Source organism: Diadema antillarum, unplaced genomic scaffold, assembly GCF_040938485.1.
Source record: "Diadema antillarum isolate AM-2024a unplaced genomic scaffold, OU_Dant_1.0 scf00000049, whole genome shotgun sequence".
Taxonomy (NCBI): domain Eukaryota; kingdom Metazoa; phylum Echinodermata; class Echinoidea; order Diadematoida; family Diadematidae; genus Diadema; species Diadema antillarum.
The window spans coordinates 1,279,294-1,347,568 of NW_027270938.1; the positions used below are offsets into that span (position 1 = coordinate 1,279,294).

The following is a 68,275-nucleotide window of genomic DNA, read 5'->3' on the forward strand; positions in this document are numbered from 1 at the left end:
ACTAAGCAATTGTAAAATCCTTGAAAACTTTCTTTTCTAATTCATATGACGCAAATTATGTAAAGTGTTCGAGATTGTTATGTACATGCACTATATAAAAGAAAATTATTACCATTATCATGGGGTTACAGTGATAATCACTGAAGGTGTTGGTTTGATGGAGGAATGTAACGCAGGTTAACGATTATTTTGATATCTATATCAATTTCAGGAGGGAAACATTTGATGGTATATTTCTTATGTTTGTGTGTGTGTGTGTGTGTGTGTGTGTGTGTGTGTGTGTGTGTGTGTGTGTGTGAGACAAGGGCATACATAGTAACCCACATGTCACTATCCATATCATATGTGTTATTTCTGTCCATTTTGGATGTCCCCACGTGTATAGCTCTACTAGGAACACAGGAATAACATACAGTAACTGTATGATCAATCATTCATAGCATTCAGGTTGTTCACCTGAACTTGCACCATGAATTATAGATGAACTGTGCGTGAACCATCATGCACAGATGTCACAGTAGACTGCCTGTTCAGTGATACAAGACACAGACAGTCTGTTGTGCCGAGTGTGTGGTTTTAACCCGTTGAGGACAAACTGATTTTGCTATAACATGCATTTTCCATAGACACTTGCCCAAGTATACTTGGGACTGGTCTTCAGCGGGTTAAAGGAGAATGGAACCCAAATTATACATGTGGATTGTGTGGATGCAGCAATATTAGAACACATTGAATTTTGAGGAAAATCCAACAATCTCTTGGAAAGAAATGAAATTTTAAAGCTTCGGTGTTGCCATCACTGGATATAAGACTACATCACTTTGTGAGGTCATGTATTGACAACAAATCAAAGAAAAAATAAAGAAAAAGCGTTCATTGGTGTGTTCAAACTAATATTAACTCAAGCAGGAGGACTAGAAATTTGGGAAAATGGCCTCAAAGTGGGAGATCTCTTGCTGCAAGCAGTAAAGTGTTTGGATCTCTGCATCTCACATTACTGGCTTCAGTTGCTTGCTATCATGTACATGTATGTCGCCATCATGCCCCTGAAAGATCAGGGAATGACCTTTGCTCATCTCAGCAGTCCTAATAGTCCTCCATTCCAGGGTGGCGGTTCGTGATTTCTCATGCCAGTTTTAATACTCATGCCAGTTTTCCTTGTGCCAGTGCCAAACTTCTTATACTCGGTGCATAACTTGAAAGTGGTCATACTATCAGTCATGCTTCCTTCTATAGGCAAGGTTGTGCACCGTCCCAACCTGCATTTGTCTATACAGTGTAGCTTTGAAAAGTTATTGAACGTGTTGGGAATTAGATATTTATGACATGATATTTATGACAAGAAAATATGCTTTCCTGCCCAATCCTTAACTATAATAAAGTGTACTGTTTAAGATCTAATATTGTTGATATATAACCTTATATCAATATCATGTAACACAGTATGATGGACAGATTTTTCTCATCAGTTTTGTTAGAGTGGGAATAGTGTGGAGGTTGTTTGAAAATTGTCTTTATGATCTATTCAACAAGGAAAAAAATGTGTGGGACAATTTCTCTACTTTTTATATACATGTATAACATTTGTAAAGTCTCAAAACTTAATGCATGCATTTCATCTTGTCCATTTTTGAAAGAAATCTCACTTTTTCTTGCTGTCTTGTTTTCCATGCATTCAGATAAGTTTTTAAAATATGCAGGAAGTGACAAGTCATAAATTAGATGTGAAAGGTTCTAAGGGAAGCATTCTTTTCCAAATATACTTGTTTGACTTTTCATATATTTGTCAAATTACTGTTGATATGAGCCAATATTCAGTACTTTTGCCATTATCTTAAGGTTCTCAAACTGTTCTTGTGATTCATTGTTGTACATGTACATGTATGTAGCCCACTCTCTAAGCTGAAATGCCTCAACTGTTTTGTACTAAATGCTTAAATTGCTTCCTAGCTTACATGCTATTTCATTAAATTACTCTAACACCGGAACTCCGGATGAATGTTAACGGCTCTTACTTGAGTGTTACAGTTCTGCATTTTGTGTTTGAAATTTGTTGTTGGATGGTCATATGATTGCTGTGATAGTCACATTAGTGGCATCATGTGCCTTGTGGTTAAGATGGTGTCCGTTTGTGAATTTGGCAACTCTCATTTTTGTTTCAAGTCTATGTATTTTATCAATAGATATTTCAGAGATTCACTCAAAAAGATTCACCTCTGAGAAAAACAGGAAAAAAACGTACAATGTGGCACCTGACTACATTTTGTAATTTGTATCACACAGACATAAGATAGCATAAAAACATAACATCCCCTGTCCCCCCTCCCAAAAAACAAACAAACAACAACAACCAGAAATTGCTAGACAAACTATAATGACTCACTTAATCTACAAGCAAACAGTACATCACGTTCTGTTGTATTATCTATCAAATAAGGGACGGTCTGTTTCTGTAGGGTTTAATTTTTGAGATTTTTTGGCTAGAATCATTGTAATACAAGGTGAGGTGTGAGACATTATGTCTGATTGTCTCTAATGGCAGAGATGGGCATCATAGTGATTTGTAAAATGTAGTTTTCAATTTTAATTCATTTTCATATCTTTCAAGGAAGTATTATACACACACACACACACACACACACACATACTATAATCATGAAGCTAGTAGCTTCATGCTATAATACAGTCGACCTCGCATAAGTTGAATAATTCGAAAGTCGAAGGTCTTTTCAAGTCCTCTTTTCTTTATATTCTATTGATTTTAATCCCTCATAAGTCAAATTTTCTCTAAGTGGAAGCTATTTCTTCAATCCAAATAGATTCGACTTAGGCAAGGTTGACTGTACAACCCCCCCCCCCCCCAAAAAAAAAAAAAAAAAAAATAAACAAAAAAATATCACAAAGTTCAAATTAGGTGAAGCCCTGACGTGAATTTACAACTGTCTTGATTTGAAAATAGACATGATGGCCTGTTTACAGTTGTATTGGACGAGTGTATAATCTTATGATGCAGGAGAAATATGATGGGGCCTACATAAAAGTATTTACATGTATGTTACATTAGTTACACATGTACATAGGTGACTTTGGCCATAGCCGACCTTGACCATATTGATGTGTCTTGCTGGGGCCACATCATTTTTTGTTTTGTTTTGTTTTTTTGTTGGGTGGGTTGGAGGCGTCAGAGTGCTGCCTATCTTACTATCTGGGGCTCCAACCCCCAAGAACGTCACTGCTTTTGTGACCCATGTCTTTGATGGACATTATTCTGCAGTGGACTGTTCAGACCCTCAAATCCACTTTCCCACTGAACTCGCGTCACTGCAGTCACTGGAGACTTGAGCCCCGCTTGCTCAAATACAAGCAAGCTCCCTTGATGTTCTGATTGAATAGATTAGCTAGTGAATTCTTTTTGTCACACCTTTTCCTAGGTGAGGCATAGGGCTCTGTGTCAATAACACTGTACTCTCTTTTCCACTGTGATACTGTACATTCAGTTACAAGGCTTGGCAGCATGTAGACAAAACAGTGACGAAAGCAGAGTAATGTTATTAGTTGAGTACACATGATAGCATCAGACAAGGTGTAACATTCACAAGACTAATTGGGTTATGGGTAAAACTTGTTTGGTTGCAGAAATTCTGAGAGGACACACAGCCTTTCTCCAGCAAGACTCAGATTAAGGGGAAAATATTGCATCATGGCAATTATGATCTGATCACATTGCCATAAAATAATGTTTTCTCATAGTTTGGACATATTTGAAACAATAAATTTAAGGTAAGAATGATTGATAAACCAAATTGTCATTTTTACAAAAACAGACCTGCCAAGTCTTGTGCATCCACTGTGACAGTCACACTTCATGGCTCTCTCTCTCACACACTCTCTCACATGCCCAGCAACAATTAAATCTCATGTCAGGTCTAATTAAATCGGTTAAAAAAAAAAATCAAAAGAAAAATAATAACAGAAATGACATGACAGTGAGTCTGTGATGCCATCAAGCTATTGATTATTAGAATAGTCACACTATTGCATGTTTTATGCTACAAAATACTGGGAGGGGCAGAGAAGAAAGATGAGGGAGGATGAGAACATAGCATAAATTTACGGGTTGGACCTAATAATTGCTGTCGGGTCTACAATCCACTATGAAGTCTGAATGAATTGGCAAATATGGCCAAGTACAAAGCACAATCATTCCTTTCCTTTCATACATATATTTCCTTCATAACTGCTGCCAAAAACAAGGCATCTCTCCATCTACCCCCCCCCCATCTCCCTCATTACTTTGTTGTTGGCATTGTGTCTGATGACAGAGCAAAGTCTGCGCCTTTGAATAGTGATGTCCCATAACACCGAGGGGGTGTAACAGTGTTGAAAGAACTGCGTGGAAGACACAGATCACAATGATGCCCCAGACTTGCACTTTGTCAGAGGAGTAGGTTTGTTTGTCAAGGAGTACCTCTTCTGCAAGCTAAGCAGCACATGATTGACTAGTAGGAGGAAAATTGTGAGATACCGTGACACATACCAGGGCATTTTCATATTTGTACATTCTAATGCTGAGAAATGATGCCAAATGGGTGGGTAACAAAAATTTATGGTCAAATCACCATTAGGTTAGCTGCATGATACACTGTACACTTGGTCTGCATTTGTACAAACTACTGTAAAAGTGAAAATGTTCCCGCATTTCGTACAACCAGACACTAGCATGAAAATAAAAGCACACAAATATTTTGGCACGCCATCTTACCAGGCTGAGCCCGAAAAATTACTTGCACGAAAATATCCACTTTTACAGTAATGTGTCGCATCTTCTTTGGATACAACGTACCCACTATAAGACCCTTTTATTCACACAGAAAAGGAGTGATCCTGTCAAAGTACTTTTCCCCATGCATTCCATGTACATGCAATATTGCATACAGTTAATGAAAATCAGACCAGTGCTGTCACATAAACTTACTAAATACAAGCACATGTACAGCCTAATATTCTCCAGCTATTGAAATCATGACTTTTTTTTTTCTTTTTTAAATCTGGTTGTAAATTTCACCTGGTAAAGTTTGTTCATGTCTATTTAAAAAAAAAAACCCAACTCTGCTTTGCACATGATAGTCTTGTGAATGTGTGCTGATTGGCCTAGACTTGAATTACACCACCCATCATTTTCAAACTCACCTATTGTATTCATCTTCAAAATGACACACATACACAATATACATCAGTGTATCAACAACAGCAAAATGAATAAAGGCCACACAAGCTTTTTGAAAGTCTTCATATATTTTTCTTTTTCGCTTTTTGATCATTTATTTGTCTCATTCCCAGTTCTTTATTACAATCTTCATTCTTCATCCCTCAACTACATGTACATGTAAAATATCGAGATCTGTGACATACTAACATTTCATAATTGAATAACAAGACCTGTCTACAATTAATACTCAAAAAACAAATTTCATCATAAGTCCTGTACAAAATATCTCTTTTTGCATGTTTTACGTGAAATGAACACATGAACGCCACACCAAAAATTCTCCATTCTCTAACCAAAGCCACTTGTACATGTAGCATAAAAATATCACTCTGTACAAAGTTCCTTGTCAGTCACACGAGTGTCAGTTGATAATCTGAATATAACCGATTTAAATGATTCCGGCATTTCATCTCCTGCAAACCACGTTGAAAATTGAAACCCATGTTAAATCATCTATCAAAACAGCCTATGTACATGACACCACAAACAAATGACAAATGCACTATTAAAGCGTATACATGACATGCTTACGATTATCCCTGAAATTAATTGTCCTAGCCTAAGTCGTCAGAAAAAGAGAGTGAGTGGAAAAGCCATCCAGTGTCTATAGCGGCCATGAGCTTCACATTCATACCACACCACCAAATATCCTTGTATTTACTGGATGAAGGGACCAACATTCATCTGCACTGAACACTTCCAACTCCAGTTCTATCAAATTATAGATACAAACACAACGTCAAAGTCCCATGGATAGTACAGGCATGGTGGCAAGATACATTGTACAATCTAGCTGTACATATGCCTTTGATTAGCTCCAAAAAGAGAAACACTCCTAACCTGTCATATCTGGCAGTACTCATCAAACAATATCTAATTATTTGACATCTTTTAAACTAGCAAATTCACAATGGTTACAATACCATTCTAGGTTGTGTCAGCAACACCTTCTCATGTGTGTGGGTTCACAGAATTATGCCGTGAGTAAAGCCTGGTGGTTGCCTTTGTCTTCTGTATTTGACACCAGAGGGAGCTGTGTACATGTTAAGATTAAAATTCATACAAAAGCATGTGGTGAAAGAAAGATATTATTCAGAGGGGTGAAGGTTCAGGTGTGAGTTTCTTCCATTTGTCTCCCTCTACAAAGGGTAGAGGGAGACAAATGGAAAAAACTCACACTTGAAAAGCATGTGGTATTAGAGACTAGATCTATGTCTGGTCTGAGCATGTGTGTGTGGGGAAGGGGGTAGAATAGTACACTACAACATAGATTCTATTCGAGACAGATTTTTCATGGGGATAGTTTGCACTTGCAGTCATAGCTGTGAAACACACAAAAGTAAATGCAGTCACCTAAACACATCCTAAAAGATATATGTTGCTTGAAAAATTTATGCTAATATTAACCACTTGGCGGAGTGTTCACCTTTTCATCATTTGATACACAGAAGACTGTCAGACATTTTGGCACACATTGCCTGATGAAGTGTGATGGAATGTACTAATTTTGCCCTGATTGTAATGCCCACAACCTTATCATTTGTATAACTTTGTAATACGTAAGGAGATCTCTAGGATGGGATGCATTGAACATGTCTCTCTAAAAAAACACGCACACACAAAACATAACTTAACCAAATATTCACTCATACAGTGTGGTATGTCTATTATTTTCCATTGGCCTTCTCACTGTAGAAAACACAGAGTGGTCAAGGATTAGGCATATGAATGCATTGTGGTACAAGGATCCTTTCTACAATCTCTCTAGCAGGCCTGTACAATGGATGAGCCAGTACAGTCAAGTATCACCAGCTTGGTTTTACATTCACCACCAGCCCTCATTAATAGCAGTGTCACACAAATGGGATGTTGGTGCCTTGTGATAAAATCGTGGAAACTGTGTCTATGTATGCATGTACGTGTGTGTGTAATACACAGACCTGAAAGTAAATGATTAAAAAAAAAAAAAAAAAAATGCATCTCTTCACTGAATACATAAAAACTATACATAAAAGTTTGTGTGTCCCTTTTACAACCCTGAAAGTTAGATTCCTTTCACAAGTTAGTATATTGTAGAGGTAGGTAATTCAGACCCTTCCGCAGAACAATGAAACTGGAAGCTTCTCAATGATGGAGGGGGAAACAATACTACAGATTTCCAGTGAATTTATTCGAACCCCCCCCCCCAAAATTCCTATCGTTATTCCCGGTGCAAAAGGGAAGCGTATTCTCGAGTGACGCTGGGATGGTTTTTATTTTTTACTTATTTACTTTTTTAAAACTCTGAGGTGTATTGCCATAAGATTTTGTACAAGAAGTTGGGAGACAATATTCTTCAACCATGCAAAATTGTGTGATGTTTGCAAAAGAGATATATGACCATAAGTGTACATAAATGATGAATTTGATTGTCTTGATAAAGCTCTGACGGGTCATAATTTATCCACAGGAGGGATAGAAAAAAAGAATAAGTTGGCTTGTGTGTTTGAGTATGTATTGACGAAATGAAAGCTGCAATTACATCTACAACCGGCAGACTTATTTGTATCGTGCATCATCAAATACAAATCATGAATGTGAGTACATGAAGCTTGAATGACATGCGCTGTGTGGGTGAGACCTGTTCATCATACTCTTCCTCATATCACAAAATAAGCAATCAACTAAAGCACATGGGTACAAATTCCCATCACGCATCTGTATTGCAGCTGCATACTTGGTTGATAATTCATCTCCCATCCCCCCCCCCCCCCCAGCAAAAGTCAAACCTTCACAAACTTCACAATTATATGGAGCTTGATTGATTATCATCGTGCAATATTGGATAGAACGTTGGAAGTCAAACATTTGACTTCGTATAATCTTCAGCATCTTCCTTTTATTTTTTATCTTTTAATTTTAGCTATATCACACCATAACGTAAGAATTTCCATGTCATGGCGTATCACATGACTATTATTGATAAGATTTTACAACATGCCATGTAGCCCATTGCTTTCATTTTGAAATTACGGTCTTGAACCTTGTTCTCAAAACCTAAATTGAATTACTTTGTTGAATTGTATGATCATATGATTACACATGCAATTTCCGCTAAGATTTCCACAAGTCACATACAGCCAGAAGGCCATATGCCGGGACAGTGAGAGAATGAACACCTGGGGTCTGTTTCATGAAGCCATCACATAAAAGTCTGTACATAAATCTAAGAATGGCCAAGGTTGCTCATATGTAGCTGTGGGGAGAAGTAAAATCCATTTTATGAAGTCTCTCATAAGTGTGTCTTATGAGCCAAAAGTCACTCATAGGGCTTTTATGAATGGACTCCAGGACCATGTTTCTGCCTGGGGGACAGTTTTCAGGATAACATAAGTAAGGTTTCTTTAATGTTTGCATTTAGGTCATAGCACCAATACTCCCATGAATCATTAAAACACTACGCAAAAAAAAAACAAAAACTAATTAATCCTTGCAACTGATTGACAAATTGCCCTACATCAACGTAAATAAGCACTGAATTGATCAGTGTTTTAGTAGTAGCCATGATAAAAAATCATGGGCGTACATACTCGAGCAGGATTCGAACCCACGACCTCCTGATCACCGGACAGGCGTCATCTCCACTAGACCACCGAGCTTTCGCCCGACAGCAAGTGTTGGTTCTAATCCTTATAGCATGCAGCGGGTACTGCTTTTGTTATTCAAATTTATGAAGTTCTTCCGTCAAGATGTTTTCATTGCAACTGAGACGCCTGTCCGGTGATCAGGAGGTCGTGGGTTCGAATCCTGCTCGAGTATGTACGCCCATGATTTTTTATCATGGCTACTACTAAAACACTGATCAATTCAGTGCTTATTTACGTCGATGTAGGGCAATTTGTCAATCAGTTGCAATGAAAACATCTCGACGGAAGAACTTCATAAATTTGAATAATTAATCCTTCTCGTTCAGAATTTTTCTGTTAGTAACACAGCTTTCCCCCATCCCCCCTTAAAAAAAGAAAAAAGAAGAAAAAAAAAAGAAAACAACAGTGCAATGTGGTATGACAAGACAACATCATCTGATAAAGCATATTAAAGTGTCTGTATGAACAAACAGCATTCAAGTATTAATCGTTTTTTTAACTGGTCAGTTAGGAATTGCAAGTGACTGCTTTTATTTTTGATTGGTGCGAGAATTTCAAGATACTGTTGGAAAGTATGTCTGTAACTAAGAGAAGCTCGCGGTTAGAATAAGCTGCTATAATTCCAATTACAATGTAAGCAGCAGCCTTGGAACAGTCAGTCAGCTGTATTACTATTATTATTGCTGCAGTGTCTGCAATTGAGCAATCGAAAATAATTGCACAACCCTTTATGAAACACACCCCAAGTTCTTAAGAGAGAGCACACTACTTCAGAGTAGTGCAACCGCCATATCCCGACATGGTCTACTTGCTCTCTCGGAAAAAGCCACTGATTTTGTGCTACACATGTGACCTGATCCTTACTTCTTTGTTCCCATTACTTGGGATCCCAAGTCACATGGAGAAAATGAGAAGGCAATGGATGGGGTTAACGCTCTGTTGGAAACATAAGCTCGAACACATGGCCATGCAGCAACTACACTGCTCTCTTCATAGGAGTAAAGGTTGTACCATGCATTCAGTCCTAAAATATCCAACCACACTTTAACCATTATTGCCTCCTACGAGGTGACTGTTGAGCTTTCTTTCTTTCTTTCTTTTTCTTTAACCTCATTGTAAGGCAATATGACTGTGCTATAATTGGAACTGGCTCCCACATACATGAATTTCTTTTCAGATTCATCTTGAAGCATTCATGCAGGTGATAAAGGGCTATGACACAAGGCATCTCATGATAAATCAATGCCAGCAATGAAAAAAAAAAAAAAATTCTCTTTATAGACAAAGATGGATGTCAACATCCTCAAGAGCACAGCACTTAAATGTTTGAATACAACATGTGACCAAAATAATGGCAACAATACAGGCTGTTCTTCAGAACCCGAAACTGCAAGGACTAGCTGGACAATCATGTTGACCCTTATCATCTCCTCTGCAAATAAAACTTTTGTTGTACACCTGCATGCACACTTGAATGGTGAAAAAATAACTAACAGAAAATGACAGAATACAGAATTACTCATTGCCAGTGAAAGCCATTGCATAATCACAAAGTAAAACACAAAACTCTGGGAATCACACTTTGTCATCATCATGATGGCTTCTCTAACAAACCCACATTTACCTTGCAAGTCCACTTTGGAAATGAGCTCATGAAATGGAAGAAAGGTCTCTTGAGTATAGCCTAACCCTCTCGAGTTTGTCCCCTTGGTGTGTGTGGATGGATGAGTTAAGTGTGTGGCCAATCAACTCTCCGTGGACTCGCTCACTGCATCCTGGGCAGGAGGCTGCTGCTGCTGCTGCTGATCCTGCTGATCCCCTGCCCGCTCTCCATCCTGGTCTTCCCCGGAGGGTTGACCGGCGTTCCCATCACCAGTAGAGTCAGATGATGAGGGGTCTGTCACGCTGCCTGATGCCTTGTCCGATGGGGCCTCTGCAGATGGCTCCCCCGGAGTGGAGACTGTGGCATCGGCTGACGACTCCACAGCATCTTCATCACTGGGTGGACGAGATGAACTATCGTCCCCTTGAATTTGGTCATCCGTTTCCTGTGCTCCATCCTTGGACACTGCTGGATATTTCACAAGACCAAAGACACAGTGGTTGAATGATATTACTCCTCTCAATATAGTTTTACACAATGCTACATCATCATTGGTATCCTCTTGCTTTTCTAATCACTGCTGACAATGCTCATCATAAGCATGCTAATGAATACATTCTTATGCCTGTCATACAAGCAAATGGGTGGATGATGTGGAAAAGATAAAATATGACAATGAAAACACTACAGTTGTTCTGCTATAAATCTTGTAGCCACAATGTAAATTTGTGATATTACCATGGGCTATTACCAACACAGCATCTCTCTACATGGAAGATTGCAGCAATAAAACCAGTCAATCAAAACAGACAAAAACAAATACGACAGGTGTCATTTGTCTGAAGATATTATTTGTAATTCCGTAGTTTGAACAATAACCAGAGTGAAATATGCAGAAAAAAGAGGGGGGGGGGGGGGGGGGGGACAAAAATGGTTACAGAAGAGCTACTTCTTGACTCAACTGTAAATGGAAGAAGCTCACCATAGAACCTAACTTCATAATACTCTTAACTGCCAGTAAAGATATTTGTTTTACTTAAAATATTATGCCGCATGGTTTCCTTCCAACAAGGAATGCTCTAAGTTGAAGAAAACTTGAACTCCACCCTGAATCCTTACAGCAAACCTTTGGACTGTTACACCTCAACAACTACTGGTAAATGAGTAATCAACAGTACAGCTGTACATAATAATACCTTCCGATGATCCCGATGGATTTTCTTCCGCGACTCCAGTCTGCATACTTTTGGCATCATTGCTGGAGTCTGCTGGACCAGGGGCGTCGCCCGCAGCATTGACGTCGCTAGCTTCCTGGGAGTGCTGGATCTCTGTCTCAGCCTGAGACGCCTCCCGTTGAGATGGCTCACCCTCGGATGGCTCTCCCTGGGACGGCTCTCCCTGGGACGGCTCTCCCTGGGACGGCTCTCCCTGCGTTGTTGGTTCATCCTGGCTTGGCTTGTCTGTCATAGCCCCTTCAGCCTGCTCCCGGGCCGGACTCCTCTCCTCCTCCTCCTCTGCTTGCTCCTCACTGGGCGCTGCCTCTGAGTTGGCCGACAGCTCCTCCCCATGCTGCTGGGGGGCAGTGGATTTGCTTCCTGCAGGAGTAGGAACATGAAATTTATTTGAAGGTTTGGTGCTGTGATTAAACAGACAGTTAAGCTTCTTGTACAAGGTGTACATCTCAGAACAATCATACATAATAAACAATCACAGAGTAGTGGGCTATTACATTCTCATCCCAGATATACTCAGTCTCTATGAACTGTGCCAACATGTCGAATGTACGATGACTTCATCAAATCCACTGAAATTACACTTGATACATAACTCTTTGTATCTGGTAATGATAGAGATAAACCAAATAAAAAAAAAGGTCCAAAATCATTCCATCGTTATTTGATATAAGCTTAGGTCTTTACAATCTCTGATTAAAAAAAAAAGAAGAATATCCATGCTTCAAAGTTTCTTTAGAAGATCTACAAGGATGATTGTTACAAGGTTTTCTTTCCTTTGTTGTTCTAGTAAGAGTGCGAAAAAAAAAGAGACGTAATTGCTGATTTATAAATTTACATTTGCAGGATCAATATCAGCAAAGTCTTTTTCAATACACTAACACACCTACATTTTGTATGTCAGCACATTTTGGCATGACTAAAGCCTCACATGGACATATAGCAAGGAATTAAAAATGTAAAATATGCATGATAAAAGTTGGCTGCAATATTGAGATTGTTGTATTGTGAGGTTCATCCAAGAAGCCATGTATGGACATGTACTTTCAAAGTTGTTCATACTTCAACACAAATTAGAGTTCTCTGTAAGCGGGACTTGTGTAGTATCCACAGCATTACTAAAAGTATCTTCAAATACCACTACTTTGTAATCAAAGAGTTACATGTATATGGCATGGTGAAATGATTTAATGAGAGTGCCTGTAATGCCTAATTCAAATCCTTGATTCAACCAGCACCTTCACAGAGCTTTGCGCAGGTGGAGATACACAATTCAACTTTCCTACAAGTTAGTTTTGATGGCACATATGTAAGTACACAATGTACCTGTCATCCAGATGCACAGACAATACAGAATGCTTGAAATGTCTATTCCATTATCATACTTAATGGATATGTACACTGTTAAAAAATTTAGTTGACACACCGTTAAAATGACATTGGTTTGACAAGAGTATTTTAGACGAAATTTACAACTGGCTTACATGTATGTTTCTTTGTTTTTGCTTCTTCTTTTTTGGGCTTCATTAAGCAGCTCTTCAACTAAGTTGTACCACAAAAATATTTATATATACCACAAAAAAGTTCACGAAGAAACTCCAATGGGATAACTTGGACAGAACTGGCCAGAGATACTTCTGTCACATTTTGTTTCTAAAGCTTTTTCATCTAAATTTTATCAGTATATCAGAACAATCGAGTTGTAAAGCTAAGATTTCTGCACTAATTTTGACCCTATTGTAAACATCCATTCATCCATTTTACATGTTAACTGCACACTGAACTGAATGATAAAAAAAGAATAGCAATGATAAGTGATACCTAAGTTTAATTCAGTCGCTAAAAGTAAATTTGGTTACAAGTGGTATGATTTCATTCTATGTTCTTTATTTTGCTTTTCAAGAGTAGCACTTTCCTCATGCTGCCGCGTGTTGGCTCTCGATAGAAGTATGTCCTGGGGACTATGCTCTCATAGACTGGTTTACTTAATAATAGATTCAAATTTTATGCATGCCTTTTGGACACTTCTTCTTGACAGCCTGAAAGCTTGTCTGAGGTTTGCCCGACATACAGTGTAAGCTACATTCACACAGTGTTCCTTAACTTCAAGTTAACTTGATAAGCTCGAGCCCCCTTAACTGCAATGTGCACCCACATGACAAAGCTAATCATCAAAAAGCTCTTGGGCTCTTGTAACTACAAGCAAGAGTCCTACTCGATGATGAAAGCACAGAACTGACAGTTTCGTGATGACCCAAGTATGAGGGTCCTGTATTTACGTTCAGCAGGTTGACCTGGAAGCCAAGGGGAATGTGGGGTTCACAAAGCAGTCACGCTTACTTTTGAGTTCATTGATTATCGTGTCCACATGATGCTCCACTACAAATGGGGACCCCCCACCCCCGGCTTCTGGACAGACCGTAAACCCTGAGATTTTATCTTGTGGTTGTGGTTCTTATCATCTAATAATCTTTAAGAGAGCTAACTTTCGAGTGCGTCTACACAGTATGAAACTGCAAGCTTATCATCAAAGTTAGCTATTAAACTTGCAATTAAGGAACAACAGGTTAATGTAACTAACCTATGCAAACTGGATTCCATTTATTGAAAAGTATTTTTGAGGTACAGGTTAATAGAATGGCTCGCTACTACGTCAGAATGGAAAAATCCACAAATTTGAATATGTTAGTAAACCTATCTATTAGTCTCAGGTTGAAAATAATTTCAGGTTTCACCGGGAACAAAAAATTGTTGTCAAGCTACCAAATTTTCACAATATAAAGGTTATCTTTAGGTGGCCTGATCGGGCAGCTGAAATCCAAAATAAATGATTATATTCCTTTTAATTTCAGGCCACTACATTTCTTTTTTGGGCCACCAACTCTCAAATTCAAAGATTTTAGTGGTCCGAACAGGCCACCAGAGAAAAACATTTAGTGCTGAGCCCCGAAATGTAATGTATTCAAATCCTGTGCATGCTTTCTTCACTCAAGATTGCCTTAACAACCCCAAAGCTTGCTGGAGACATGTCCTACCTAGCACAGCTGATGCTACAGATTGTGTATGTGAATTCCTGGGAGGGAGCAGGAGAATAAAATGGTTGTGGACAATTACACACACAGTCGACAGACTGTGCATCAATTGCCTACAGACCTACTGTATGACCTCCGTGACAGTTGAGGACCTGAAATTCCTTTACATTTATTGCTGACTAATATCACTTACGTTAAGACGGTGATCCTTAACCTTGAGGATGAGCTAATCTGAGGATAAGCTATTTGGGGCGCTAAGTGTGGCATGGGTGATTTTGTTGGCAAAATTGCAATTTTGTCACTTCGTTGACGAAATGACTAATTTTGTAATGAAATGGACCGTGGAACACTTGGCGCCCCATCGAACTTGTCCTTAAGGTTAAGGATCATTGTCTGACTGTAACTTTTGTGACTGATGTAAATTTCACAAACTCTACCTTCACTACTATCTGCTTTTCCTGCATCATCCGCACTGTCTTCTCTATCCATGGGTGTGTCTACGGATGCCCCAGATGATTCACTCGTTGAAACACCCTCGCCTTCATCTTTCTCTTCTCCTTCCTTCGCAGCATCTCCTCCTCCTGAATCTCCAGCTCTCCCTACATCTCCGTCTCCTGATGATGCAACATCTACCTCCATTTCCTCTCCTTCCTCTTTCTTCCTCGGCTCTCCTGAGAAGCTTTCAGTATCGCTCGAGGACACTTCACTTGTCACATCAACTTCCATATTTTCATCTGCTAACAACATCCTTTCTTCACTAGTCCTCTTTTCAGCCTCCTCCAGTTGAGGATTAGGCTCGGCCACCGCTTCGGAGGTCTCCTTGGCATCTGCCTCTTGGAGTTCTAAGTGTGTGCCATTGACCTTGCTGGGGTCAGTCCTGAGGCTGGAGTCTGTGCTTGGCATAGATGTGACAGGGGAGGTCAGATTCTGGGAGAGGGGGTATGCAAACTGGAGCGGCGCGTCCATTGGGTCGCTGTTGTAGAAGGGGCGACTGAGGCCGTTCAAGGAGTCCGCTCTGCCGCTATTGCTACTTGTGCTCCCACTGGTACTACTACTGGTGCTGGTGCTGGTGCTGGTGCTGAACGCCTCATCGGGCCTCACAAAGCCATTGTTGTCACTTGATGGGGAGGCATCCGACTCGGGTACAATACCATTAACCATTGGAGGACTCTTCTCAAGGTCAAAGAGAGAAGTAATCCTCTTCCCTGAGGGTGTGACTGTGCTGACTACTTGAATGTTCTACAATCAGATTGAAAAAGCAACAATACAGGAGAATTTACATACAGGGCAAAGTAATATGGGGTAAATTAATATGGGGAACACATCATTTGTAAGGCTTACAAGACAGACAATTTCCTCTCTTAATAAGAGGTAAAAATAAATGAAAAATATGGCAATTGTTTCAATTTCGTGTAGACTATGCATATCTATTGACTACAAGGCAAGCATGTAACATACAAATTACCCCAATAAAATGATCAGAGAGTTGTATCAAACTTGTCAAAGCTAGAAGGCATCTTCTGATGTGTCAGATGGGTTTCCAATGTAAACTCAATGGCCCGAATTCACAAAGGTGGTTTAAACTTGGTTTAAACCTACACCATGGTACAAATTTAGACCATGGTCTAAAATAAGCATGAAATAGGTGTACCTTTGACATGCATGTATTAATGTGCGTTTGTTACGGGACGTCTGTTGGCATACGCAATCTGTCAATTGTATTTACACTAAGAAATCTGCATAAACCATGGTTTAACTTTATACCATCTTCATGAATTTGGGCTAATGAGGAACTTCAGAATTTCAACAACTCTGTCCAAAATTATGTTTTGATATGAAACATGTTTCATGTCAATCAAGTTGTTTCTGTAAGCCTGTAAAAACAAAACACATAAATTTCTCCCATAACTATTTCTGAAATAATATTAAGGGGAAAAAGTGACTGAAAAATATTTTCCAATGAAGTTTTGTAGGGTTTGGGTAAACACTGACTGTCCAGTGGATTTGACCTGTGAAGCAGGGTTGAGGAAGGTAGAACCTTGCATTCCCTTCTATCATGGTGCCTGGATACTCCCTCAAAAATGTGCAAATATTCAGCATTGCATATTTGATTGGCAGGTCATTTGTGTCACAGCTGTCATATCAAACACTGTTTGCTGTTGCAGTTAGTAAGGAGACTTATTTCACAGTCTGAATGGCTCTATACTAAACATTAGAATGTGTATCCCTGAAACTTGACTACATGTCAGAAACAGTCTAAAACTCCTCCATATCAACCAGAAATTCCATGTTAGGGTCTTAAAGATTATCCCAAAGCTCACATATGCCAGTGAGGGAATATCTACTACAACTTACCTTTTCGATGCCCCTCATGAATTTATCACTGCGTCTGTAGTACCGCTTTGGCTCTGTCAACAGTTCACACAGCCTCTGGATTGTAAATGGTGCACTATGAAGGAAAAACATTGACATACATGTACTTTGTGAGTAGAGGCAGAGTAGTACAAGTTCTGATCATCATCATATTCATTCACATCATTAATTACATACCCCTGAACATTGACACTACCCCCCCCCAAAAAAAAAAGTAATTGGAAACCAATGTTTTCCTTGATATGTACTGTTTCTATGGATAAGGACAAGACCCTCTGATGAGCCAGCAAAGAGCCATGGGCTGTGAGAGAAGTACAAGTACTCTAAAAGTGGAAATTCTCATGCAACCAAAAACTAGCGTGAAAATGAAAGCATGTGAATATTTTTGCTTGCTTTATGTACCACTATGAAATGTCTTGATTCCGTGGAATTGAAAACTCATCTTACTCAGCCAAGCGCAAAAAATTACTCATGCAAAAATATCCACTTTTACAGTAATAGGATATGACATGAGGAATAATGGCAGTGAACAGAGATAAGGTACTGTATATAAGAGCAAGCAGTCTAATGTGGTAAGGATAATTGATGTGATGACAGTGAAATCAAAAGGTTTGAGAGGACAAGAAAAGAGAGGTTCCACAAATGAAAGTGAAACAAGCTAGAATGGACAGATATTGTCAGATGGAGGTCAAACTATTGCAGAAAGGGAAATTTATCACTGAAACCAACACATGCTCTTTCTTCTGTGTCCACACCATTTCATTTATCTCCGCTAACTTGTTACACTAAAAAAACGGATATAGTGCAAACAGACAGAATATACAGCACTGGCAATCTTCCTCTCAATTCAGTGTATCTTGAATTTAACCAGGACCAAGTTTGAGACACTGGGGTTTTCACGTCCTACTAATAACATGTGTCTCCCTACTGTTGCTAAATGAAGACTGGAAACTCGCATAGGAGGAATGGAACAATGGCAGCCAGTGGTAGGAGAGTGGGTGAAGAGGACCAGTCAATTGAATTTCCAGAAATTCTGACAAACCTGTTGAAAGAGTCCAGCGCTTTGAGCAGCCTCTCCCGCATGTCGTCAAAACGAACATTCTCCACGTTTGGCAAAATTGGCACCTCTTCGTGTGGGTTGTACTCGATGTATTCTTCAATCACATTCTCCAGCTTCATGACAATCAGTGGCTTCAATTTAAACCACGGGAACCTACAAATTTAAAGGGCAAAATACATATCACAAATTATCAAAAAGAGCACAAAAACCTAGTTTTGACACAAGATGCACAATACTGATGGGTAATACAATGGACACTAGAAAAGAAATACCAGTAAACATTACATTATTGAGTAATATTGCTTTGTAAAAAATTTTGTGAATTTTTATGTTGTTTTTGATGTACACAAGGGCATTGATAATGGACACCCTCTGTTTAAGAATACTTGTAGTTCATAATGTCCACCTTGAGAACAGTGATATGAAAATGTTTCTTCATAAAATGGTAGAATCAACATCACGTTAGGTACAAATAAATTGCTAATTGTGCAAATCAAGCTCTATTGAAATCATATGAAACTACAACGTAGCTGGTTAGACAAAGCTCCTCGTAACAGTTCATACACTGTAAAATGAAATCTAGTATAACTCCATTTTGTGCTCATCCTTTGCACTTTTATATTCACAATAGAACAAACTACAAAAATACTGTACTTTGCAGTTAATGGCATACTTGCACATGTACTGCTAGCAGCAGAAAATGGTGTTGACATTTTCTCCCCAGCACGCATATTATACACTGTAAAAACAGTATCTTCAGGCACACTATAAGACATTACCAAATCTCATCCAAAAAAAACCAAACTGCTGTTCTACCGGTATTGCTTTATCAAGTCCTGAATTTCCTATATTTGTTTTTAAGACTCTGCCTACACTCACCATGCACAAAAGAGACCTCTGTTGACGATGATCCACACACAACTACTGTATACGTCATATTTTGTGAGTCTAAATTTTCGCAAATTGGGATTTCCCGATGATTTTGCGAGTGGTTAACTTCGCGATTGTGGAGTCCTGTACTGAAGGGGAAATTTGTACATGCGTATGTCACATCCACATCGGGATCAGAGTCAATATTTTCGTGTGTCTTTATTTTCGCGAATAGCACCCGACTCGCAAAATTTGCAAAAATAAAAACCTCGCAAAATATTCGGCGTATACAGTATCTAGTACATGGCATTATGCAGCTAGAAGCACAGAGCTTGACTATTAAAGAGTGAATCAAGAAACGCATCGAAGATGCTTGGTGAAAAACAGCAATTTGTTTTTGGTGTAGTAGAGGGATTGACGTGTCGGTAGTAATCCACTCCAGTGTGCCCATGACAAAAGAAAATTGCCCAGTGTCAATTGTAAGGTTGCTTCATAATCAACAAGTTTGAAACGTCACTGACAAATGTGTCCATGTTTGCTTATACCTTACAATTATCACTACCCATTACATATTTTTAAGTGTGTATACCACAGTAATCCCAAATTTGTCACAAGAAACGCTTGATGAAATTTCTCCCAGATTGATTGAATATTGTTATCAACAATGAATTAATTTCAGGAAAGACTGAAAAGGATTTGACAACTACAGCTAAAAAGATCCAAATTAATACAGTAGACAGTAATCAGCACTCTACATTGTATGTACATGTATGAAGCCATCAGTTGTAAATCATGAAAGCCAATACAATGTATGGCCGGAATTCATAAAGTCCAGCGTTGCATGGATTATGCAAATTTCAACTGCGTAAATGTACAAGACATATCACCCCCCACGGCAACAGACATCCAACCAATAGCAATATTTAGGGAATACACATTCATACGAGCATGTGCAAATTATGCTTATTTCAGGATTGCTATGGTTCATGGACTAGAGTTATACCATGGATTGGATTTAAAGTACTTTGTTTTCCATTCTGGTCATTATGTGAGAATGAATGACTGATGGAACATACAGTAATTGACACAAGGCTGTGCTCAATGGTAGTCTGTAGAACTCTACAGCTCAGCTGCATGCTCCTGATATTAGACATCCTAATTGCTTCTACATGTATACAACGATATTTCATTCCAGTCTCTTGAGCACGACACTACAGACTGGATAACAGTCAGGGCTCGACACTAACTTTTTTCTCTAGTGGTCTGTTTGGGCCACTAAAATCTGAATTAAAAATTAAGGTGGCCTGAAATAAGAGGATCATTTTGAGTCTTAGATGCCTGATTGGGCCATTAAAGATAACTTTAAAAAAAAAAACGTTGATGGTCCCACATTAATTTTTACCCACCGCTAATGTCAAGAGCCCTGGCATCAATAATTTCATATTGTTGCCTCTGCCAATAAACTTTATGAATCACATTTCGGATAAAAAAATAATCATCTTCGATCTAGTGATTGATTAAAAGAGATTCATGTGATTCTATGTATTTTCAATTATCTTGGAATGTTGGCCTGTTTGACACTCCATGGTAAGGTATTTGGAAAATGTCACTTCTGATGATGACATTTTCCAATTTACATTTGTGAAATGACAACACAAAGCAACTATGACATCACACACTGCTTCATACTGTCACTTTGTGAAATGTGTCAAAAGCAATTGTGACATCACACAGCAATTCTGACACGGAAACACTGTGCTACTTCATATGGACATTTTGTGAAATGTTACAAAATAAGCAACTGTGACATCACACCCTGCTTAGTGCGGTCACTGTGAGATCCCTCCACTGTGGCCTCCACAAAATTGCATCCACCATACGATCCTCATCTACTCCCCCCCCCCCCCCCCCATGTACTTTAGTATCCACATTGATATCCCCAATTCCACAAAGCCAATTGCACCAAAATCACAGGATATACTTCATATCTTATTTTAAATTACTCTTCTTCTTCTTCTTCTGATTAAGTCTGCCTCCTTCAATAGACTGAAGATTCTTGCAGACTGGTGCTATTTACATTATAATACAATTTATTTACAGATATTTACAAGCACATAGAAAATTTGACGAAAATACTAGCCACTGTGATCAACCGTTAGACGGTTTCGAAATGATCCCACAGATGGCGCTGAAACAATTTCTGACGACAGGGAATTCCAGTTCCTTACAGTTCTTGGGAAGAACGAATGGCGATGCGATTCAGTTCTCGAATATGGTACCTGATAGGAGTGTGGTTGCGAGGCTCTCGTTAACTGAGTAGCCTGTTTGATGATATAGTCCTGTGCTGAAAGAGGAGTGAGATTATTGTGTATTTTGTACATCATAATTAGCCTGTCATTTTCTCTGCGCTGTTCCAGAGTGGTCCAATTAAGTTCTTGTAGCATTTTGGTGACACTCGAGGTGTTATGGTAGTGATTTAAAGTGAATCGCGCAGCTCTTCTCTGGACCATTTCCACTTGGTGGATTAGGTTCTTGGTAGATGGGTTCCAAACTGTGGAAGCATACTCAACAATTGGTCGAACCAACGTTTTGTAAGCTGTGGCTTTAACATCAGAAGATTTTATGCGAAGATTGCGTTTTAGAAATGCAAGCACGTTATTGGCTTTATTGACAGTATTGCTGATGTGTTGGGTCCACTTCAAATCAGAAGTGATGGTTACACCCAAGTACTTCACGGATTCAACAGATTCAAGAGGGGCGTTATTTAGATGATACACGTGTTGCACCTTACTTCTTTTCCTGGATATTGTCAAAACCTTACACTTATCTGTGTTCAAATCCATCATCCATTTTTTCGCCCAGTCACCAATTTTGTTTAGGTCCTCTTGAAGATTTTGCATATGATGTTGATTGTTGATGTTGATGTTGATTGTTGATGTTGATACTCACATACATTTGAATCAAACCGGTCAGTGGGAGGTGTCAATATATATAGTTGACTTTAATGTTGTTGCTCAAAGCAACTCATTCTTCGTGCGAGATTGCAGTGTAGATCCACTACACTGTCTGCGCAATTTGATACTGAAGTTAACCAACTAATATCATGCAGTGTATCCTTCAAGACTATCAAAATAATAACTGGGACTCAACACAGGAGTTATATTGGACAGCTGCAAGTTGAAAGAAGTCAGTTGAGACATGCTTGCGTGCGTCTTTGTCTGTCTGTCAGTGTGTGGTTGTGTGCACTCAAGGAACTGCATTTCTCAACCGAATTCATTCAACTTGCCATAAATCATTTCACACTAATTTTCAGCTCCTACATTGTAGTTTCTTGAAAGATGTGTCGCATATTTACAAGGCTTGCTTCAGTTTCAGATCGTGTGACCCCTCGCAAAGAGCAAGCTACTTGTATTTTGAGCCACGGCATGAAAGTTGACGTCAATATCAACGCTTCCTGAAGACCAATTTGGTTCAAATTTATGTGAGCTGTGAGCGATTTCAAATAAGGTAAACACTATTAAGTATATCCTGTGACTTTGATGCAATTTGGGTTTGTGTAATATGTGATATCAACATGGATATGAGAGTACATTAGTGCCATTTTCCCTTTTTGTTTGTTTGAATCTTTTCTATCTGCCACTGTACTGAATATTATGGGGGCTTAGTAAGAGTCTATATTGTGAATTCAGCCCCACTGTATGGCATTAAACGGTCCACGGCATAAGCACAGCGGCAGGGCTTTCTTGCACAGTTAATACTTGTGAATGTGGCCCCTCCAAAGTGCCAAACTGCGTTTACGCGCAATTGATACAGCTACAGGGCCGATTAAATTATTATATTTCCACAGCACAGCATTTCCCGTCCTTTTACTTTTCTTTCCTTTGATCCTTCTTTTCTTTCTTCCTTTATCTTTCTTTTTTTTGAGAGACTTCCTAATGTCCCTCCACAAGCTACTGATTTTTACCACAAAGTTTACAACTCTAACAAGTTAAATTTATACTATCCTAACCACTAACCAGTGCTAACCTTGCTTACTTTACACACCATGGCATACATAATGCACACATCACGGATAATTACATGCACTATCTGCCCCCTGACCAGCTGGGGTGCAGTACTCGGCACGGTGGGACCTAGGCTAGATTATAGATAATGTTTCACGATTTCGCCCAGTTTTAACCACTCCTCTGGCCTCGCCTAGCGACTGACGGGAATGGCATAACCCCGTAACAGTTATGTAGTCTGCACGTCTTCAGTACACGAGTCACGACTCCAGGCAGGCGACATCCATTTTCCCTAAAACCTATCCACTTTTTTTTCTGTGATTATTTTGTTTATATTTAATATTAACTATTAATAAAATAAAGGTTAATTAATTGTAAACAATAGATGCTAGTGTAGGTTTTGTAGTTTAGTTTAAGTATTTACCATGTTTACAAGTAACTGTGTGTTTAGATAGGTCTAACGTTAAATTTAATTACCAGTAATTAAATGACATGGATGTAAAATTAATGTACTTTTTCGGAGCAAACTGCCCACCGAGGCCACCCAGCAGAGAGCTCCACTGTCACGACTGTCCAGGAGTCCAGGCTCCATAAATTCAAAAGAACAACAACAACAGTTTTAACCAGAAACTCTCAAGGCAGATTATATTCGTATACCGTACTACCGTACTGCCGTAAAATTACTGGGTAGTACTAGCATAGTAGTAAAGGTGGTACAGAAAAAGAATAGCGGCTCTTTTGAAGGGCCGCAGCTCAACGTGTGCTACAGCTCACAGTTTAGTGGCACACATCTACTGACGTTGAATAGTCGTATGTGTTGTCTACAGCTGTACTTACAATGGCTCTCCAAGGCGCGCTATCCTTTGAAGCAACTGCTCCAGCACTGAAGGTATGCTTTTGGTCGGCTTTTTATGGAAATCTGTGAAGAAAAAAGGAGAAGAGGGTTAAACGATAATATAAGTAGTACTATTCGACACACTTTAGTTTCAATCTTGACACAATGTCTCACCGGTGAGTGCGTCCAAGTAGTTTTCAAGCTCAGCTTCTCTCGAAGTTTCATCCATTTTGCTTCACTGTGTGTGGTCAATAGCAACTTGATTGCGTGCGAGAGAAATGATCGTGTAATTCTTATGGCAAGCTGTCCCACTGCTGATTTTCGACAATATGCTGAATCGCATGCTTTGCACCGAATAAAGTAAGGTGCAGCGAAATATCATTATCGTTCATTCAGCGTGCGTCCTCAGGATTGCCACAACCTCTTTGCACAGTGGTTGATAGTCTGTCAGAGCAGTCTGAAAATCTGTTTTGTCCCCGATCTTATCAAGAGGTTCAAAGAACACATGCAACGAAAGATAATAATGTAGCTGTGTCAATATATATTTCTTGGGCATAATGCACAAATTAGCCTAATAAACGTTACTCACTTATACATACGTGGGCGCTACGACGAATTAATTGAACAAAATTTCACCACCCCAGCGAGATACCAAGGTCAAAAGAGCAGATCAGATTACGCGTCCTTGCCTCCGCTCCGAGGGAGCGAAGTGACCAACCGGGGACTGATGCATGGGGAGGGGGAGGGGGCGGAGGAGGGGGGGGGGGGGGGGGATGGGATATACCATCTCCATCTATAGGTAAGCACACATTTTGCAATCTGGCTCATCCTTATATAGATATATTATATTTTGGCTTATAATCTTATCAAAAATTCTAAAAATGTGACTTTTTTGTTGTAAATCCATTTTTTTTTTAATGGGGGGGGGGGGGGAGGGGTGTTTTGGGGGTCTCTTTGTGCCTCTTGAGTAAAAGCTTGTGTGAGTGTGAACTTGGCAGATCTGGTCTGGTGGATTACCGCAAAAGAAAAAAAAAGAAGAATTACATTTGTCGTTCAGTTTTCTCGCATGTCCTCACTGTCACCCAGTCTCCCCATATCACCATCTCATGGATGATTGTGTTTGTCATCTTCCCGATAATCATTGGGAGGCTCTCGGGTAATTTGCACAATTTTCGATATGAGAACATACACAGAGCTGATGGATATTTGATGCATCATCTTGTAGTATCATACTCAAAGAAGAAATCCATTCAAAAATTTTATCAATTTTTTTCGAGGGAGAAAAGAATTCCCTACATTAATAGTGCAAAATTATCAAAATCGGATAAGAAATAAAGAAGTTCAATGTTTTTCAGAAAACACTTCTTGACCAGTTGCTATATGAATATTCAAATCAGAAGATTGATGATGTCATACTCTCTCAATTTCTTAGTCATTTCACAGTGGCAGATCCAGAGGGGGGGGGGGGGGCACCCTCTTTATATATAGAAATGACAAAAATCTCATATTTCTGCTGCCAGGGTAGATATAAAATAAAAAAGAACAAATCTTACCTCTGATATATTTTGGTATGGGACTATGCTTTTATCTGTATTAGCTATGTATAGAAATAATAATATTCCAAATTTCATATATAACATATCATGAAAAATTGTGACGGCATGACATCATCAACTCACTCATTTGAATATTAATAAGGACTGGCTAAGACATTTTTTTTTTCGAAAAAATATGACATTTCAAAATGTCATATCTTCCTTATTTCTTATCCATTTTTTTTTTCATTTTTGGAATGTTCCAATCTGTAGGGATTTTTTCTCTTCCTTTTGGAGGTTTATTCATTTTCTTTTTTGGGTGGATTTCCTCTTTAAAGGCCATGATGCCCATGCAGGGATTTTGATTTGATTTGATTTGATATGATTTGTTTTGATTTGATTTGATTTGATTTGATTTGATTTGATTTGATTTAATTTGATTTGATTTGATTTGATTCATTCACCAAATGCATATGTTTGTTTGTTTGTTTGTTTTATTTCGACACGGTTTAAAAAACCCACTATCAGCCTCAGGGCTGTTTTTCAGTGAGTCCGTATAATATACATGGTATAAAACGACAAAACATACTACAGAACAAAAGATAGCATTTACAAACAGGACAAGAAACATATTGACAAAACAAAAATACAATAACAAAGCCTGATTAGGGTTTAAAAAAATCATTACAAAAAACAAAACGAAAAACAAAACAAAACACGATATCATATAAATCATTGGGGAATGGGCAGAGCCGATGAAAAAAAGTAATAAAAAAATGAATTTTACAAATCTGAAAATTACCTTATCAAAACGGAGTTTGAAAAATAATACAATCAATGTTTGACACAAATCTATTTAACTGGATTTCACATCTGAGATTGATTGGGAGGCTGTGGGATACACTGACGCTATACATACAATGCGCTGTTTCTCTTGAAATTTGTGTTTGGCTTTGGGAGGGAAACTTTGGAGTCGTTATTTCTCAGTTGGTAATGTGACTATTTTGTTGTTCATTTAGCAGAAATTTCCTTAGGAACATATTTGCGTAGTAGTTTGAAAACCAATATGGCCAGATCTTTTTCTAACTTCACATTCAGACAGTCTATATGTAATGTTTCATATCAGTAACTTTCGACTATACATATATACCATTTACTTGTAGGATTATTCTCAGTGCCCTGTTCTGAACGACTTGAGTTTCCGTGTGGCGGTGGAATTTGAATTCATCCAAATTGTATTATGACAGTAATCAAAATGGGGTTGTATCATGCTTTTGTATGAATGCGCGTATAATAGTAAACTATTTAATGCCTTTGACTTAACATATTACTTATTTGTGGAGCCCAGGGCAAATGACTATAAAGAATAACGCCAAGGTATTTACATTCCGAGACAAACTCCAGCTCGCTATTTTCAATAAAGAAGGACACAAAAGAAAACGGGATAATCTCCTTTGTGATCCCATCAGCGTAGCTTTGCATTTTTTGTTTACATTCAATAGTAACTCGTTGTGGCTCAGCCAGTTCACTACTGGGGCTAAGTCATCGTTCACCTTTCTTTCAAGCTCATCGGAGTCTTTACTTGCTACATGATACAGAGACAAGTATCGTCTGAGTACAGAGATGATAAGGACCTACAATGGTGGACTACACGAGGTAAATCGTTCATTTATAAAATAAAATAACAATGGCCCTATATAGTATACTGCCTTGGGGCACCCCAGAAGTGACAAATGATGTGGTCGACATATGTCCATTTATAATAGTTACCAACATGCACACAGTTTGTACATGGAATATGTCATTACATTTTGTGTGGATCGTCATAAATATAAGCTGTGAAAAGCTTCTGACTGGGACGACCGTCATAACTTACACTAACAACAATTCCAACTGGTAGTTTTTTATATTATTGTCATTATCATTATTATTATAGACATATCAATGAAATGATGAATTATCAATAGTTATTTTAGATACTGATTTCACTCAAAGGAAAATATTGTGTATTGTACCCTATACATTATGTAGGCCCTATAATGTACCCATGTGGCAAGGGGAGGGGGGGGGGGGGGTCGCTCGACAGACATCTCCTGGATATTGACCCTACAAAGTGGCGTATTTTGATACAGCATAACAAATTTGCACTCCTAAATGGCGTCACAGGGGCATTTAGTACATCAGTGACTCCCATTTTAACGAGGTCCTCTGGACCGGCAGTTTTCTATCGTTGTATCGAAAATTTATAGACAAACAAATAAAGTATAATAGGCACCTATAAAGATATAGATGATAATTTTTGGACATAACTTCATTGTATCGGCAATTTCATTATAACCATGTTCGTTATAATTGGAATGCACTGTACCCTCAATGGAAATATATTTCATTAAATAGTACCAAATTATATTCAATGCACAACACTTAGGCCTACATGAAGTAGGCCTAGCCGTATCGAAAAATGAAATAGGACCCCTGAAAATATTTTTTTTTCCCCCAGGGAAAACGACGATGACGCTTCATTTCTAAAAACAGATCCCTTTCGACATTTTTGTTTGTTAGGTTTTTTTTTTATGGGTGGGGGCTCGGGGGCTCGGGGGCTCGAGTCATTTGGAGCGTCACCACCCCCCCCCCCCCCCCCCCCCCCCCATTGCATGTGGAACCTATAACGCTGTGTACTAGTATTCAGAACATGATCAACCGTTCACAACGACGGGCTCGAATTCAGACTAATCAACAGTCGCTCTTCGAATCGTGATTGGTAGTTGGTTATTACGTGCGTTCGTGTATGCTAGTTCTGAGCTTGGGCTGTCAGTCGAAATCACCCGCGAGATATGAATCGAATTACCAATAGATTCTACTACAGTTTCGTTTCAGAATCATCCGTTGGCTAATATTCCATCTGCTCACACACAAACACTGGCATTTTTCAGAATCGGATGTCGTCTATGAGCGGTTGGCGACGTCTCTGACTATCAAGAATCTAGTTGCACAGGAGAACGAACGAGAGAGAGAGGTAAGTATCGTTAGACGGAACGTTGGATGGAGTCTAGCCCGACCAGACTCCGTGCGAAGCACGGGCAACGTTGCGGCGCCACGGCGTTCCGGCCGGCCCCGCTGTGGCTGTGCTGTGCGCGCAAGAAACTTCTGTCTTTTCCTTGTGTCCTTGTTGACTTCTGACTGTGTACAAGGAGTCTAAATCAACCTTTCACGTTATATGTTCTCCGGTATGTTCTAGATCTACTGTACATCACACTCAGTGCTCTGCCAGGTTACACTGCACTACATTACAGCACTTTGTCTTGGTTTAGTGCTAAAACTATTCCTCACCTGTTTACTGGATGGTTTTAACTTCTACCGTTAACATGCCTGGATCACAATCTTCATCATTCATGCATCATGGCCACAATATTTTATTGCTCCCTTGTTCTCCCTTTAGTGGACTTGCATGTGCCCCCCTCAAAAAAAGCGGCCTTTAGGCTTTACCCAAATTTAATTAAATGCGAGGCCTGGTTGTAGATAGAAGAAAATGATTGAATTAAAAAATGGCATCTAATATTGAGATTAAAAAGGCTTGACAATAAGACAGTGCATTGTTATTAAAGTCTACACATAATAAGACTACCGTTTGTACATAACAATTTTGGATAAACATCGCGTACAAGCAAGCAAGAGGTCTATGTTTTGCAGAAAACCAATACAAAAGAAAGAGATAGAAAAGAAATAGGGAGGATTAGAAGCAGAAAGAGGGAGAAAGAGAGAGAAGAAAGGAATATATGGACAAAGATGGGAGTGAAAGAGAAACAAAAGGAAAGAGAGCAAGGAAAGACAATGAAAAGACAGAAAAGAAAAGAGAGAGGGAAAAAAAGAGAGTACCGGTACATGTGTATAAGATTGACAATCACGAGTCCTCTCTTTTCCTTGAAACAAGTAGTGTGGCAACATTGTACTCTCACTCTCAGCTCTGGTATGCACCTGGTATGCATGGTACATTTAAACTTACCTTGTACCTATATGGTAGCTATCTGTACATGTAGAGGGTCAGGCAAGAATGCGGGATTACCATACAAACTTTCAATTGTACGTTATCATTTTATACTTGGCAGGAAAAATTGTCTGAACCTATTTGTCCTATTTGTCTTATTCTTCCAGACCTGTTTTAACATGACTTCAGTATAATAAAGAGAATGAGATCAGTCCCCGACAATGACTTCACAAGTGTGGCAAAAATATCACTTGCTGCAATCTCATGAATCCAGTTGATGGTACGCCAAGCTGTGGAGGAAATTCATTAGTTTGATATTTTGCCCCTTTTGTCTTTAAAATAGTGAACAAATTGGTATTACACCATACCTCCCTTTGCTTGCTCGTTCACCAGTAATATGAAAAGAATGATGGATATGGTGTATTATGGTTTATTCCTCAATGGCAGGACTCTATGCAAGAAAGGTTCAGGAGCATTTAAATAGTTTTGATCGCAAAACAAGTTAATACTGTTCTTGTTGATTTGAGATGTTTTCGGTTGTGTAAAGCTGCTAAAAAAAACCCCAAAGAAAATAATAAGAAAAATCATAACATAAACAATAAGAATGTTTTTTATGTCAAAAATGAGGTTTCACTGGAAAGAATTTATTTTAGTCTATAGACTCCCTTCAAAATGGATAGAAATGGCACTTAACCATTTTCTGCAATCAAACTCTGACTATATTTGATCCAGATGGATACATTGGAGAGCCGAGTGGAGGAACTTCGGCAGGAGCTCCGGGAGAAAGATGCCAACCTCCACAAGGCGGCCACCATAGGCAAGCAGCTGCTGGAGGAAAATCACAAGTTGGAGCAGCAGAATGAGGACCTCGTCAATGAGTACACAGCTCAAATCAGGGTAATTAATTATGATAAGTTTTGATAGCCTTGTCACTGTGTAGATCTGCCTCTGTTGCCAACTCTGCCCATTCTATTCACTGGATACCTTACTGGCTGTGTAGCATTTATGTAAACATGAGAATGTACAGCTGCAGTTCGATGTGTAATTCCCTGCCTTAGTACTCTGCAGATGCATGTTTGTTGTGTTCACTTCTTACTTAAAGAAGTTTGCTGTCTGTGATACTTGCATCTTTGGATATTGCACTGTCATTCCAGGTATTTTCTGCTACAGTGAAACCCCGTTATAACGAAGTTCGTGGGACCGGCGATATTACCTCATTATAACCGGTAGCTTGTTATAACAGTACGCATCTAAAACAAAGACAAACATAAACACGACGTCATATACCCATCAATCAAACTTAAGAACATCCTTTGCATTGTTCTTACAGAATTATGGATCATTATTATTGAGAGAATAAAGGGAATTATTTGTGAATTAATACAAAAAAAAAGACGAAAAAAAATGTAGGGGTTGAAATGCTTTAATTTTTTATTTTTCTTCCAAAAATCTCTTCGCATAATAGTTGCACATTATGTTCTTGAGAAGTAGGCCTACTCGGCAGGATCATATTTGTGATTATTTCTACACCTATCTCTTCCTCTTGTATTGAACCGTTCTGTAAGAATGATGTTTGTTTGTTTTTTTCGTTTGTGAAATACAGTGTAAAATGACAATGAACAAAATCAGATTGTACATGGATAGCGTGAATTTGGTTTTCAATGTTTCGTTTGTCGCATGTTTAAAAGCGGAAAGTCAAGAAATGGAACCTCGTTATATCCGATCAAATTGCTTATGTTTTTCTTTATCATGATGCACTGAAATTGTCCTCGTTATAACCGGAATCTCGTTATAACCGAACTCGTTATAACCGATTCGTTCTGCCGTAGGTTGACATGCAAAAGAAAGCGGGACGGACGTGATCACCTCATAGCGCCTTGAGTATCTTTTTTAGGAAGAAATGAGCGCTTTATAAGAGTCTCACTATTATTATTATTATTATTATAAGCGTCCCTCGTTATAACCGAACACGTTATAACGGGGTTTCACTGTAACTATCAGTACCATATGAAGTGCTGAAATAGAAATGTAACTGCATGAAAGTTTTGTTGAATAATCATGAAAATGCACTGTACAAATGGATGCTTCAGTATGTTATGAGACTGAGAGTACATTTGTACTCTAAATGCATTCCAATAATTCAGAGCTAACCTTTCACTTTATTGTCAGTTTATTAAGAGAAAGATGTGACAACAGTTGACAAATATGAACCTTGTTTTATGTATGTGAGACTCTGTGAGATGCAATTCAATTCAATTTTTGCTAAACAAGAACTAATAGACGAGGTTTGATTTAAAGACAAGAGATGACAAGGAATTTGCAGAACATTTTTCATTTCATCAAATGAATAGAAAGCTTATTAAAGTTGAATTGCACAATCTGAATCGAGTTGAATTCAAATTCTAACAGTATTTGACCCATCCAGGAGCAAATGTTGTAATGTGTCACCCTTTGCCTCATGAATGTCCAATGCAGGATCTGGAGCAAGAAAAGTACACCCTGCAAATGCAGCTGGCCAACAAGGAGCACCTGGAGCAGTACCATGCCACCGAGCTGAAGTGTCTCCAGGAGAGCAAGGAGAAGGAGACTGCAGCCATCAGGGAGCAGATGGAGCTGAAGCACTCCCTGGAGCTGAAGAAGCTGCGAGCCACCAGCGAGGCTTTCCAGTCAGACCTGGAGCATGGCAGGATTGAAAATGAACAACTGAAGGAAAAGGTACTTAAAGTCCCCAGTAAACCCCAGAGAGTCCTCTTCTCTCTTTAATACCTCTGTCATTCTATCCTCATCGTGAGTGATTTTCTCACATAGTTTTATCGTTCTCACCTGGTGTTTTTCCCAACATCCTTCTCTCTCTCTATCTGTCTCCCTGTGTCTCTCTTTCCGTCTATCTGTCAATCTATTTTTTTTTTGGTCTATCTACCAGTATGTATCTGTCTGTCTATCTTTCTGTCTATCTATCCATCTATCTATTTATCTACCTTCTTACCTTTCTATCTATCTAGCTATCCTTATATCTTTTTATCTTTCAGTGTGTCTCATTTTGCTGATATACCAACTTGATCAATATAATCTTCCATTGGCTTCTAAATGGGTGGGTTTTGTTGTTTTGTTTTGTTTTTTGCTGTTCCCATCTCTATCTTACCTTTATATCATCATCTTCGAGTGCACCTTGAGCATTTTATTTAATGGACTTGGTGCAATATAAATTGCGATTATTATTATCATTATTGTTATTTTACCTATATACAGCTGTACTTCATGTCTTCAGACAGTTCATGCACGTGACACATCAAGTAAAAGGACTGATCTAAATCATGGATTTGATTTTGACTATGCCTGTGAATTCAGACCACGATGCCTATCTTCTAATTTGACATGCATTCCAAGCGTAAGACCTTGAGTGACTAGCCAGGGAAAGAGGCACTAATACTGTAAAAAGCGTGGATATTTTCGTGTGAGTAATTTTTCGTGCAAGGCCAGATAAGATGTGTTTGATGGCATGTTCTTTATTCTGTGGAATCAAGACATGAACTACTGGAACATATACTTGCAAGCCAAAATATTTATGTGCTTTTATTTTTGCACTGGTTATGCGAAATGCATGAAAATTTCAACACCGCGAAAAATTCCACTTTTACAGTAGCCAGATAGTGTAGATTTATCCCCTTCTGCTAAGTACTGCACATTGTGATACACATAAGACCTTATGATCTACACCCTCTTGCAGGCCAGTTAAAACCACAATGGCATGTGTAAATTGTATGAGAGGAGTATGTGGTACACAGTGTTTCTCTGTTCCTTTTTGTTCTTATAGCTAAAGATATCGGAGTCTGCCCTAAAGGATGCCTTAGACAAGGCCAACGCTACTATCCTTGAACAGACCATGTCAGCAGAGGACAGAATGTATGCAGTCCAGGAAGAGAACAACACACTGACTGCAGAAAAGGTAATTTATTCATTTATTTGCTTTCTCCATGCTTCAATCTCAGTGTTTCAGTTTACTAAAATGCACATACAATGATATCACATATCCGTACATTGTATTTTAATTCTGTGATCTGTTATGCAATAGTCTAAGTTTGAATAAATTCATGTTGTATCTCATGTAGGTGGAATTACTTTTTCACTTAATTAGCATCAACTGGTTGACAAAAACCTTACAATCTAGAATACTGTGGTTTGTTTGTTTGATTTGATCACAGGTAATTTGATGTCAACGAACCTTGTCAGTCATGAAAACAGAGGACAGTCAGTTCCATGTTTCATCAAATTTCTGCACAAAACAGCAATATGTTCATCTAAGGTTTGACCCAATTACATGCAAACATTCATTCACAGATGGAACTCTCTGCCCGCCTGAAAGAATCCAAGGATGAGGTTGAACAGCTTCACTACGCAAAGCACATGCTGACCCAGCAGAACGCCGAGCTGGAGAGTAGAGCAGATGAGGAACACACCCAATGTCTGACATACTTCAGAAATTTACAGGTAAATGGCATTTATGTCACATTCTTACTTAAAGCTCTCTGCCTATAAATCCTTTCTGAAAGCCTAAACAGATCTGCCAACCTGAGGTAAGCTTCATAAGACTACATTTTTTACTGTTCCTAATGCTTCAGACAGATACAATTCTGGGTTGTTGATTGTTTTAACAGATACATTTCTTGACTTCATTAATTCACACATGTATTAACATACCATGACCTAGAACCTTTACTCGGCAACTATATCTTATGCTTATTTGTCTAAGGATTTGCCTCATTGATGTTAACTCTTTATTGTCTTGTTTTTGTTAAATGTCATTGTGCTATGTGTTTTGAAATGATTTCACCTATAGCAGGGCTCGGCACTAATTTTTTTTTGTTTGGTGGCCCAATGGGGCCACCAAAATCCTCAATTTCAAATTTTTGGTGGCCCAAGAGAAAAATTTGGTGGCCCCGAAAAAAAAACAATAAAAAAACATTAAACGTCCTGTTTTTTTTAATGAGTCAAATATCTAAGTTTTATCCAGTCATAGTAAGAATTGGAAGTTGGACATACATCTACTCATGAATAAACCTCAACAAACTCGCAACACTCACTCTCAGGCACTCATTCTGTCCTTTTCATCCATCCTTTAAACAAATATAACTGCTAATTTCCGGCGCAAAAAGTTAAGAATTAATTGACGTACTTTTCAAAAAATTTTGGTCGCTGGAGGCGGGCCACCAAATTTCCACCTTTTTTAAATTTGGTGGCCTGACTTTCAATTTTGGTGGCCCCGGGCCACCGGGCCACCGTTAGTGTCGAGCCCTGCCTATAGGGACCCCAAGGATAACAGTGCTGTGGCAATTTACCCGATCAAATGAGATGAATAAACGACTCCAGATAAATTGAAATAAAAAGTATAATGGATATAGCTGTGTTTCTTACTACCAACAGGAAGTTCGCACCCAGGTACAGGAGCTGCAAGCAGAGCTAGACCTCATCAAGCTCCAGTCGACAGATCCCAACAGCAAGGGGAATTCCCTGTTTGCTGAGGTGAGATCAGATTGTGGAAACAGTCTGTTTGTTTGTCTTTGTAATATTACAACTATTTTGACAATTAAGCATCAGCAGTATATTTTGTAGGGGCAAACTGCTATATTGCACTCTTGTTATAACAAGCACTGTTGTAACAAAATTATCATTACAATGAAGTAGAAATTGAGGTCCCAAAATTATTGTCAATGTAGCATTACATAATTTACGGTTGGGGTATATCAAAATTGTGATATAACAAAAGAAAACTGCCTGTCTCGAGGAGTTTGTTATAACAGAAGTCACCTGTACTGTGGGACATAAACTGTAACAGGCTGCTTTAATTTATACAATACCAGCTTTGTCTATCAGGGCAGCATATGTAAACTAGCAATGGCTGGAAAGGTTGTGCATATGATTATGCTGTTATGGCCTTTGTACATGCCAGTAACATATTACCTAATATTTGCTTCAATGTTTAGATGACAATTCTCTTTCTGCCACCATATTGCATCCTGCTTTGACTAGCATGGTGTGTCAATATTGCCACTGGATACCGGTTTGTGACACCTGTAATGATTATTACAGCATCTGCAATTATTTGTTATCGTGCTCATGACGCAAATGCCATCCTACCCCTTACAAAAGGAAAGCATGTTTACTTTGATATCAGTTGCTCAGAGCAAATTTTAGACACTTTCTTTCAAAGTTCATTTTTAACCGAAATGACTTTGAGGACAAGAGTGGGCTAGCAAGTGGTTCCAATTCAGTTCTGTGGAACTTAAAGGGATTGTACAGTTATGGTTGAGACCTAATTTCAGGTTTCTAACATTTTTTGGTGAGATAATGAGAAACCTCTTATAAAATGTGAAAGAGCATGTAATTCTATGAGGGATTCAACGTTTATTTGATGAAAATTGGTTTTGAAATGGCTGAGATATCAAAAAAGAGCGATTCTAATAAAGTGTGGGACCCACACTTTATTACCATCGCTTTGTTTTACTTTTTTTTTTTGATGTTTCAGTCATTCCAATTTTCGTCAAATAAACTTTGAATTCCTCATAAAATGGTATGTTCTGTACTATATCATAAGTGTTTTCTTTGTATCTCACAAAAAGTTAAAAACCCAATTCTCATCTCCACCAAAATTGTACTATCCCTTTAACGGTGAATTCATGGGTCAATACCTACCCAGTTTTCCACAGTAAAACAGACAGGATAGATAATAGAATTCTTTGTTTTCATGGTTGATTTGCACAGGTTGAGGACAAACGACAGGCACTGGAGAAGAAGATGATTGGAATGCAGCTCAACCTGGATGCCGCCAAGAAACAGCTGACACACAAGAAGCAACAGATTCAGAACCTCAAGGTAATACCACCGTTTTACAGAGATTTTTTTTTCATCGGTCACACGTTGGAAGCAAAGTTTTTTGCTTCCAGCCACCCACCGTAGTGTGTTGGCTGGCACTCTGATGAATCCGACTTGTCTTGGTTGATTATCAAGTCAGTGTCAAGCATGTCGGGCGTGATCTGATGAGACAAGATCGTCTGATGAGGATAATGCGCGACATATCTGATGCTGACCTAATAGTCGACCAGCACAAGCTGGATTCATCAGATTATGATCCAATACATTTCGGTGGGTGGCTTAAGCAACAAACTTTGCTTCCGGCGAGTGACGAATGAGTACAAATCTCTATGGAATGGGGATATCAGGAAAAACTCTTTGATTTGACTTGCTGAACCTCAAAAAAGAATCCAGGTCCTGCTTGTAGCATTGCTTTTCTTTTTTTTGGCAGAATTTAGTCTAATGATAGATCTAAAAGCACATTGCTTGACCTCACATGAGTGTGCTCTTGTTTTCATACCAAGATCTCCCTTGCTGGTTAGTCCAAATTACGACATGGCCTACTTGTCTTGAGTAATCCTCATTTGGATTATTTGACTTAAAATCTCTGACAGAAATGTGCATATTGAAACATAGTGCCGTACAACGTAGTTTCACTAGACATTCTAATTTTGTATACATTTGATATGAATGAAACAGTCGTTTAGTGTTCATTGAAGTGTAAATTTGATACGTTTATGGTAGAACATACCACTTAAGAAGTACTTGTAGGTGAATAAAATAGACTGTTTCATTTGAAAATGTACCACTACCAGTCGTGTGATTATTGGTATTTGCTCAAATAGTGCATATTTGAACTTCTGCGTCATGTCATATGATAATGTAAGAAGGCCAGCCCTGCATATTTTTTCCTTGATAGTTCCCAAAGCTGTAATCTGGCTGCAGTATGCTGTCACTCTTCGCTCAATCTACTCCCATTGTCGACGTTGAAACTTCTTTCAATTACACAGAAAAACAAATACAAAAGAAGATGTGACTTGTATGCTTATATATGCATTAAAAATTTGAACCTTATGTTATTATCCCTTCTCCCTTTTCCCTCTCTCATTCTGTCTTGCGCCCTCACGTGGTGATCCCAGTACCAGATTGCTGGACTGCTCCAGATGGACAGGGGAGGGGCAGCTGCCTCCCAGGTGGAGCAGCTAGAGCAGCTCTTGGCCCAGAGTAGGACTGACGTGCAGAACCTGACCCAGAAGCTGCACAATGTCCAGAGCCACCAGAAGGTAGTCTTTCACACCAGGACCTGTAATTATCCAACACATAAATCAAAAATTTCATGACGCAGTCATGTGATAAAATGCGAGGTTTTTTTTTTTTTTCATCATGCTATTTGTTTGTTTGTTTGTTTCAGTTTTCACTGAAACAGCAGTTTATGCCAAGTGGGGGTACTGTGGTGTAGTGGACAAAACTTGAATTTCAATCTGAAATCTGTCAAATGCAAACATCCGTGGACAAGATGTTTTTACCCACTATGTCCCTCTTGGCCCAGGTGTATCAATGGATACCTGGCATGGCAGGGCCCTGTGGTAGAGCAGTGGCAACAATGAAAAGACTACATTGGATGAAGAAGACCATATTATTGTTATTACTTATTGTTATTTTTATCATTGGTAGTAGTTTTATTACTCTCATCTTTATTGTCAGTATTATTATTAGTAGTAGTATTATTATCCTTCCCTTACATACGCAGTTATAATTAGGCAGTAAAATTCACAAGAGGGCTAAAAGTGACAAAATATTGCCATATTGATTTGGTTAAGTACATGGGGAGAGTGTGCATTTGATTTGATAGTGGCAGTGTCTGTAGCAACAAGCGGTCAGGGGAATTTATTTTGTCCAGATCGCTGTAATCTAAGTTATACTTTATTGTGGCGTAGGTTATGAGAGATTCTGGACTCAGACAAAACTACTGGTAACCCTCTATCCTGTGTCCTGTCTTGAGATGTGATAGACTCACAAAGTTTGATTTGATAGCAAAAATCTCACAGATTCTTTGCCATTTTCATTGTTATGTACTTATCCATCAATTGTATTTTCCAGCTAGAAGGCACATACTATAAATCTTTCATTCAACAACATTTGATTGACATCATACTAATTGTTTACAAAGATTAATGGACATTGTGTTTGAAATGCAGAGCTCTGGGATAGTCCTTGAGGATTGTGGAGGAGCCCCAGAGAGTCCATCACGTGACAGACTAAAGAGGTTCTACCAGAGCAAATTGGACCAGGCAGGGTGAGTATCAACACATTGCGAAACAAGGCATACCAGTACTGTGTATGCTCACACGTTGTTGTTGTTGTTTTTTTTTATGATTCTCAGAGTTCAGAAGGATTTGCACTCACAAAGCAACATTAGGTACTCTTGGCTGCCTCTGATGTTATTGTACCTCTGAAACAAACGTACTGTAAAACCAGAAATATTTGTGGTATGAATCTTCTGCGAATGACTACTACTGACATTCAGTGTACTGTGTAGACAAATCTTTCACTATATTTTACTCTCGCCAATCCTGGCTTCTTGAAAAGTTCAGAAAAGTTTCATGCACGCAAACATTTCTGGTGTTGCAGTATTCATCTGTCTGCTGTGTGTCATAATCATTAAACAGCCACATTATAACATTTACGCGACAGTTTAGATACTGTTTTGTAAGCCTTTGTCTGCACTCTTTGGAAATGATAGGAAATTCTAGGAATACTTCCAGAGTTACCAAAGCAAGGTTTTGCTTTTAAAGATGCATGCATCTGCCAATTTCTAACTCGGTGTACAGGAGAAGAGAACTTCTTCTTCTTCTGGTTAAGTCTGCCTCCTTCAATAAGCTGAAGATTCTTGCAGACTGTGTTATTTACATTATAATACAGTTTATTTACAGATATTTACAAGCATATAACAAATATGAAGAACAAAGACTAGCCACTGTGATCAACCGTTAGTCAGTTACGGAATGCTCACACAGATGGCACTGCAACAATTTTTGAGGACAGGGAATTCTAGCCCCATACTGTTCTCAGAAAGAACGAATGGCAATTTTATTCAGTTCTCGAGTATGGTATCTGATAGGATACCATGCTCGAAAACTGCCTCCTATGAGGATATAAGTACATTTAAGATCACACTATAGATCACAGAAATTTTGCAAACCCACCTCCACTGACAGTCCCTCATCTTACTCAGGAAGTGATGGGATGTCCATAACGCATGTGCATTAATGTTTTCTGTTTAGGCAATTTTCCACATTTCACCCTTTGCTCCTTCTGTCCATCCAGCAAGGAGAAAGAGAATGTTGAGAAGGAGCTGCAGTCACAGCGGATGCAGCGTATGTTCCTCAGTGACCGGCTGGTCGAGTGTCAGCGCAACCTGTACGCCAGCGAGAAGCGGGTGCAGCAGCTGCAATCGACCCTCATCGTCAAGGGGGTCAAGATTGACGAGCTCAGAGCCAAGCTGACTGAACATGGTGAGAATCCTGCCTCGTCTGGGGCATCCTCTCATACAGTCGCTGAAATCTGTACACCCACCTTAGTTTAAAAGAGGACCTGAATGTGTCCCTGTGTATAGCACACTTCACACAGGCCTTCAGTGACAATGTTTGTTCAGTGCCCTCACAGCTTACTACTTGTGAAATGCTTCTTTAAACACAGTATGTCTGCTGTATCAAAATTTACTATTTCACCAAATTTAGGTACTATCATTTCCTCATAAACATTTTTGAGCTACAGATGGCAATAATATTATACATGCTTACAAGTCATATATGTCATTGAATGAATGAGTGAAAGATCAGGAGCTGAAAATGCCAACACTTAATTTTTAACAAACAAGAATGCCCCTAAATTGTTCAATTGAATGATATTTGTCAGTTGTGCATACATGCAGAAAATCTTGACTGCTGACAAGTACAAAGTTATTGTACCCTTTTAACAGAAATTAGGGATAATCATGTTAGTAGCACAGTCAACCACCAATATTTATCTCTTCTAATAGGTATAGCTGTTGATAAAGAGGTGAAGGGTGGCTATAAAGAGAGGATACCTGGTCCTGATGACTTTGTCACAAAGAAACCAGAGCCCAAGGAAGGATCAGACTCTAAACCCTTGCAAGGTAGGGAATAGAGTTCCAAACTGTGATGTCAGAGCCATGGCTATGGAAACTGGTTCTAAACAGCCTCACATAGCCAAAAATATGAACACTGTTGTTGCTAATGATGCTTGCACCTGGTTCCAACCCAAGCTATAACAAAAGACTGTGACATCATCACTTCTGTACCCTATGTTCACATTGCTCAAATTCTAGCAGGTTGACTGAGTGAAGCGGTCGGAATCATGCACCCATGTATGGAAAGCTAATTCCTACACTCTCTGTACCAGTTATGCTCCGTATGGATCGCTACAGCTCAGTTAAAGATGAAAACCAACTTTTTATCCTTGGTTTCTAGTGAGCATCCCCGTTTCTTGTTGTATTCAGTTACTTGCAGAATTGAAGCATGTTACACCAATTTTGTGAACTGTGGCTGGAAATGTTCCTCAAAAGAGAGCAAACTCTGACTCCTCTCAGTACTTTAACCCTATTCCAACTGGGGGGGGGGGGGGGGGGGGGCAATTTGACCCCCCTCGCCATTTTTCGCTACGATTCTGCCAGTCGCAAAGATTTTGCTGCGTCGTTTCATGACTTTTTTCATTGTAGTCTCCCGCATATTTTGAGACCAAATTTGCGACGTCCGGGTACACTGTTCTGAAGTTACATAATGTTTTGCATATGCATGTCAACCCAAAAATGGCTCAAATTCAGGATATCGTGTGCAAAACCAATGCAAATTGTGTTTTTTTGTTAAATTGATATAAATTAGATTATTTCAACTTTAAACCATTGAAATTAATCAATTCCAATGTAGATAAGCTTGAAAAAGTGCCTGCAACAAATTTTGGCAAAAAATTAAAAGAAAACAAAAGGTCGAAAAAACAATAAAATACATAAGAAATTAACAAAACAATAAAAATCAAAAGAAATTGATTTTGATTTTGCTATTTTTTACAAGAAGATTATTTGATGTGTCTTGAGGAACTCTGACACAAAAATTTAGGGATCCTTCAGTCATTTTAATGGAATTATAGATGAAAATATGATTTCATGCGTAAATTTGCATAATTAATTTACTAAAAATAGAAAGCCAATATTTTTCTTTTGTCTGACCATGTAATCTTGTAGTTGACATCCGGCTCTATCTTCAGGCAAAATTTTGCGGCAATCGCGCAATTGGCGGCCGAGATCTGAAGGGGGGGGGGGGGTCAAATTGACCCCCCCCCCCAGTAAAAACTTGATCTCAAATAGCCCAGTTAAAATAGGATTAAATTGCTAAAATAAGTCTTTTTAAGATCACCTTCTCATGCTACGTTTGATGCTATCAATTGAGGAAAAGAATCCTGAGTGTCGTGAAGATTCGCGAAATTAAAATGCGTGCGAAAGTTCTTGTCTACACTACTGACAATGAATGCCATAGTGCAAATTCACAAAATTTCAAGCTACAAAAAAGGCCGTTGGCTTCAATTTGTGAAAATTTCATGCTGCCAATATTTCTGGTTTTACAGTGCATGGTTCTTTTAGTTTACCCTTCAAACTTCACATTTTCTGAATTCTGTTAGTAAGCAGAACACAAGGCATCAACCAAAAAGGGAAATTGCCACTCCTGCACAATATGCTGTGCAGAGTTAGACATAATTATGTATCTCTTATGTGTGTGGGTCCTCGTGATCTTTCTTTCTTTTCTTTATTAGTTTACTGTGGTTGATAATTTGATTTGATTTGATTTATGTATTCTCTGTATGGCATCATTTACAATTTTGTTTTTATCAATATAATCAAACCTAATATATCCAAATATGATACTCATTATAGCTAGTTTCTACAATTTCAACAATTTTCATTACACATCTGCTTGGATAGGAACAATGTTTAGGCAGATACTTTCAGACTTGTCTTTTCCTCTTCACTTTCCATTGAAAATTCCATCCAGCTGTTCCAGGTGACTCAGGGGAGATGATTACCAAGGGCTCCAAGTCAGGAGTGCGGTCATCAGAGTCCGTGCAGGGAGCATCGCGTGCAGAGAGAGATGGTTCCAATCCGGCGGGCAGGGAGCCACTTGGTGAGCCGATGACCAACAGGCCCAGCATTCCTCCGGCCGATGGCGACAAGCCCCCAAGGAAGAAAGTGGTCTCCATCAGCAGCAAGGTGACAGAGATGGAGGATGAGGAGGCAGGCCACAGCAGTGGTAAGCACTGTGCGGCAGATGGGGAGGAGAACGCGATGGAGGGGGAAAACAGGCGGAAAAGGAAGGAAGCGACGGCAGAGGATGGGAGGAGCAAAGGGCCAAGGGTGAGGGGCCCCTGTGGTGGTAGACTGGCAGTACCAACCATGATCAGAAAGGATTGCCCTGATGAATGCAAGCAGCAGTGAATGTCACGAAAAGAGCCCTGTGAATAGATCAAACACGTGTGGTACTTTATTTACACAGACATTATTATTGTTGATCCTGAGATGTTTGTCTGTTATTAATCCATTGAGGACGAGACCCGAGTATACTCGGGCAAGTGTCTTTGGGAAATGCGTGTTGTAGCAAAATCAGTCCGTCCTCAACGAGTTAAGTTCTGTTGGTTGTATGAAGTTAAAGTCCCAACATATGACCTCAGCTTGGGATATGAGTTAAACAATATGGAAATACAACTTGTTAAAACAAATTAGGGAACTACGATGTCCTTATATTTTTAAAATGTATTTTGGTGATGTTACAAATGTTTCTATCATGTTTATATCACTTTTGGGGAACTACAGATTATAAAATGAAATACATCTAAAAAATCATACATGTGACTTGAAATACACCTTTAAAATCATACATGTAACTTTTTTCATGATCATCATTTAGCACTGTTGGCAATGTATCTGTGTGACATTGAGACTTTTTTTAAACATACATTCAAGTAAAAAAAAACCACAACTTTCTGTTTGCAGATAAGGAAGTAGTGAATTAAACACAAAAATTGCATCAGTGGCAGGAAGGAGAGCAGTGACTACACGTAAGCTTTGCGTTATTCTTGCAAAGATGACTTTTCACATTACTTAGCATTATGTGCCTTAATGTCATGTATCTCAAATTTGATGAAAGGATGCATGTCTTTGTTGTGTGGATTTTCCTGATACTCCTGGATTCTCCTGAAGGAGACTATTTCATTGCACATTCTTCAAGACAGAATGAGTCCATTCCTTCTTGCAAATTTGCCCCCCAAAAAGTATATATTTTTGGTCCTGGAAATGTGCCAAATGAATGAGTACAATGTGATGTATTGTAGAGTCATGTCTTTACAGTAGCCAGCTGTACTGAAGTTGCCCATGGATTGGCATGTTGAAATGATACACATGTACATTGTACCCTCATTACGTGGAACACGGTTATAACGAAATTTTTGATTTAACAAAGTAAAATTTCAGGTCCAAAAAGTTATCATCTATATAATTATGTGCATATTCTTTATTTGTTCAGCTGTACCAAAACTTCAATATAACGAAAGAAAACTGCCAGTCCCGAGGACTTCATCACAACAGGAGTCGCCTGTACTGACATTCAAACAGAGGAAATTTGCTCAGCATGGGTGTAATCGAGGTGCACTTTCAGTGATCCTGGTTTTTTGAATATCTTTTGTGGGTTTCAACTCAAAGTGTTCCGAGCACCTGTTGCAGTACGTTGTATTACAATGTCTGATTGTACGTGATTAGCTTTGTTCGCATTTTGATACATTTGTTAACCAAATGAATAAATGAGCCTATATCCCCCCCCCCCCCCATTTACAATAACATGCAACACTTCCTTACAAGCTACATGTGAGTACTGACCCAGGTTTGGATCTGTAATGGCAATTTGAGTTACAGAGGTGACATCTATATGATTCAAAGATTCCATCACTTATTTGTAGTGTGATTGAAGAAAGAAGTGACCTCGATTGCATACTGATGGCATGGCTTTTCCAGCCTTGTTTGAGAAAGGCATGTGTACATATGAAGGACAAGTTAACAATGCACCCAGATGTGAAGTTTGGATGCTGCTTCGTGGATTAACAATGGTATCTGAGGATGAAATTGTACATTTGCTCATTATCTTGTGTGATGCACACTCAGCAGAGCTGGGAACATTTGGACCCAAAAATCACTGATAGAATTTTATGAAAGTCGAGTCTGAGCACTGGTCTTGAGGCAGACATGTTAAAGACTTTCTCTCTATATCACAAAGTCTTGCAAATCATTTACCGGACAACTCTATCTCGGTTCATGGTATGACTTATGATTTTGAATTTATTTCTTTTTTGCCTCATCACAGTAATATTATGGGTATAACTTAAGGCAGTGCTCCATACTAACTTTTTTTTCCTTCACTTGCCCTTCAAACAAGTAGATTTCCCACTTTTCATATTTTTACTTTCCTGAAGGGAAAACATATACTGTGTCTGCTTAAAACTAAAAATAAGAGGAAAAAAGATGAAATAATTATTTCTCATTAATCTTGACCATTAAGACATTTTTATGGCATTTAAAATGTGTTATGTTGAATATGTGCCCCGTTTTATCAAAAGATATAATTGATTACAAATTTCTTTATCACACAGGCTGCCATAGACTTATGACAGAAATCAACTATATAATCAATTATAATTCTTCATATAACAGGGGCCTGAGGGTTATAAGCACTGTTATTTATTATGGATTTAATTATTGTCTAAGCTTTTTGCCAATGCTTTTAGTTTATTGTTTCTTTAGATATCTAAAAGGAAATGCTGAAGAGGGAACCCTAGTTCTAGTCTCCATGATTTTAATGATGAAGTAATTTTGGAATCCTTGAACAAGGTGTATACTTTTGTCAATTTATCACACTAAGTAAGATATATGACTATAATGAGATTGAAATCACCAGTGTAGTGTTAGCAGAGAGGGGAAGAGTAAGATGACAAATGTGCTCACTCTCTGTGATCATTAGATGAAAAATTGATGCATGAAATTGAATGATATGGTTTACGTTTTATTCCTTTTGTGTCAGCAGTCAACAACCATGATAATCAATTTCATTTTATCTTCTCAATAACCATGTTTCTTTTGTGTGTCACCTGTTTATTGTTGTGTTGGCAATCTCAGCTGAGTCACCGTCTGATTGGACTGCATTTTCAACATCACACACTACAGTGCACTCCTGTTATAATGAACATGGTTATAACGAAATTCCAGTTACAACGAAGTAAGAATTCAGGCTACAACATTATCCACTCTGTTTATTTATTTTGTTATAACAAAATTTTGATATAACGAAAGATAACTGTTGGTCCTGAGGACTTCATTATAACGGGAGTCCACTGTATATTTGCATGCCCTTGCATAGACGTGATATCTCGATATCAAGTACACATGTTCTCTCTTAAGTTTTCTTGGGCTGGGTCTGGCATTGAGACAGCCAGTACCTAATGCTGCTCAAGGCCATCAACAGTCCAGCATTGTCTCCACTCATTACCCATACAAATGATTACGTGGTGTGTTTGATATTTCCTTGGCTCAATGTTATAGAAAGTTGCTCTGACAGCAACTCTTGCTGCAGTGGCACAATTGTCACATGCAATGGTAATTACAATAATTCTGCTTCCTGATTGGTTGCTACTGCAAGAAGTTGCTATAGAGTACCAAAGTGTGTCATAGCCATTCATCGCCATGGAAACTGGTTCTAAACAACCTCACCTGGCCTGAGATATGAACACTATTGTTGCTAACCATGCTCGCATCTGGTCCCAACTCAAGCTATGACAAAAGACTGACATCATCACTTTAGCACGGTATACTAGCAAGAACTGCTATCCTAACATTTTTTTTTTTTTTTTTTTGAATGAAATTGGACCCTGGACTTGTTGATAATCACACAACATCACCTTCTGCAGATAATAATGACTTTATGCGAACAACTTCTACACATAAGTAGCTTACTTTGGGAAGATTTCATTTTTTATTTTCCCTTCATTTTAGGATTTTTTTCCCTAAGGGGCAAATATATTTTACCATTAAAAAAAAAAGTTTGCTTGCCCAATATGAAATCTTACATGCCTGGGGCAAGGGCTAGTGTCAAGCCCTGTTTAACTCGTTGATGACGAGTCCCGAGAATACTTGTGCAAGTGTTTATGGGAAATGTGCGTTGTATTTATAGTAAAATCAGCCTGTCCTCAATGAGTTGTAAATTCTGTGTCTTCACCCCACTATTCCTCTCTTGTATTCTGAGAAAAGGGATAATGACTGTATATGGATCCACTTATTATTCCTGACAACTCTAAAGCCAAGTTAGATGATACAGATAATGTCCTACATCACCTATATCCCAAATTCCCCTTTTATTAGAGCTTGGGATCATAGATGAATGGTAGTCTATGCAGGTGTTAAATTTTAGTAGAAGGAAGTACATTTTGAATGATCTCCATTTACATATGTATATGTGTACATGATCGTGATTGCTATTAATGCGTCTGTGAGTGATGATAAGTGAATAGTAATAATGATACATACAATTTCTAGAGCACCATTTTCCATTTTATTCAAATGCTCACTTGGCCTAATGTGAATTAGACCAAAGTACATTTATGTTTGAATTTGCCGTGTGAAATACATGTATGTATAAAACATATGTTTTCCATATTGTTAACCTAATCTTTATTAAATCTTTATATTGATAAAATTCATTTAAAGGGGAAGGCTAGTAACTGATCAGTGGGAATCAGTGGAAATGCTGGGAGATGATTGTTCCAATCCTTATGGGATTTATTCAAGAGTTCATTGTATATCTATTGTTGTGTGAAAATGATTTGTTTCAGAATGGTCTCATATTCAAGTAATGTGCAGTTTAATGCTTCCAGGTTAGCGTCCCTGGTCAGTGACGGAGCATTAATCTGCACATTACTTGAATATGAGACCGTTCTGAAGCAAATCATTTTCACACAACAATAGATATACAATGTACTCTTGAATGAATCCCATAAGGATTGGAACAATCATCTCCCAGCATTTCCACTGATTCCCACTGATCAGTTACTAGCCTTCCCCTTTAAGTGTATATAAATATTTTGTTGCAGAGAGACTTGTTCATGCAATATATTTCGTTATTATCGTGCACTATCTGAAAAAAAAACTTAAGTTATCCTATCACAACCACGGGCAAAGTCTTCGTTCCCTATGAACTGAAGAAAAATGTAGATGCAAACTGATAATGAATCTCTCAGTGACAAAGTCCTGTTTAGAATAATTATCTGTCCAAAATAAGACCCAACTTCAGTTCAGAATCTGTTTCAATTTTTAACAAAACACACATATCAACAAGGTTTGCAAATGAAATAACAATACAGTTAAATTGATTGGCAAATATTGTTCTTCTAAGACAAATTATGTATGCTCGCTATAACAATGAAGGTAAATCGAAGACATTATTAGCGAAAAATAGAAATGGAAAGATAAAAACTCTAGATTCAAAACAAAATATGAAAGTGATTAAAAAATTTTCCCACAATGCAGTGTTAGTACAAGTAATTTGACAGTGCCTTACGGGCAGAATGATGATAAGACAGCATGCATGGGGCTGGATTCATTGATGTAACCTTGCAGTTCTGCTGCACATTGTTAAACAGAATGTGAGTTTTTTGTTGTTGTTTCCATTTGTCTGTGTGCAATCATTATCAATTCTCATAGATGCACCAACAGGTTTCATCTACTTCTGCTTTGGCTCTTTTGTATAGCATTGATCATAGAGCTACATTAGATAACTATATCTAAAGTTAATGTTAATAGATTGATTTATTGATTTGAATTTATTTCCAATTTGTGTTCACAGAAACAAAGAGACAGGCATAACTGATTTAGAAGAACTGTTACAATGAAACTCAAAATGTATACTTTCATAGCAACAAAATGGTAATACAAAAAAAAAATAAAACAAAAGTGTGTGTGTGGGGGGGGGGGGGGGGGGGGACTTAAATTAAAATCACAACTTTGTACTACAGTGTACTTAGTCCCCCAAAAATTAGACACCTGACAAGGCTTGTACGTGTACAAGAATGGTTGAAATGTAAAACTGAAGATCCGCTTTTGAGAAAGTGAAAGGAGAAGAGAGTAAAAAATGAAGGAGTATAGACAAAAAGCTAAAAAGGAGGGAAAAGAAGAGATGGAGAAGGAGAGAACAAGCAGGAGGATTGGTGATTTCAAACTGAATATCTTTGTAGTAATTTACTGGTATTTCTTGAATTGCTCTTAAAGGTAGTTAAACTCAATAATTCTTTTAGATTTATATGTATATATATATGAATTAAATTATTGTATTTTGTGATTTACTTAGGCTAACAGTGCCTTCACCTTTTTCGCTAATTATGCATTATACTCACTATGTTATTTGAATATTGTATTATATGGGGATAAACATGTACAATATTCAAATGAGAATGAATGCATAACCAGTGAAATAAATAGACCCACATGGGATTATTAACTAAACTTTAATCGTGGCTCAGTTGGCATTGTTACATTAGTGTGAGCTCTTAATTCATACATATGTATTTTGCATGCTCTTGTTGCAAACTTTTTGTCAGTTCAATTTCAAAGAAGTGTAATCTCACCAGAGAACTGAATTAACATCCAGATGCATATAATGTCTGCCACGAAGACCACAGAGTTGTTTTTCTCCTCTGGACTGCTCTACTCTGTTCTGCATGAATGTACCCCTTATTTCTGCTGGACAGCTCATATTGGGGGTTTTTTTCACTCCCTTTCACAAAACCCATGTCTTTATTATTCTCTACCATCAGTGGCACTCTTGTGACTTTCGTTTTCTCCCCGACTCCTGTTATTAGTCTGTCCTCTCCTGATTTCCATTTTCTCCAGTTCTTTATCCTCTCTACCCTCTCATTCTCTCTCTCCCTTCTCTCTCTCTCTTTCTCTCACACATATGAACATGTGTACACACTTTAATACACATTTGTGTGTGTGTGTGTGTGTTTGTTTGTCACGTTGCTACAGCAATACATTACCAGTACATAGCACATATTGCCTTCCTACTATTGAAATGGTAATGAATAAATACCATTGAGAAAAAAAAAATATATATGTGTATATGGGGTCTAGGGCAATTACCTCCTGGGTAATTGCCCCTGACCCTTCCCCTAGCCCTAATCCTAATCCTAATCCTGAATCTAATCCTAACTCTAACCCAAACCTCAACCCTAAACCTAACCCTAACCCTATAATCTTTTCTCTAACCTTACCACTAACCAGTAGTTAGCTGGGGGTAATTGTCCGGGGGGGGGGGGGGGGGTGGGGGTAACCGTAATTGCCCTGACACGGTGTATAATATGTGTGTCTGTCTGTCTCTCTGTCTTTCTTTCTTTTTGTTTCTCTTCTTTCTATCTCTCTGCCCTGTCCTTCTCCTCCACCTCCTCTTCCTCCTCCTTTACCCTCCTCCTTATTGTCTGCACCCATCTCTCGTCCCCTCGCCCACTTGAGACAGGTAGGGTCTTCTGGGTCGCTGGCATCAGCTGCGCTTCCCATCACAGCGACCGCACTGTGCGGTCTCTCCCCCAGCCAGACGGGGTTAAGACACGATGTCAAGTACATCTGTCTCCGCCTCAACATTAGCCCACTATGCGATCACCGTTTGAAATTAAAAAGAAAGCGATAATAAAGAGAAAGCGGAAAGAGGAAAAAACCGCATAACATGCACAACATGGCTTAAAGGGACACCATTGGCGGATACTTGTATCTGGATCTAGGAAAATATGAACACAATATGTGCAGCATTGTCTGTCTGCATATCAATCTTGGTTATGTGTTAGGTCTTGTCCATGGCGACAATTTCGCACGACCTATCTTCAGGCTGTACATCACCAACATGGACAGTGAAAATTGGGTGTGATGGAGGGCGCATGTACTTTCACACTGGCAAGGAATATGTACACACGTAAGCGGTAAGAATTATAAATTTATATCATCACATTTCTCGGGCAATGTTTGCCCTCTTGTCTGCTGCACAAAATTCAAATGTATCTATTATGATTGCTGCCACTGTTTATGTAATGCATCATATTTTTCAACAGGGAGGTGCTAGAGAAGGAGAGACAACTACTGCTCTCCTTTGAAGTCATGCGTGGCACCACCGAGAAGTTATGCGTTCAACTACAGGTGTTACTCATGTGCTTTGACAAAAGAGAGCATCAATAATCGGGACTAGCGCTCTCACATATAGAAATACTTGCCCCTTCTGCAATTCGCTCTCTCTTTCAATGTGACGGCAACAATGAATTTGTGTACCTTGAATTGGAGCAGCGAATCAAAATGCAGTGTAAAACTGACAATTTTAACAGCAAATAGTGTAAAAGCACGCTGGAACACGCTTTAGCGGAGTACTTTATTTGAAAGATCAAAATATACCAGATTAAAAGATAGAAAACTAGTATGCGGAAATATGCGCATAATAGAAAAATAGTAGGTTTTTAAGAGGGCCTAATTTTCATTTCATTTTGATTTGCGCAATACGAAGAAACTAGAAATGCATATTTATAACATTGAATTCTTTCCTAAACTATTTTAAATCAATTCGAGTATTTCATTTAAAATTTTACGGGCAAATAAAGCTTGTAATTCAACGAAAGGTGAAATGCGTTTTTCGTCCCCGAACTTCGTGTTGCAATTAGAGCGGTGCCGAGCATGACTTCAAAGCGTAGTGGAATGCTATACATCCCATTGTAACGCTTTGAACCCAAACATGTGTTTGCATGAATTACGAAGAGTTGCCACTCCATCTCTGTAACACCTCCCTGCATTCAAGACATTGACGCCAATTTGCCGTGCGGTTTCTTTGGTGCATCGAGGAAGAACCATGAAGCTCCAGGGAAGAATCGAGTATGCTTGCGTTCAAATACAGTCAAACCTAGGCGGCCACCCAATGTAGACGTAAAATGGCCGTTACAAACAGGTGGCCGCTATAGACAGGGTCGTGATGACTTTTCTCTCGGGGAAAACTGTTTCTACAATGTAGTAGCCGTATACGGCAGGTGGCCGCTAAGGCAGGTTCGACTGTACATGAATCCTATGTATTCTCAGATGACAGATCCCCATTCCTTGAAGTAAGATTGAACTTGCATGGGTTCTGTCTGCAAAATGTCACTTAACCCTTTTCAATCTCGTTTCCCCACCATCCCATCGCCGTTCTCTCTCCCTCCGCCTCCTCCTCCCTCCTCCCCTCCTCCTCCTCCCCCACCTCCTCCTCCAGAGTCCCCCCTCTCCTTTTTGGTAGATCGACAGAGTAATAGGGGGGGGGGGGCAATTGGGGGTGCACAGAGAGAAAGAGAAAAATGTGTGTAAGTGTGAGTGTCCGTGCGTGCGCGTCACGAAGTTTGTATTTCTTTGTGAAAAGTAGTCACTGAAAACGACCGAAAGTACTTGCCCTCGTGAAAAATGCACCCCCCAATCTTTTATTTTTCTAGTCTTATTTCGACGTCGATCTTCCCCAGAGTGATGATAAATGGGGCGCGTGGAAGAATTATCGAGGTGTGGGTAAACAGGAACCGTAAAATGGATTATAGGCCCTACTTTCATTTCCGCACTCTTGCGCATACCCAATTAAGAGTTTTGACTGACAGCCTAAATTGACCACACGCCCGACCTGGAATGACCCTTAATGACCCGGAGGTGACTTTACAGGGGTCAAGCTTCTTCCATCATATTTCATAGAATCTCGGTTTGGGACGAGAAATGCTCCTTACCCTCAAGGGGGTGATAATTGTGTTTATCGTGTACTGCGTGTATGTTATCAGGAAAATGACGTTACACGTTCACGGATTTAACGAGCTGCATTGACCGAATAAATGGAAGAAGAAATATGGTATGTTTCTATACAGTGAAATGTACTAGTATATGATACTTTTTGTGAAAATATGATACTATTTTTCCGAAATGGTGATTGTCTGATTTTGTGATGTAGAATTTTAATTGGCTGGGTGAAAATGATTAATTTGGAATTTGAACAAAGAGAGATACAACTATATCTCTGTATATTAGATATATTAAATCGTGTATTATTAACCAGTGTTGTGATTGGCCAAATTGATAGACTATGTGACATTTATTGATTTCTTTATTATTTCGTTTGGCATGTCTTTGACATTACGTAATGCAAACGGACATTAATCGGTGTAATTAATCAATAACCCAAATGCGATTTTGAAGAATCTGATTTAGACATACAATTTATTTTCTGTAACAGTGTGCTCTGTCACGCACTATTCTAGCCAATATAAACTCCAAACGCATAATTAGATATATAGTGCAAATCTATTCCACCTTGGTCTTCGGCCTTGGTGAAATAAAACTGCACTTCGTCTATTGACATTATGCATTTGTCGCGCATTATTTTGATCAAGTCGTTGACACAGAAAGGGTTAATTAGATTAATTAGCCTCTTTCCCCTTCCAGTCAACTGTTATTCACCAAATACATGTACATCCGTGTTTCCATGACAGAATAAAATCGAGTAGCTACAGGTAGCGAGCACAAGTAACGCTTACATCGTACCTAAAGCCGCTATATGGGGGGAGGGAGAATCGGTTATCGAGTTTGTGGAAGAAAACTGATTCACAGGTTTACCGCTATCTGCCTGCAGAGGTCGTGCTTCAAATTGGCATAGAGAAACTTGAGAAGGAACCAGGGGGGAAAAGCCGGTCTTTCCCCTGAGTCTTTCACCTTTCATTAGCGCTCGATCGCTTGTGCTGGGAGCATTATACCAGTCGGAGCAGCAACCTCCACAGTTTCAAAGACAAAGCATTGCTCACAGCTGAGTGAATAGTCAACAGAGGAGAAAGCTGGGCCTCTTATTTGGAATTTTAATTCTGGAATATATGTATTTTTTTTTCTTTCTTCTGAACAATTACGGCGTGCCTGGCAGAGAGAAGTGAGGTACGTTGTCGCTGCATCAGAAACTTGACGATCCCACCGACTTGCTCGTTCCCCGTTGTTCTTTCTGCTGTGTGGCTTCTTTTGAGGTAAGTCAAAACACACGTTACGTCCTAAATTTGTAGCTGAAAGCATCACTCACGAGTTAATAAATTTAACTTTTTTTCCATTCCTAAATTATTTTTTCTAACAAGAAACAAAATAGCACACTGTATATACAACATCGGTTATATATGCTGTACATAAAAGAGCGAAAGCTCGTTGAAAGGAGACGGTACCAGAAAGTGTACCATTTCTTGATCTCTGCTTATAGATAATGAATTATCAATTGATCTGGATAACAATAAGATCATGAAGTCATTGAAGGATAGTAAGTGATGCAGTAAGTCATCAAGCGCGGCTACAAAATTATATCATCTGTCTTTGCTACGTTGCTGTGACGTCACTCGCGTAATTAACGTGAGGGCTACTACGATAAAAAACAAAACAATTTTCACCCGATTCGAAAAACTAGACTGCAAAGCTCAGTCAGCGTCATTTCAGATTATAGTACATTGACATTTTCCTCCCCCCCCCCCACATGTCCGATTGCAATTAGATTATTACTTTCAGTGATAACCACTGTCTTTTACTTCACAGTACAGATGTAGCGTTAACTTTTGAGCACGAGGTCATTCAACAGTGAAATCGAATAACGGGCAGTTAGGCATTAATTTTGCGATGCGTGCCTTATGATCATCTTAAGCGCATCATTTTCGGCCATTATGACACGATTTCTTCATTTAAAGCGCGTGTATTTATAATCCGCTAGTTTTATCTCTTCCTTCCGACAGTCCCCCCCCCCCCCCCTTTGCTGGTCCCAAAAGTTGACATCATAGTTTGATTCGTCAATTTCACACTACTTTCATCAACGTACATCCAGCTTTCTATTTCATGTCATAGATATATTTCACCGTTTTATCAAATAACCTTTCACTGCCCTCACGTGCACTGGCGGGTGTGTATAAGAGTTGATAATTATGTTTGTGCGTGTATATATATATATATATATATATATATATATACATACATATATATATATATATATATACATATATATAAATATATATATATATATACATATATATATATATATATGTGTGTGTGTGTGTGTGTGTGTGTGTGTGTGTGAAGGAAAAGAGGAGGACAAAACACTGGCATTTGGTATCTCTCGTTTTTCCCTTGTTGTAACACCAAGCCAACCATTAATTTTGTTGGGGTAGCAATGGACGTTCGGCAAAGTCGACACCTCGAACTTTAACAAGTGATGGTCCAGTAAATTTGGGTGTCTGTTTTACTTACCGAAACTCGTAAATTAGTGTAGATTAGTTTAGTGTCATATATTTTCCGCCTTAATTGGCAAACATTGCACAAACTATGACAAATAATCTATTAGAGATAGATATACAGCAAATTTTCCTCAAAATTAAGATAAAAGAATCCGGAACAAATAGAAAAGATATGGACAAGTTAAGTTTCAACTTTGTTTCCACAAAAGATGTCAGTCACAATCTTAGATTGGTGACGTCAATTTCCTGTAGTTAAAAAATGTTACAAGGCATAATGTTCAAATGTTCCCCCACCTGTATACTAAAGATTTGCCATGAAATTTATGTATTATTTCACATGATTATATATTTGTAATGTGAACTCTTGTTTATATTTTCATGACGTGTGCATCAATAATATGTTTGATATTGTTATACTCATTCTTTTTTTAACTGAAACTAATTCTGTATAGATTGTACTTACAGTTTAAGCAGTATAATCTGTGTTCAATATCATACCTAGCACTATACGAGCATCATCATCTCTGAACAACTCCGATAATCTAAAGCGGAGGATTGAATTTCTCCTTAAATTTTTGAAAGAACTTCAAGTTTGGAAGCCTATAGTAAAGATTTCAAAGCAAGCCAGAGGGAGACTTGACTTAATGTTACGGAGTGACATCGTAAATTTGTCCAAGTTGCTTATAAAGCGTGATTGTGACATAGATCATTGTTCACAGCAGAAAGTGAAACTTTGACATCGTGTAACTTCTTCCTTATTGTCCAAATTTAACGAAACATCAGTTTGGCTCGTGTTTTTCCTTATTTTTTTTCTTCATCGATGAATATCAGCTTGGCTGTTGGAGTAGATTTCGATTAATATGCTGTAATGCTCAGTCGAATATACGACTGACAAACATTGATGTACGCAAAGAGACTTCACCTCCGACAAGTAAGCCCGTTCTTTTCTCATCTCCGGAGGTCTAATGGGAAAAGAAAGATAAAAAACACACCAATAACTTGGGAGGACCACTGACAAATAACAAGATAGCTCCCGTGAACTAGATGTTCTCCAGAAAATTCACTACACAATGATTCCCGTCTTAAAGTCTTCATGAATCTGCTGTCATACTTGTCGAATGAATTCCTTTCCTTGAAGAGAAGCAAAATGACAGACGTAATGAATATAGGGCGAAAATTGTCTGTCATGTCCAGCCGGCCTCGCGGGAGAAGAATGAGGTCACCGCGCCGACTAATATTTGTTTTACTCCGGGGAAGAAGGATAAGTTTTATGATCTTGTTCTGATATCCGATAAGTGTTCTCCCTCCATCACCCTATAGTCAAGTTATCCAAACAGTTATGACGAGAAACGGACGGGTGAAGAAAAACAATGAATTGACCTTCTTAACTATATCTGTTGGTCAAAGGGACCAAAATTTCTAAAATGGTTGTTAATATTGGCTGTGAAACAGATGGGACCAGGAGGGGGGGGGGGGCAGGTGGGGAGAGATTTGAGGAGAGAGGATAATGATAGTAGTGATTCTTAAAGGAGAAATTTAAAAACAACAGAGATGATTACAAAGCCTCCTTTTCTATTATCTTCCTAGAATTAGAAATAAACGTGAAATAGGAACGTTCTAAGCGGAAGTGAGTGAGATAGAGAGGGGGCAGGGGGTTCATAACAAGTTGATTATGGAGATTAATTTTGTATGTTTGTAATATGATGGATAGGCCTATCGAATGAGAATAAGACTGTCATTTGGAGGCGAAATGTCTGACATAATGACTCTTTGTTAATACCCCTTCCACTCCAGCTCTCCCATTAAACAAATAAACAAATAAAAAAGAAATGGGGGGGGGGGAGGGGCTCGATCCCCTCGAAACTTGGGAGGAGATAACGTGCAATAACGGTAACGACCTTGACTGACAAAATTCCCCATCACAATGCTACCGCCAACATTGCGTGCACTATGTTTGCATGTTTCAAGGCCATTCTTTTTTTTTCTTCATGCACATCATCGTCTTGAGGGAGTGCTGTCAAATTTCTATTGTCCAAATGTGATGCTTGAACATTCATGGTTCAGATCTTTAGAATACACTTGTCGTGAATACAAGGTAAGCAAAGACCCGTCAGTTATTCTTTTTTGAGAGACAGAGAGATAGCTAGAGAATGCCAGGAAAACCCAGTGAGGTGCCAGTTAAAAACAAAACCAAAAAAAGAAAAAAAAAAGAAAAAAGAGAGACTACAGCGAACTTAGCGTGAGAGGAAACTGAGTGACAGACAATGATTAGTAATTGATGATTGCTAAATTTTGCGTGACGGGGCCATGGACGAAAACAACAGCATGTTGTTTGTTATTGTCAAAGTAACTCGTAACTTTCATTTTCACCAGCTCAAATTGTGAAAATAGTCGCTAGTATTATAAAGGGAATATGCTGCAGAGCATGCAGTTAAAGTTTCAGGTTCTTGATTTAATATAAAAAAATGAACTGAACTGAACTGAATGAACTAAATACGCATCTTGGCAGACATTCTGAAGGACACATAATATAGATAATAATAAATACATGCACATGCTACAAACAAACATCCGAAAAGAGAGTGCCTCCGATCCGATGGGGTGAGACCTACCTGTAATGAGGCAAGGCTCAGGGGTTTCTGCGCACTCTCCCTGGCTTATTCAATTCCTCACACAGACTCACGACGGAAGACTTAACATGTTTTGACAGGAAATTCCTCTTTAAAAGTTATAATGTACTTTAATTGAGTCAAATCATGGCAGCAATTAGCAACAGGTTTGCCCAGCTGGAGGGGGTTACAAAATATTATGTTGTGTAGAGACCCGTCAACGTACTATACGATAAACTGACAGACTGTTTTTGCACCCGCCTTGTTTTCGTCTCACGATAGATTGGGCTACGCGCATTTCCTGTATTAAAATAGCAAACTTTTGCCAGGCAAATTGTGTGAGTAGGAGTTCTTGACAGGTGGCGGCGGAGGTATGACAGAGTGATTACTGGAGTTCTTACTGGAAAAAAGAAACAAAGAAAGAGAAAAAGAAAGGAATGAGATACAAAGACGATAAGAAAGGAGTTTTCATTAAGTAAATCGAATTTGTGAATATAACGGTAAACTTGTCAGGCATTAGGCCTATACATTATCAAATATCTCTATCGACGCTGCACAAGTGTTAACTATAACGGTTTCAGAGTAGATCACTAATAGATGCAATCAAGCACGGATGTTTCCACCTCCCTGAATCAAGACTTCGATAAGCACAGACCCTAAATCTCGTCAAGAATATGATTGCAATGTCCGCATCTTATTGGTACTTGCCGCGACTTGACTATGTGGTATCCTCATCTCACAGCTATATATTGATAATACTTCTCTAATGTACAGATATTGTTTAGTCTCTTGGTTTTTTACACTTGGTATTCTAAGCATTAACAAGATCAATCGACACTACCCACCGATATAAAGTAAATCGTTCTCAGTTTTCCTCTCTAAAGCAAGCGACATGTCATCAAAATACTCCTTTACTTCCTTCCAGAGTCGAACTACACCTTGACATTTAAAGAGAGCGTGGTAAAGGCGCATGTACAGCCATCAAGGCACCAAACATACGAGAAAAACTGAGATACATAGGCCTAGCTAGCAGTCATGAGCAGCGCATGAGAGATCTTACGATCGGAAGAAACCAGGAGGTTAATGGAACTGGGACAGACTTACCCTATTATGCTGCTTGCTCTGCACGGTATAAAAAGTAAATGACAAATAACCCAGCTTGTTCATTCTTCTGAACTTGGTATAATTATTACAATGATACAGATCGAATTTACCATCTTACTACAGAGAGAAACAACAAATTAAACACCTGCGAGGTCAGTTTAGGAGTAACATGATTTGAAAAGACGTACTGCTGATGGGAAGTATTTAACACAAAACATTGGAAGTAAGGGGGAGAGGGGGATGCTTGGAGGGAGGGAAGGAGAGGAGGATGGGAGAGAATGCATGGTATGAAAAGGATATGACAAAGAGATAAGTAACCTAATATAAGAGTTTCCTTGTATCTTTGCTCTGTTTCATGCAAATAGACGCATATTCAAAAGAGGTATAAGCCAACAAGAAAGAGGGGAGGGGCAACGCTACAACTACTCCACCTTAGGGATATTGGCACAAAGGCTGCTTAGAAATCGTAAATGACAATAGAACTCAAAGCGAAGTACACACACGAACACACAAACTCGGGGGGGGGGGGTCATCTAGGATCGCAGAAAAAAGGGTAGGATTATAGTGACAGCGCCATGACGGCTAAATTTACCAAGACGAAGGAATTTCTGGTATTACACTGGAAGAACGTGAAAAACAAATTTAATTGGTGAAGATAGGTCTTTTTAGATAAAAAAGAACTAACGAGTACAGTAGTAGTGATAAAATCTTCCATGACACATTAATCGCTAGACGAGTATGCAAATGTGCGTGCAAAACTTCTGACAACGAAGATGAAAGACGAATACAAAAGTATATCGCATTCAAAGTCTGTCTTATATACATTCTATGCCTTATAATCAACGTGTCTGATGATGATAATTAGGATTAAGTAGGGCCTACATGCAAAAATGCAAAATAATAATGATGATAATAACGTAATGAAGACTGTACAAATGTGGCAATATCAAATATCGCAATCACAAACCAGTTCTATCCTGATAGTGAAACGCTAATCAGAAACAGCACAACCTTTCAACAATTTGTTTTGTCCCCTCATTTCTAAGTTACCATTTCAAATGCTACATTTTTTTTTCATTCCTCTATTGTGTCGATACTCCGAAGAGTTTATCGAACTTTTCACCCACTGAAAGAGAACACTGGTCGTAAACCGACACGCCAAATTAAACTCGTACGTCTCCTCATTCCCTTGTGTATTATTTACTGCCAATTTACGTCTTAACCTTTCCTCCTTTTTCAGTCTACACTGATCCATTAGTCCGTATTCAATCGTTTGGAAGAGTACATCCATGACAATCACAATAACTGTCTATTCTGGTGGCCCTGCGAGATGTAACCAAAAAAATATATATATCTGTAGACACTGATATGTTCTGTTTTTGACTTGCACAGAATGAAGAGAAGACAGATTACTGGGGATTATTCTCTTAAAAGGAAAGCCAATTTGTTGGATTGTCCCTGACCTCACACGTGAGGGTTTTGACTGCTCTTCTACTTCATCACGAACGGGCGAATAATGGAGGCATCTGAATATTATGAAGAGTGGTTTGTGATTGTGGTCGGCGAATGATGGAAGGGAATCGTACAAAATAACGAGAGAAAGAGATGGACTGGCAGGGGGGGGGGGAGAAGAGGTGTAATAAATACATTTGTAGACATTGTAATGGTGATATGTCTGTGAAATAAATCGTGGGAATAAAGATTGCAATTTGTCACGCAAGTATAAATCATCAACAAAAGAACACCAGCAGAACAGCATCGGGGAAGCAACAAATCTGCCGAAGGCATTGTTGTGTCTGGAGTAACCAAGGTGAAAAGCATGTTGTATTTTAACACGAGGAATGAGGAAAATAGGGGAAATATCGAAAGAGGGGGTGGGGGGAAGAGCGCCAGTCTGACAGAAATGGGTTTATAACGGAGAAAAGAGATGCCAAGAAGAAGAGCAAGGAATCAAACGTTAAGGGAGTAAGGAGCGTACGTGATTAATGCGGGGTCGTGTTTGTGGTAATCTTCCAGTTGACTCTGATAAATACAGTAAAATAAAAAAGGAACAGAATTTTCAGAGCTTTTGATATTTTTACCTTAAATCGAAAATGAAATTGTAAAAGAAAGTGATATATTGAACAAATATTCAAATATCAAAATATTCCGTCAGAACACGATGCAGTTGCTCAATTGTTGACTATACGAAACCACCTATCTTTGTGTGTGTGTGTGTGTGTGTGTGTGTGTGTGTGTGTGAGACGATGATCCATCGCCTCACCTATTATACGTGCACATTAACTTAGTTGCGGTCAGTATAATGACTCTCCAGGAAACATGTCAAAGTTTAGAACAAGATCCCATAACTTTGAAACATCTTTGAAACATCTTTGAAACACTGAGTCGACTTCGATTTCAGTAATCAAGGCAGTCTCCCAATTACTGCTGAGAGTGATTTTCGCGCTTCAAGCCTTATCATAACACGCACCCAAAGGTGAAAAACAAAAACACTCAATTTCACGAAAACATTTCAATGGAACTACGACTTGTTTTCGTGGTTCTCGGTGACTCCTTAGATTCGAACCAGTTTTCTTCGAAAGGCAGACGTCATAAAGGAACCGTTGAACCTATCCGCGTCATCCCTACGTCTTCTCCAGGCTCTTAGGCGGAATTTCAAACAACATGGGTGTCGTAACCCCAGGGCTTCCTAAGTTAAAACCCGTAACGGAAGCGGATTTGAAGTACTTATCTATACCACAGCCCGTAACGCAGCGCCGCAGTGCCGACGCCAAGAAAAAGGGACTTCACCCCGATACAGGATACAATTACGTAAGACAGACAATCAGATGAGAGTTCAGATGATGTCTTACAGACAATGGAAGCTCAGCGCTCAGGGCCGATCTCGGGAAGCTTGCAGTATCAATGACAAGAGGAGGTCGTGGGAAGTCCACCGTCCTACTTTGAGCTTCAATTGCCGTGAATCATGTCTTTTGAAGACAGCTGTTTACAGGAAAATTCAAGGGGATGATCGCTTTGAAGAGATTCATCGCCAGCTTACATATTTTTGTGTCCTGTTTTTGTCCGTATAAAGTCACATCACACGGTCTGTTGGCGTCTAGATTATCCATGGCTCTTGGACGAAGTTTCAGCATGATTATTGCTATATAAGAAATGCTTTATCATCAAAATCATTTCATAGTTATGTCAATGAGGTGAAGGAGAGGGGAAGGTTAAAATTCATATCGTTTTCTTCAGATTTTTAATGTCTTTATGGGCGTGTTTTCTAAATTGTACTTTTCCATCGTTGATACACCACATACCAAGTTCCTCAATCTCCGCATCCACTTTTCCAGACAGCTTTATGAATTAGTGACGTTACAAAAGGACATATTTCTCAGTCATGGCACGTCTATGGCTATGGAAACAGCAATGACGAATGTGTGCTTTGTGAAACGTCCTGTCAGACAAACAGACCTAATGAATGGCCTTATACCGAGGAAAAATGGCACAATCTTTTCTGTCGCAGCACGTTGCTGCCTGCTCAAGACAAAAACATTAACATCACACCATGATGTTTGCTCAAGTTTTTCAAAGACAGAAAGGGAGGGGGGGGGATAAAGAGAGAAAATGAAAGAGGGGAGAGAGCGATAGATGGATTGGTGAAGGGTAAACCGCAGGGCCAAGTTCACTAGGCTGTTGGTGCTCCATGAAACCAATTTTTCATTTTGAGAACCGTGTTGGCCTTACGACGAAATCCCATAAACGGTTTCGGGGCAACCACTGCTATATCTCCTTTAATGTTTCGCAAAGTTCCACGGAAGACATCAAAAAAGGTTTGGTTTTCACAAAATCTCTTTGAGTCAGAACATATGGGGAGTACTCTTTGAGAGTACACACCATGCCCTTTTGACCGTTTTTATAGTTGCGTGCTCCAATATCACGCGCTTCTGCTCTTTCCAAAGCATAATAAGAACAATTTAAACAATGATGTACTTGTTTCCTTTATAGTACCCGGACTTTAATGTTAATAAATACTCAGACATGAAGGCATGCATTATCACCTCGGTTTGCTACGACGAAAACCTGCCACGCCATTTTCATTCATGACAGCTATATAGTGACATATTTCGGCGAGTACCTGCAGTCTAGAAAGTGACAGCAAATTGTACGTATACACACATTTGATACTCGTTCACACTTGATCAAACTTGTCAAGATTATGGTGAACGGACAAAGTCAGCTGCCAATACCTCTGAACACTACCTGACATAACGCGGTTCCGATATATAGTTGCTAACACGGAGAATGAGTTCTCCTGGAGACTGTTTTGATGTGTTCCTCTGCTTCCGTCTGTTCAACGGTCCAAACAGAGTATGATTTGATGATGCGTTGTGGTGACAATATCTAAAATGTTAGTTGCATTGCACGGGCATTTCACTTTCTTCAGTTATACTTAATTGTCACCATCTCCAGACTTTCTCTCTGTTGTCCCATGTTCAATCTTCTCCCTCTTCTTCATTTTCATCCTTCTGTTTGCTTCCTTCACTTCTTGATCCTGGTCGTCATTACCACTGCTATTCCAGTCACCATCATCCTTATCATTATTGGTCAACATCATCATTATATTCCTTCTACTGCTTCTCTATCTTCATTTCGATCCTCCTCCTCCTCCTCCTCCTCTTCCTCCTCCTCCTCCTCAGCATCATCACCATCACCGTCATTATTATCATCACCACCATCATTATCATCACCACCACCACCACCATCATTATCATCAACATCATCAACAACAACAACAACAACAACAACAACAACAACATTATCGTAATCAAATTGTTGTTTCATTAGCAATAACCATATCCTATTTACTATGCTATTCTTCCGCTACCCCCCCCCCCCCCATGTTCATCAGACCATACTCTTACGTCATTCCTTCCCATAAAATTGCTATTCAAAACAGCACATGCATTTGGTCCCTGTGGACACATTGTTAGATAGCTCGAGCTCACCCATTCTTATCTCATCTCTTCAATCTGTTCACATCAGCCGTAGAAGAGCCAATGTCTTTACTAGGCGGAGCCGTGTGCAGGCAGTGGAGTGCAGAAATAAAAAAGAAGACATCAGAATGAAGGTTGATCAGCTCAAGAAGTCGTGTACTGAACTAATAGGATCATAAAGGAGATATTTTGGTCATGACACACGTCACTACAAAATGAAAACGAAACGTAATGGGAGATGAAAACGCCAGACGGATCCCGTTGCCCATAATTACAGCGGTATTATGACGTCATCATATTAGATAATCATTTGCGCTTTTCACCTTGCACTTCAACGTAGAACAGATCCAAAGCTAAACGATTATGGCGAAGAAAAATGACTGACATCTTAATGATTCAACAAAGCACATTTCTCTACCATTCTACTGTCTGAATATCTATCGAAGATCCTTCATGTTTCTGCGGGATTCTTTTTCACATTCTCGTGAACGAATTTGAAAGTAAAGCGTTCTACAGTTTCTTAAATTGATTTATTGTTTGAACAAGATTGATTGAAGAGACCGCAGCTGGGCCGAGAGAAAAGCAATTTCCTGTGATTTTATGTTTTAAATGACAGTTGTGTGATCTCAGCAGCCGAGTCCTTTAGAGACATACAACCGCATAGACAGCAGATGATCTTCATGACCTAAACTTGATGAGGTCGAATCACGGGTGATGTCTTTTGACAAATCATTTTCACAAAATTGGTGACCCCCTCTGTCGCACACGGGAGAGGTTTTGACGACAGATAGCAAGCACTCTGGGAGAGAGTTATTCCGAATTATTTTGGTATTCGAGATGGGGAATAAATGGGAATTGCGAGCACCAACTATATCGTGCAGAAATGGCGCGAAAAACATAATTCCGTGGGTCCTGGAAGTCAAACATACCAGCAACTATGTCTTCGCCTTAACTTGAAGTGTCATTGGGTTTCTCTTGTTGTCTATAATTCCATTGAAGTTTGTCTGAAAACGGTCAGGTAAAACAACATGCGTGATCTGCCTGCGAAGTGGATCGCGCCGAACTCTGCCTCACTTGTAGGTGCTCAAGTTGTTTTACAACCGCGCTCTTTGTGGGAATCTCTCTATTTTCATGTTAATGTCCTGGTATGTTTTACACTGTCGTGACATGCATGCTTACCGAATGAGTCACCTCATGACTTTTAAACGAGAATGAGCCTCATACACTTCGAGAACACTGCCTTCAGTGTGGTCCCTGTTTTGTTACACATACACTCTTCTCTTTGTTCGGAGCCGGCGCTCAACACGAGATCAATTCACTAAAAGCAAGCTCATTTTAGGTGAATTCAACTTAAAAGCACTGCAAATTAACCAAGAGCAATAGTCGTCATTTTCGTTTTTTAACAGTATGTGGCATGTGACACCAATCATGGTTGCATTATTTCGTTTTTCTTTGCGCTTATTGTGTTTAGGGAGACGGCGTTCAGGCTACTTTTGCTTTTATCTCTCACAAGAGGAGGATAAAGGAGGTACAAGTTGGTCCTCTCAGTAATCTAAAGAGGTCCTTATTCTAGGGACGCATTGTTCGTGTAAGTCGTCTGTTTCGCTTGAAGAGCAAATTTGTTTTCTGCTTTCCACTCTTTCTTTGCCGCATCTGCACCGCCCGGCGTCAAAGTAAGCTGGCCCTTCCAGGCTGGTTGTACGTTGTTCACCATCGTTCCCATATTGCAACTTATCCATTTCACTTTGATATTCCATTATTCACGTGGGAGAAACTAAAACAATTTCAGCCACCTTGTCAACAGAGAATTATGTAGAATCAAAGCGAAACAATCCCATGTTTGATGTCTTAGAAGGATATTCTGAAACTGCGAGGGGAAAAAAGCAACAAAAACAGTCACAGTGTTGAAGAAGGCGGTTGAATTTTAAAGAAGCCTTTAGCCTGCAGTGCAGACTAGTATCATATCTCTTCTACTCAACAGTTCCTCCTTTTTGGAGACTGAGATGATCGTTCATTGTGCTTCCACAAAGGGCTCACCTGCTTATGCCATGGCGCCTCGAACTTTTTGGCCCATCATCGTCATTGTTCTCTGTTTAGAGATGGAGGCAGAGGATGCTCTGGCGGTGATCGAGAGGGGTCGGGATATCGGCAAGAGACCTACCCAGTCTCAATCAAGGTTTTGCCAATTAGGTTAAGTGAAAGGATAGGTAGGTCTCATTGCAATTGATGCACACTATGCCGATGGCATCAACATTCAGGAGCTAAATAGACCCTTGGGGAGGCAAAGTATCAATGAGATTGGATCCTAGTGGTGTTTAGTTTGTGCAGGTGTTGCCGTAAGACACCTCTCCAACAATGATAATTACATCCACAACAACAACAATAAAGACAGAACAAGATCTAGGGGACAGGTAATATTCATTCAATATGAGGTAGCTTATTGGTTATCATGATGAGCCAATTATGAAAATTACAGCAGTGCTTAAAGATCGCGCGCTTTTGTTAAATGATGTCCATACTATTCTATATCACGAAGCCTTCCAAATTATCTCTCTTTTAATATACCTCTACACACTAGTAGTCCAGCATGCATGGGAAAAGGACTCTGCTGAATATAATTAGGTGATCCGAGAATCCTCTCGGATCACCTTCTGTATCTGTACGGATTCTTTGGGTGTTCTTCTTCTTCTTTTTCTTCTTCTTCTTTATTTCTCCTCAAAAGTTGTGTATCGATTAGCTCAGAAAGTGCATTGCCTATGAATGTCAAACTTATACCATATATGTATCATGTCCCAAAGACGACAATCGAACTAAAATCAAAGTGATCAGTCGACCGTGACGTCACTATGACGTCATTATATGAAAACACATTCTCATTCAAATATCATTAATGGAATTAAATTTTTTAATGAAATTTACGTCACATATATTTCAAGTCAAGCGCATTCTACTCATATTCTCAAAATTCATATTTACGCTTAAGACGTGCGCGTACGCGCGCGTTGAAATATTTGTATGCTTTAATCGAGCTCAAATTTTTTTTGCACACGTTTCAGACCATTTCGAGCATTTTTTGAAAAATTGAAAAAATTGGACGGACGCGTACGCGCGCGCACATATACGCATGCACAGCTCATATGCAATCGAAATTTCCCGTTTTTTCACTTGGGTCGGATGTCTGAAATGTCAAGGAATATTTCTACCAAGTTTCAAGTCAATCCAACCCAATATGACGTCATACGGGCCCGTCAAAGTTGAAATTCCGCGCGCGCGTCAATGGCGATATACAGTGCAACAATGCAAAAAAACCGCCAATTTTAAATCCGATTTTACTCGTCAGGATGGACGGTGACCCCCCATTTTCTTTACATATTCTAAAAGCTGATGAGTTGTACATGTCATTTCATGGGTCGGCGATACTGAAAAAATGATTAAAAGATATCAAATTTCTTAATAAAATAAAAAAAGTAAATTTTCAAAATGACGTCATCAAATTTCAAGTTCACTCGTGTTTATCTCACTTATCCTTTGCCGATTTTCACCCAGATTTCAGTATGTTGTAGCTTATTAAATGTTCTTTCATTAATGTAATTACAACATTTTGATTGGATGATGGCATCACCTCATAAAAATGGATTGAAAGTTATCTTGTCAAATTTGACCAGTTTACGTGTTATCTCTATGGGAGTGCAGTTTTTCTGGAAATGAAAATTGACATAACTATCTTTATCGAGCACTAGCTCACTTATGCTTCGGTGAATTTCTCCCAGATTTTGATATGTTGTAGCTGAGACTTTGGGCTATCGGTAATGTGCCCTTTATTTTTTCAAACGGTGTCGGGATCACGTCCAAAAACTTGGTTGAAATTAAAGCTTATCTTCGATGTATTTTCATATTCCTTTCTTTTTGCAACTTTCTTTGCAATAACTCAAGAAAAACAAACTGTATCAGCCCAATATTTTGCACATGTTTATTTCATGTCACGTACATTATTTCATATAATAACAATTACTTGATCGGACACCATCTTGGGTATGTAAATAAGGGTCAAAGGTCATACATATTTTATCCTGTATCTTGGTAAATATATGTCTTATCTTTCCCATATTTTGCACACGCAAAGACCATGTTACAAGAATCATTTCACAAAATAACTACTTTTTGCTCAGATGCCATCTTGTCTGTGCAAAGTGGGGTCAAAGGTCATATGTACTTCTTTCTGTATCTTCGTTTTAACGTGCTATCTCCATGGGAGGGAATTTTTCTAGATGTCAAAATTGATACAATTGTCTTTATCGAGCACTAGCTCACTTACCCTTCGGTGAATTTTTCCCAGATTTTAATATGTTGTAGCTGAGACTTTGCGCTATCGATGTTGTTCCCCTTGTTTTTTCATACGATGCCTGGATCACGTTAAAAAAACTTGTTTGAAATTGAAGCTTATCTTCGATGTATTGAGATATTTCTTTCTTTGTGCAACTTTCTTTGCAATAACTTAAAAAAAAAAAACAGCCCCTATCACCCCCATATTGTGCACATGTTTAGTTCATGTCACGTACATTATTTCATAAGATAACAACTACTTGATCGGACACCATCTTGGGTATGTAAATTAGGGTTAAAGGTCATAAATGTTTCATCTTGGTGAATACGTCCTATCTTTCCCATATTTTCCACACACAAAGACCATGTTTCAAGAATCATTTCACAAAATAACCACTTTTTTCTCAGATTCCATCTTGTCTGTGCAGAGTGGGGTCAAAGGTCACATGTACTTCTTTCTGTATGTTCGTTATGACGTGTTGTCTCTATGGGAGGGAATTTTTCTAGATGTGAAAATTGACACGATTGTCTTTATCGAGCACTAGCTCACTTACCCTTCGGTGAATTTTTCCCAGATTGTAACATGTTGTAGCTGAGACTTTG

The 68,275-nt window shown here is 38.9% G+C and overlaps 2 protein-coding genes across 2 annotated transcripts; one reads left to right on the forward strand and one right to left on the reverse strand.

Moving 5' to 3' along the window:
• Positions 1–9,064: 9,064 nt before the first annotated feature.
• On the reverse strand, positions 9,065–24,149 carry LOC139715436 (uncharacterized). Its single transcript, XM_071627009.1, has 7 exons — positions 24,079–24,149; positions 23,907–23,988; positions 18,178–18,348; positions 17,118–17,211; positions 15,200–16,001; positions 11,695–12,093; positions 9,065–10,966 (listed from the first exon to the last, which is right to left on the reverse strand). The coding sequence occupies exons 1-7, from the start codon at positions 24,131–24,133 to the stop codon at positions 10,641–10,643; spliced, it is 1,929 nt and encodes a 642-aa protein (XP_071483110.1). The 5' UTR covers positions 24,134–24,149; the 3' UTR covers positions 9,065–10,640.
• A 2,879-nt stretch (positions 24,150–27,028) lies between these two features.
• LOC139715437 (protein Spindly-B-like) lies at positions 27,029–42,781 on the forward strand. Its single transcript, XM_071627010.1, has 13 exons — positions 27,029–27,095; positions 28,373–28,455; positions 30,157–30,321; positions 31,900–32,139; positions 33,239–33,370; positions 33,763–33,912; positions 34,846–34,944; positions 36,184–36,294; positions 37,413–37,556; positions 38,472–38,569; positions 39,601–39,788; positions 40,316–40,432; positions 42,342–42,781. The coding sequence occupies exons 1-13, from the start codon at positions 27,029–27,031 to the stop codon at positions 42,779–42,781; spliced, it is 2,034 nt and encodes a 677-aa protein (XP_071483111.1).
• The last annotated feature ends 25,494 nt before the right edge of the window (positions 42,782–68,275 follow it).

Coding starts and splice junctions, on each gene's coding strand:
- LOC139715437 (XM_071627010.1), top strand. CDS start 27,029: ATGATACAGAGACAAGTATCGTCTGAGTACAGAGATGATAAGGACCTA. Junction 34,945..36,183: donor GGAATTCCCTGTTTGCTGAG/GTGAGATCAGAT, acceptor TGATTTGCACAG/GTTGAGGACAAACGACAGGC. Junction 39,789..40,315: donor AGCCAAGCTGACTGAACATG/GTGAGAATCCTG, acceptor CTCTTCTAATAG/GTATAGCTGTTGATAAAGAG.
- LOC139715436 (XM_071627009.1), bottom strand. CDS start 24,133: ATGGATGAAACTTCGAGAGAAGCTGAGCTTGAAAACTACTTGGACGCA. Junction 17,212..18,177: donor GCGCTGGACTCTTTCAACAG/GTTTGTCAGAAT, acceptor TTTCCTTCATAG/TGCACCATTTACAATCCAGA. Junction 12,094..15,199: donor AAAAGCAGATAGTAGTGAAG/GTAGAGTTTGTG, acceptor CTACTCCTGCAG/GAAGCAAATCCACTGCCCCC.